The sequence below is a fragment of the Vicugna pacos genome, chromosome 36 (assembly GCF_048564905.1).
Source record: "Vicugna pacos chromosome 36, VicPac4, whole genome shotgun sequence".
Classification (NCBI taxonomy): Eukaryota; Metazoa; Chordata; class Mammalia; order Artiodactyla; family Camelidae; genus Vicugna; species Vicugna pacos.
This window is the reverse complement of record NC_133022.1, coordinates 6,792,196-6,864,284: the sequence shown is the minus strand read 5'-3', so window position 1 is coordinate 6,864,284 and position 72,089 is coordinate 6,792,196. Positions and strand designations below refer to the sequence as shown.

Sequence of the window (72,089 nt, the reverse complement as noted above, 5' to 3'; positions counted from 1 at the left end):
TTTGCATCAGCACACCAAGAATGAAATACTTAGGAATAAATCTGACAAAATATGTACACAATCAGCATGAATAAAATCACAAATTCTGATGAATGAACTCAAAGAAGCACTAAACAAATAGGGAGATATTTCATGTTCATGGACAGGATGACTCAATATTGTCAAGATTTCAGTTCTTCCCAACTTGATCTATAGATTCAGTGTAATCCCAACCAAAATCGCAGCAAGTTGTTTTGTGGATATCAACAAACTGATCCTCACATTCATATGAAGAGGCAAAAGACTTTTTAAGACTTACTGTAAAGTTACAGTAATCAGCACAGTGGGTACTGGCAAAAGAATAGGCAAATAAGTCAGTAGAGAGCCCAGAAATACGTTCCCACAAATAGTCCACTGATCTTTGACAAAGGAGCAAAGGCAATGCAATGGAGCAAAGACAGTCTCTTCAACAAGTGGTACTGGGACAACTGGACATCCACAAGCAAAAAATAAATAAATAAATAAAGAATCTAGACACAGACCTTACAGCTTCACAAAAATTAAATCAAATGGATCACAGACATAAATTTAAAGTGTAAAACTGTGAAATTCATAGAAGACAACATAGAAGACAATCAAAACAGCGTTGGGCATGACCTTTTTAGATGAAGTGCCAAAGACACAATCCATGAAAGAAATAATTGATAGGCTGAACTTCATTAAAGTTAAAAACATCTGTTCTGTGAAAGATGATGTCAAGAGAATGAGAAGACAAGCTGCAGAATGGGAAAAATATTTGCAAAAGATATGTCTGGTAAACTATTTTCCAAAATATACAAAGAACTCTTAAAACTCAACAAAAAAAAGCAACAACAAAAATACTGATCAAAAAATAGACCAAAGATCCTAATAAACATCTAACCAAGAAGATACATAGATTTCAAATAAGCATAAGAAAAGATGATCCATATCGTATATCATGAGGAAAATGCAAATTAAAACAGTGAGACATCTATTAGAATGGCCAAAATCTAGGGCACTGACAGTACCAAACACTAGTGAGGATGTGCAATAACAGGAATATTCAAAGATTGCTGGTGAGAATGCAAAATGGTACGGCCATTTTGGAACACATTTTGATGATCTCCTACAAAACCAAATATACTCTTACCATATGATCCAGCCCTCACACTCAGGTATTTATCCAAAGAAGCTGAAAACATGTCCACACAAAAACCTGCACTCAAATGTTGATAGCAGCTCTGTTTATAATTGCCAAAACTTGGAGCCAACCAACATGCCCTTCAGTAGGTGAAGGATAAATTAAGGTACATCCTGATGCTGGAGTATTAGTAAGCCCTAAAAAATGAGCTGTCAACTCATGAAAAGGCATAAGGGAACCTTAAATGCATATCTCTAAGTAAAAGAAGCCCATCTGAAAAGGCTACATGCTGTAGAGTCTAACTACAGAACATTCTGGAAAAGGTAAAACTATGGAGACAATTAGATCAGCGGTTCCTGGCAGTTGATGGGGAAAGATAAACAAGCAGAGGACAGAGGATTTTTAGGGCATTTTTAGCACTATGGATATTATAATGATGGATGTATGTCATCGTACATTTGTCCAAACCTTTAAAATATACAAGACCAAGAATGAACTCAGATGTAATCTATGGACTTCAGGTGGTTATGAAGCAAAACAGAGATGACAGCACTGCATGGTGATGTTGAAGGAAACTGTGAGTGCAGGCTTCATCCTTGCTCATAACGGTACCATTTTGGTAAGTGGTGTTGATAATGAGGGAGGCTTTATGTATGTGGTGGCAGAGGGTCTGAGGAAAATCTCTTTCCATTCCTCTCAATTTTGTTGTGAATTAAAAGTGCTCTAAAAATTGTCTTTTTTTTAAAATGGATATAAAATATTGCTTCTGCTTTCTTCTCAGTTTTCCCTCTGCTTAGACTTTCAAAGGCTCTTTATTTTCTGTATTAGTCACATACTTACAGTATTCTGCTGGATTTTACTAAATGCCTCCAAACAGCAGTGTCCTCATCAGCTCCTGCCTACAATTTCCATACACCCTGTATTCCCAGCAGGTGTCTCTGTCTTAAGGTAGTTTCCCCAGAAGCAGATCCAGAGGCAAGGATTTGTGTGCAATTCTTTATTATCTGGGAGATGTCCCCGTGAAGCACCATAAACACTCAGGAAAGGAAGACAGGAAAAAAGAGAAACAATAAGGTGTGCATTATAAGTAGGTTTTAGAATGAGGGCAAATACAGATCAATCTCACTGGGGAACCCTGTGATACAGTGAGGAACACTCTTCCCTGTTATCCAGTGCCCAACCCCAATTGCTTTCAAGGGGTATGCATTCTCCGATCAATTTGCCACTGGCCAAGAACTGCTCCTGGACGCATTTGCTCCCTAGCATTTTTAGCCTGCCTCATGCATGAAAAGATAGAATGTCTCTGGCAGAGTTACAGGTGCTTCCAGCTGAACGCATGTTACCAAAATGGTGACTGCCAAGGACATATGGGTGGGCACGGATGCAGGACTATTTTAGTGGACATGACACAGTCTCACTTACACCTCCGTTGCTGTGCTTAAACAGTTACTTCTGTAGGGGCTGCCTTTTTGATTGTTGTTACCAGTGAAATTCTGCTCAACCTCTAGTCCCAAGGTCAGCTGTCACTTACTCTAATTCCATCTCTAAGTAAGAATTAATGATTTCCTCCTCTGTACATCCATCATACATCCCTAGAGATCAAAATGTCAATCCGTACTCATCGTCTCCTTCCACATCACCATGCAGTGCTGTCATCTCTATTTCACAAATGAGGAAACAGTCAGGCAGGTCTGCCCGAGATTACCTGACTCCTAAAAGTTGGAGCCCAGACTCCAACCCAGAATCTTCTACTTGGCTCAAGAAACCAAACAACTTTGAAATGAACTCAACTTGTATCTTTTCCATGAAGTAACTGAAGACCAACTGGCCCCAATAAGTCCCCTGACATTCCAAGAATCAGAACTGCAGTGTGAAACAGATTTATCTGAACACAACCACTTTATATAAATGATTTTTATATGAATTGCTCCACAAAATCTGAGTACAGATATGAACATATTTGTATTTCCTATCAATAACTCAATCATTACCTGCCTTATAAAAAGAAGTGCAATTTCTCCCTCTTGATGTGCCTCATTTCCCTGTTTTGTTTTGTGTTTTTCCAGAATCATGGCAGTTTACACAAACTAAAAAGATTTCACAGCCTTCCACACCCAAGCCTGCAGAGATTCGGTGTCTCAAATAACCACTTCCTCTGCATCCTGCCGCAACACAGTGGACAATGGAAATTGGTCCCACACAGTCTACTTGTCAATGTTAGTCTCCTGCTGTGACTGTCTCAGGGGTCTAAATGCTACGCAGCTGATTTTCAAGGAATTGCACTCATCTTGTGCCCTCAGGGCGGGCTCGGCCTTCCAGCACTGATTGAAGCAGTTAGTACTCAATCTTTTCAGTCTCCTATGCAGTCAGCTCACGGGGTCTGCTGGCCCCAGATTACAGGATAGGATGGTCCCGGTAGCTAGCACTTTATGTAAGGATGTTCACTTTCCTTCCATGTTCTCCCTTGTCAACCCCACTCCCTGTATCATCAATCCAGAATTGGAGTCCTTGTGCTTTTTGACCCTATTAACAGGTGTGATGCTCAGCCCACAAATTCAATTAAGCAAGAAACAGACAATCCTGTGCAGCATAAAACTCAACTTAATTTTTATTGAGACTCACCTTACCCACAAAGGTAGTGGGAAACTTAAGCTTAGTCCCATTCATGATTTTCTGTCTCTTTCTGGGGCCTTGGAGGGTGCCTTGGGATTCAGGAGTGGGAACTCTCTGATCCTCAAGCACTCGCCCATACAGATAGCTGCTGGGACGCCCTCAGCGCTAATGCTCATGCGCCTTTCTAACCCGCTGGCTTGCCCTGCTATCAGCACAGTGGGGCATGGGACCCCTCTCTGAGCTGATCTATGAATCCCATCTTCTCAGACACCCGCATAGCCATGTCCACTCAGAGATTCTGCCCTCACTCACCATTCCTGGTGACGGCCGAGGCCCCAGCCACTACCACACCGGGGCCTGTGCGTGCTGTCTTGTTTTCTGCCTCCAGACTAAGACACATCCCTCTAGCCATGTGGGGCTGAGTCCCACTCTGCCTGCTGCTTTGGACCAAGTATTTTGTCCAATATGCCGCTGCTCTTTCCTCCATGGGGCTTTTGAAAATCAAACAGATAAGATAACAAATAAAAAGCCCCAAAGATGAGCAAGCTCTTTCTACTTTCTGCCTTTTCATACCTCTTCCCTGAATTGGATGGAAGGAAGAGAGAATAATTTAGGGAGAAAGATTCAAGAGCAATATTGCAAACTGTTACCTTAGATACATCTTTAAGATAAAAATAACCCTTTCTACAGGTTCTGTCTTTACACTCCACAAAGCTAACACCCTAAGCCCTGCTCATTAATATCCCCTTTACACTGCATTTCTCTCCAAACACGTCCTTTTGCCCTGTCCTGCTCTTGCATACATAAAAAAATTGCAATTCTAGAAAGTCCTGTCCATCTTTTAAAGATTTGCTTCCTAAAACTCCAAGGTGGTTCTCTGAGTACAAATTCATTCTTTAATGGGCTATTCTACAAAAATATATATAATAAGAAAAAAATTAAATGTGCCAACTGATATAACTTGATAAACCTTAATATCAACACAAGTTACTCCCAGAAGACAGGTGGAGAGGATGGCGAAGCTAATCAGTGATCGGGAAACAATTCTGAGTTAGAACCTGGTCTTCTGTTTCTAAAAATATCACTTCATTTTAAAAGACCTAAGTATTTCTAGATAAAGCAAACCTTTACTTTTGCCCAAACAGGGGGAAATAGTTTCCCGAGTGTCTGTTCTTCTATTTTAACAAGCATCATGTTAGACAGTAAAAGAAATGATCAGAAAATTGTTAAAAAAAAAAAAACCAAATCTGCTATTTAGATACAGGGATCATAGTCCTCCTTTTATGAGATACTCTGACGATGCTGCTCAGAGGCTGCTCAGGAGGAAAATAAAAAGAAAAATGCAACCGTTAGGTCTCAGGTAAATAACTGTTTATTGCAATTTAAGCTAATAGTTATTCATTATTCAGTCAACTATTTGGTACAAATAAATATTCTCCCACTTGTTAGTCCCTGGGGCCTTTCTTAATCCTATCTGGGTTTACTTTCAGTGAATTTCTGAGTAAGCACAAGTTATAGGTTGGCTGCATCTTGAGCTAGGGACACCCATGGTGTAACTGCTTCTTTTTTTTTTTCATTTCAAAGGAAACGGTCCATCCGAAGTGAAACCTGCTGTGTTGTTTCAGTGGTAGAGGGTGTTTTCGTCTTTGTTGGTGGTGTTACAGTTGCTGTTGTTTTAATCAGACAGTTACGTCAAACAGAAGCAATCAAGTTTCTTTTTTCATTGCCACCTCCCTCCACTCTTTCCACTCAGTCCATGCTGTTAAGAAAATACCCTTGTTAGTAAAGTGATTCATCTCTTTTTTGTGCAGCTGAGCAGCTGGAAAGATCATTGTAAAGGAATCTTTTCAGATGGTCAGTGTAAGTTAAAATGTCACTGGAATTATGGCAATGCCTCGGGGGTCGCATGTATTTTCTGAGGTCTAATGTGTCTTCCAGAGAAAGAAAAAGAAGTTTCCACTCAACAAGGCACCAAAGAGGACATTTAACTCCAAGCTCCACAATCTGGCATTGGTCCATGCAGCTCCATCTGTCCCTAAAACTGGAAGCCACAGTCAGTTTCTCTTCTCTCCATCCACGTGTTTACTGAGACGAGTACTTTCTCTACAGACAAGCAGAAAATACACTCCTCTCTGTTTAAGTAACCATGAAAACCCCACTGTGAATGCCATGACTGGGCTTTCCGATGGACAGCTGCCACGTCTGCACGCGTCTACTCAATAACGTGCTTTGGTTTACAGGCTGAGTCCCATCACTCTGCTGAGAGAAAACCTCTGAGGGGCCGGCGCACAAGGCAGTAAAGCGTGATGGCAGGAAGGAGGAGGAGGCCCTGAGGGAAGGCCCGCTATCTGGAGAAGTCAGATTCAAAGTGAAAGCAGAGCGAAGAGAGAAAACACCCACCAAGCCTGGTCAAATCTCCACTCACAGCATTTTAGCTAATGCCACTCAGAGCGTCTCCTTTCTAAACAGAGGAGTGTGGATTGTAAACGCTGGTTGTGCCGCATGGTAGCTGAGACAACTTACCCGAAAACCAGCTGCATTTTCTCCAATTTAGTGTTTGATTATGTGAGTCACAGTTAGAACTTACAAATTACAAAGAAAAAGATGATTTCATATTTTCTTAAATGTAATAAAAAGTTTCCTGTTTTTAATCAAAGTCAATGCATTCAAAGTGACTATTACTCTATCTGATTTGTAGTTATTTCTCCATGTGTTGTTTTGACCAGTTGGAAAAGTAGCTCTAAGAAGAGGGATCCAAAGAGGAGCTCGTGCACTTCTTCCTCAGCACTTCTGCTTCAGTGGAGGTGAGCCAGAGAAGGGACCATTACTGACATATAGTCATAACTTCTATGGGCGGTTTGAACTTGTTGAAAGTTGTAACTAGGATATTCTGTTCAAATTCTCCCCAGCCCATGTATCCAGAGTTCATCACAAGAGTGTTGACTAACCAGCTTCAAAGTTCCTGAAGGCCCACCAGTCAGAATGGCCATCATTCAAAAGTCCACAAGTGACAAATGCTGGAGAGGCTGTGGAGAAAAGGGAACTCTCCTACACTGCTGGTGGGAATGCAGGTTGGTGCAGCCGCTGTGGAAAACAGTATGGAGATTCCTCAAAAGACTAGGAATAGACTTACAGTATGACCCAGGTATCCTGCTCCTGGGCATACATCCAGAAGGAACCCTACTTCAGAAAGACACCTGCACCCCAATGTTCATAGCAGCACTATTTACAGCAGCCAAGACATGGAAACAGCCTAAATGTCCATCAACAGATGACTGGATAAAGAAGTGGTATATTTATACAATGGAATAGTCTTCAGCCATAAAACTGACAACATAACGCCATTTGCAGAAACATGGATGTCCCTGGAGAATGTCATTCTAAGTGAAGTAAGCCAGAAAGAGAAAGTAAAATACCATATGAGATCACTCATATGTGGAAAAAGAAAGAAAGAAAGAAAGAAAGAAAGAAAGAAAGAAAGAAAGAAAGAAAGAAAGAAAGAAAGAAAGAAAGAAAGAAAGAAAGGAAAGGGACTAAGAAAGAAAGAAAGAAAAAAGAAGAAAAAGACAGTAAGACAGAGAAGTAGAATGGTCTGTCCACGGTGCCCTAAAGTGAAAAAGAACCTGTAGAGAAATTCGGAAGCAGAGTACTATCCATCTGCTTAGTTTTTATTCTTCCAAAACAGGATCTGAGTGCCCAAGATGTGCCAGACACTGAGGACTAGGGGGCATGATGCCAACAAGCCAGGTCAGAAGCAGTCCGGTGGCTGGATACGTGGGCTGGAGAAAATTTGAACAGAAAAGACTTGAACCCAGGATCAAGAGATCTGACTTAACTGCAAGTCCTTAGGCTTTGAAACTGTGTCACCTGTTAAATGGCCACCCTTTCCTGTCCCTCCGAACACTCAGACTACTTGAAACTTTTCCTCTGAATGCCCTTGCATGGTTGCATGTGAAACCCCATTCCCCCTTCACTTTAATTAAATGATATTCCTTTCACCAACTCTGTCTGCCTGACAAGTTCCCACTCACCTTTCAGGACATAACACCTAAATTTCAGCCTCTGGGAAGTTTTCTCCTGGCTCTCAGCAGGCAGGCCCTCCCTCCTCTGCCTCACCAGATATGGAACGTTCCTCTGATGGTCTTTTCCCCCGCTGGGCTGGAGGCTTCCAAAAGGCAGGCATTGTGATCTGTTTGTCTTAGCCTCCTCAGCATATGGCACAGCTTCTGGAACAAAACAGATCGTATCAGGAGGTGAGACAGTGAACAAGGATGGTAAGAGCAAACTTCAAGCAAAATAAGGAATGCCACGCTCCCTAATTTTGAGAGTTTTATAACATGTGAGAATGCCTCAAGTACAAAATCCCACACAATTATTAGCAAACAACTGCATATTTTGTGTCCATATATAGTAAGCATAGAGTGTGCACTGTTAGGTACCAAGCCAAGGGTAGATGGTGTGTGCTTCTTGTGACTTTATTAAAAGGCTTTCCAGAAGAAAAAAAAAATCCTGTCTCTTCATTTTAAATATATTCTCATGGAGACTTCAATTTCCCTGGAATTTAGATTAATAATTCCAGTAATACAATATGTGTCAAACATCACAACGTCTAAAAGAGATTAAATAACTTGCCTTGACACGTAAAAAGAAGAGATTGATGAAAAAAAAATCTCTGGAAAGAGATTTTGATACCAAATTAAGATTTCAAAGGCAGTTGATAAACAGCAGCTTAAGAATTGGCGCATTTCCCTATGAAGCTGTGTTCAGGCACGGCCTCCAAAACACCATGTGGCCGGGATTCTCCTTGTGTCCCCGCCCCTCGGCACTTGAATTCTGACTTGGTCTCTGTACCCGCTCCTCACATGTACAAGTCTGGTCTTGCTTAGAGCTCTCTAGGCTTTTAAATATATTCTTTGTTCCCATTATTGCGTACATTTCTGCTAGTTGGATTCTGAGATGTAACTTCTTACAGCAGTTCTCATTTTGTTCAAGCTACTTTTCCTCAGGCTACTTTAGATAAATCCCCTGCCCAGGACCCTCCAACCTCAGGGTTTATCTTTTGCTCAGTCAGAGCCCAGCAGCTTATGAAATGTGACATATGGTGTCATCAGAGTGCCCACAGCTCTGAACCCAATGCCGGGCAGCTTGAGGGCACTCAATAAATACATGTGAAATGTACTAATTGTGTATTTGTTTCTTATCTATAGTGTGACTGTAGCTTTTGTCATATTGAGCCCGAGATAATAGAAAAAAAATCAATGAAATGAGATTTTAAGTCAGGATAAGGAACACACACACACACACACACACACAAAGGCAGAATGAAATTTAGGAGCAAATCCATGGGGCACTGTGGAGTAAGAAAGGAAAAAGGAACAAGAGTGAAAATAAGACGCAAGAGGTGGATTTGAGGAAAACTATTGAAAATTAATTTCCGGGCTCCTTAGTTCCATTGGACAGATGAAGAAACTGAGACACAGAGAGGTAAACATCATTGTGGCAGGGAGAATAATGTGCGCCCCTACCCTTGATGTCCAGGCTCTAAGGTCTGAAACCTGCAAATGTTACCTTACATGGCAAAAAGGATTCTGTAGATGTGATCAAGTTTACAGACTTTGAGACAAAAAGTATTCTGGATTTTCCAACTGAGCCCAATGTCTTCATTGGAGTCTTTAATAAATGGGAGATATTGAAAGTGGAGGGTTGAAGAGATGAAACAGAAGAAGAGGAGAAATTAGAAGTATGGGAGGAATGAGACTCACAGTTGTGGGTATTAAAGACAGATGAAAAGGGACCACAAGCCAAGGAAGGTAAGTAGCCTCTAAATGTGGGCGATAGCGCTCAGCTAACAGCCAGCAAGACAATGGGCACTCAGTCCTACAGCCACCAGGAACTGAATTCAGTCAACAACACAAATGAGCACGGAGTTGGATCCTGAAAGGAATCCCAAGAGCCCCCTGAAAGGGACGCAGCTGTGCTCACACCTTGTTTTCAGCCTAGTGAGGCCAGTAAGCAGCCTGACTTATGCCCTGCAGAGCTGTAACATAGTAAGTCTGTGTTGTTTTAAGCTGCTTAGTTTATGGGAACTTGTCACACCCATAATAGAAAAATTAAGGCAATCATATCTAGACCAAAGACTACCATGCTGAACAAAGGTAAGCCTAGAACTCTGAGCTCCTGACTACTAGCCCACCTTGGATGAAAGGGTGACTCAAAAGTGGTAAGAAATCTATAGCAAAGGAAGTACCCAAACATGGAGGTTTGATAAATCAAAAACCAGACAAGCAATTCAGAATAAAAGTCAAAGAAAAATCAGTAACTAAAGCAACAAATAACCAGCAACCAGAGTCAAAGCCTGTGCCAGATCAGTACACGCTTCTACATGTGCTTCTTCTTCAGCAAGAAAAAGGGCAGACAACCTAGAACATGACTAGTACATAGCACACAGAAAAAGCAATATTCAGTGGAAATTTATAATATTGTTATATAAAAAATGAATGAAAATTAGTAATTTAATGGTCTAACTTTAGAATTTGGAACAAAAAAAGAACAAAATAAACCGCAGGAAAGTATAATTAAAGATATACTAAACAGAGAAGCAAAATTAATAAACTAAAGGACAATATGGAGAGAACCAACAAAGCCAAAACTGGCTGTTTGAGAGCTCTGCCCCTGCATGAATACAGATGAAGCATAATTATAAAGGAATTTAGTGTTCACTTAGCCAAGAATCATGGCACACGCACTGATGTCACTGAAAAAAAAAGAGTACATTCCAACCTTTGCAATAAGTAACATACACTTGTTTCTCCTTGTTTTCCCTGAGTGCCTCCTGCAGTCTCTAAGAGCAGGCTTCACGGCCACGCAGTGTCACACGCAAGGTTAATTTGGTTGGGGCTGTGGTGACATCCGTGCAGTGAATAATGCTATTTACACATCTGTGTGAGACGGACGTGAATGACGCAGCCCGCAACAGGGCTGCCTCTGAATGACATGGAGCTGTGCTTTGCTGAGGTGTAAGAATGTCGCATGTTGCATGAGCCCCTTCTCCTTAGATGGAAGCTTCCAGGTCAAAGGTGAAGACTCCGAGGACCTGTTTACATAGGATTACGGGATGTTAAGGTTTGAGTCTTCTGGTTGTTTAAAATAATGGATTGAATGATCACTTTGTTTTTGTTTTTTTTTTTATCCCTCTACTCTGTTGATCTATTTGACTCAAAAATACAGGTTATTTGGGTATCTTTAAAACTCAGCTTATACCAACTTCAACACAACAAAGGACCGTTTTTCCTCGTCTGCGGTCAAGGGGCTCCGTCCTCCCGAGGGAGCCAAGGCGGCGGTGGGGTGAGGCCCCCATGTCACCCGGCGCCCAGCACTGCGCCCGCCCTGCCGCGCCCGGCCTCGCGCTCCCAGCTCGCCTGCATCTGCTTGGCCCTCGTCCTGCGCGACAATGAGGTGACGGTCACGGAGGACACGATCTGTGCCCTCATTAAAGCAGCCGGTGTCGAACCTTTCTGGCGGGGCCTGTTTGCAAAGGCGCTGGACAGTGTCATCACCGGCGGCCTCATCTGCAACGTGGGGGCCGCTGCACCCCCCCACACTCCCCCCAACCCCCAACCACCACCCCCTCACACCCCCCACCCCCAACCCCCAACCCCCGCAGCCGGCGCCACCCTCGCTGAGGAGGAGAAAGCGGAAGCAAAGAAAGACGGATTCGGATCCCAGGAGTTTGATGATGACATGGGCTTTGGGCTTTTTGACTAAACTTTTGCAGGAACACATTCAATAAAAAGCTGAGCTCTTTGCTGCTGTTGGTCTTGCTGGAAAAAAAAAAAAAAGTAACAGCAACAACGGACCTGAAGCCCGCTTAGCCACAGTGCGGATGTAAAATAAGAGGGGGTAACTTACCAGTTTATCGTCTAATGTGAGACTCACCCAGCTCTCTTTGTGTGGACAGATGTGATGCTGATGGAAAAGGCGGCTTCAGAGCGGGGTAATTAACTGGCTCAGATGGAAGGGACGAGGGACAGCTAAGCAGTCAGACCTACAGCCTCCTGCCGCTCTGATTCAGTGATGCCTTGCGCCGCTGGCCGAAGGGTGGAGTGTGACTCAGAAAAGCAAGCCCAAGACGCTTTCTAACTCAAGTGTCTGGATTAGAAGAGCTGTGATTCTGCATTTCTGTTGCTGCCTTGTGCCTATGTGTTTGCACTCAGAAGATAAAAAGAACATGTCATAGAGTCTCTGCAAATGGAACACAGGAAGGATAAATTATCTTAATTATTTATTTACTGAAAATATGTACAGCCATGGGGAAGACTTACCTTTTCCTCCACCCTGTGGGCCTTTTCAGCTCAGGCTCACTTGCTGCCCAAGAGAGGCACTTTCGGCTTTCTTCTTCTTTTTTTTTGTTACAAAACTCAACTATTTCCCTCACATATTACCATTTTGAAAACATTTTTTGAAACAATAGATGGTGTTGGCTCCTAACAAGACAACAGCTTTTGCCTCTGAACTAGACATTCCCCTCCATACCCCTGAATTTAAAGTTCTTCTTGTTACCAATAGCCTCTGTTTCAAAACTGCTCATTACCTTGAATAGATGGTGGCATATAGTACATCACAGTGCTGAGATTATCTCTCTTTGCTGTTAAATAAAACCAAAATGAATCAACAGTTTCATATTTTAGAGACTCGGAGAGCATAAGGTGGTCCTGTCCCAGTGCCAGAATAACAGCCCCGTAAAAGCATTTAAGAATTTTATTCTTCCCAAGACATGAAAACGGAACCCACCTTAGCTTTCATCTGAGTTATGCACACCCAGTGAATGGAAGGTAGACCACTCAACTAAAACAGAAAGTTAAGTAGGGAGGTCTGGAGGTCAGGAGAAAAGTGCAGGCTAAAATATACATTTAAAAGCCATCACTATAAAGATGGTGTTGAAGTGCTGAGAAACTGATGTCACCTCTTGGGAGAGGGCATAGGTAGAGAAGGTGGCGCAAGATGAGGAGGAAATCACAAAGGAGGCTGTGAGATGGAGTGGCCTGTGGGGTGGAAGAAAGGGCAGATGAAAACAGAATCTTGTGGTTCTCCAATGTCTAACATCTTACCCGGCAGAGATAAAATGGGTGCCCCCGGAGATGAGTATGACATTTGGGTAGCTCCCATTTTCTGGCAATTATGAATAAAGCCTTTATAATTTTTATATAGGTTTTTCTGTGAATTGACAATTCCCATTTCCCTTTAGTAATATCTAGGGCTGGGCTTGACGGGTCATATAGCAAGGGTATGTTTAATTTTTTAAAAAACTGCTGTGCCTTTTGTCAAAGCGGCTGTGCTCTTTCTTCATTCTCACCAGCAACGTATGGGAGTCCCATGTGCCCCAGCACTTTCACTTTCAGTGTTTCATTAGTAGTAGTGGTGGTGGCAGTATTCTAACCATTCTAGTGGGTACGTAGTGCTAGGTCATTACCATTTACTTTGCATTTCCCTAATGACTAAAGATATTTAGCATCTTTTCGTGTGACTCTTCTCTGGACTTTCAGCTCCACTAGCACGCGGTTTACATGTTGATGCTGACCACTGTACCCTCAGCTCTCACTTCTCGGGTACATATTGCTTTTCAAAAAGTTCTTGTTAAACGAAAGAACAGGAGAACCACAAGAAGTTATAGAATCCAGTCTTTACTCCCGGTCTTGCTAGCCTCCATAAAAGTCAGAGAAAATGAAAAGACAGGAAGTAAAAGGAATGCCTAAATTACAAGAATTCCTCATAATTCTAGAGTCAGGGCAAGAATGGAACCCTGGAGGCAGGCCGTGGTCACCGCTGCCACACCAGAAAACGCCCATCTGAGCTGGAGACAGGAAGAAGGGCTCAGAGGTGCTCAGCATCCCAAACGAGGAGGTGCACGTGACAAACAGTCTGGCTCCAGCAACATCAATATCACTCTTTCAGAGACCAGTCAGGTACGAGACCCCTCGCCCCCTCCGTCTCCACTTCCTCCTCCTTCTCTTTCACGTCATCATCACATCTCTGGAGCAATTATGCTGTGCCAGCATGTTCCAGAAGCACTTTGCGGGAGGTGTGTCACACAGTCCTCACAGCAGCTCTGAGGACCTTGTAATACTATTGTTTCCATTTTGTAAATAACTAACTGGTGCTTACAGCCCGCTGGAGGTCATAGCTGACCTTCACAGCTGGTTTCATGACTGGGCCTCAAAGTCTGCCCTGTTGGACAGCGAAGCCCCTGCTGCTGTGCTCTGCGCAGCCGCCTGCTCAGTGAGGTTTCTTTGTTGTCTCTTCCAACAAGATTCATTCTACAGTAATATACTTCCAGTTTGTCCATTTCCTTGGATGTCAGGCCCTCAGGCCAGCCTATTGCATAGATCAATCAGGTAATGCGATTTCGGGGACACTGGGGAGGCCCAGATGGCCTAAATTCTCTCTGATGCAATGATCAATAAATATTTCATCCTTTAACTTAAGGGTTTGGGCTGCATGGTTGCCAAAGAAAGATAATGTTTTAGTAGCTTATAAAGTTAATCTGGGTGGGAAAACCCTGAGAGAAGGTTTTGATGGAAGGAGGGGGAAAAAGAAACATGAGAACAGTGAGTACTTGAGAAGACAGAGGTATAGGAGAAAAGATACAAACTAGAGCGACTAGGGGAACCAAAGATAGAGTGCTTGATATGCATTTAGTCAATAAAAATAAATAAAAAGTCACCTGGAGCCACTGCCCAAGTTTGCCCGATTGGAGCTCTGGCCTTTCTTGTGCTCAGCATTCTTCCTGGCAGAGGGGCAGGCTGAGGAGTTCCCCGCATCGCTCCGTCCTTCACCTTCATCAACGGGGGAGCCCTGGTGGGTGGAGACTCTCCTCCAGCATGAAGGCTAAGGAAGTAACTGCCAGGCGATCCCCCCACTTGCATCGGCTTTGATTCCACTGAGCCGAATGTCATCCTGCTCAAAGAGACCATCAAATGGTTTCTGAGCAGCTTGAGGTTCAATAAAGTGCAACACATTTTTTCTCCAGCACTTTGCCCTTAGTCTTTGTGACCAAACAGCCAAAGTAAAACTCATTTGTGGAACTGGGTAAAACAGAGAAATGAAGACACAGAGCGTGGTTGGCCAGGCCAAGTCCCTCACCTACCACAGTTTAAGAGTTTGAGGCTCTTGTGGATGAAGCAGGGATACCAGGAGGCACAGACAGTCTATATGGTGGGGAGACTGTGATGACAGTGGGTCGTGGGTGTGACCAGGAAGAAGAGCAGAAAAGCTTGGGAATGGACTAGAGACAAACTAGGAGCTTCTACACCTCCCACTGCTAATTCCTTCCACACTGGAATTGAACACTGACTAATCCAGACCCTTTTTCATGCAGGCTGCTCTGTCCACTTCTGGTATTTACAGGGACAGATGATATGACCAGGAGTGGTGATGCAGTTAACCAGGAGTGGAAACTGGAGGGTGAAGTTTGGAGAAGAAAATGAGTTTTGCATTATGTATACTGTGAATTTCTGGTAGATAATTCATGTGAAGATGTCCAGTGGAGACATGAGTCTAGAAATTAAAAGAAGTACATGGGGCTGGACCCAGAGATTTCAGAGTTATCAGCAAGTGGGTTGCAATCAAAATCAGTCCAGTGCAGCTCTTATTCAGGAACCAGTCACCCTTGCTCACCTTGCTGAGTTTGCCACACACTGGACTTGATTATGCTCCAGTTCCTGGGTCTGGATCCCTGCCCTATTCACAACTCCTCAGCTCCTCTTTTGGTCCCTTACATCATTATTCTAAGACTGAGAAACCCTCCCATGCTGTTTTGGTACCTTCCCATCTGCCCCTTAACACTGCCCTATATGAGACAAAGATTGACCCCCCCTTGCTTGTGCCTGGTGTATTTGCCCATCACTACAGTGTGGGCACTTTCTGGCCTTTGCTGCTCCAGAGGAGAGTTTCATTGATCTCCAAACCTCATGCAGAGGTTGCATGTCCCATCTGGGCATCACTGCTAGAGCCACTTGTGAGACCATCCCAGAGGTCCATCGCTATAGCTGTCTGACCTCCAATTCTATGTTCGCCAAGCTGCCATGTAGTGAACACATTGATTTTCCTGGATCCATCTCATCTGGTCTCTTCTTAGTCTTTTTTCTATCTCTCTAAACAGCATGCATTAGCATCCACCCAAACTCATCTATTCTCATTGCCTTGGCTCCAAGTCTGCGTCCCACTTCCTCTGTGACTGGAAAGCTGCTTCTTCTCCTTGGGGATTCTGATAAACCTACCCAGCTCTTTCATGTATGACTACAACGTTAGGTTGGAGTTCCTGGGAAACAGACCCTCAGCTGGAGATCCGCGGGCGGGAGGCTTATTGGGAGCACTCAACAGAGCAACGCTGGTCAGGAAGTGAGGGGAGCAGGACTGGCTGGGCAGAGGGAGAAGCTGAACTGTGTTGCTTTTGCACCCGGGGTCTTAGCCAATCCTACATGGGCTCTGAAGCTGGATGGCACATCAAAGTTACCTTGAATTGGGGCAAAAAATCAGGCCTTTAAGACTCCCCACCAACCAGTCATTGGACAGAGGCTGCTTCTGGGAGTGGTGAAACACCTTGGGCAAACAGTTCCTTTCAGCTAAGACCCATTACAGGGAGAGGAACCCTCTGCTGCCAGACAGAAGCACTGGTGCCCAGGGTTCAGTCCTAAACAGAGATCCGGGTGCCCTGCTCCACCCACCACGTCTGTCACTAACTGACAAAGCCAGCCCCACTCCTCCTTTATTTTAAACAAGTGCAGACTAGCTTCGTGCCGCTCCTTCTCCGCCAAGTACAGACACCTTACTTAAATACGCAGTTGTTACCAGCTGTGTGTTGCAGCCCTCACGACCGCCGTGTACAAAACAAGACCTGCAGCACCGAGTGATTCCACGGATGTGAGTGGGTAAGCTATTAAGCTCTCATGGCTGCTTTATTCTGAACCGTTCTAGCCCACTGGGAACTCTGGGTGCTGTTAGCGTAGCCGGCTGTAACAGATACATCCCATCCATTACATCCAGTTTAGTACTTGGTTAATATACTTTAATAATAATAATAATAATAATAATAATAATAATAATAATAATAACAACAACAATAACAATAACAACAACTTCAGGGACCTTAAAACTCTACCACCAAACACATTGATATTGTGCATGAAAATTTTTAACTAATTTTGCAGTGTGAGAAGAAAAGGTTACACCCTCTATGAAACAACTACTTATCCAGAATTCTGAGTAAGAAACAATGTTCCTCAAATATACACCATAAACACCAGGAAAAAACGTGCCATGCTTATTGTCAGGAAACCTAGATTTGAGATCAAGTTATGCATACTTGCTCGCTGTGTGATCTTGTACAAAGTAAAACCCGTTTTGAACCTAAATTATTCTTGTCTGTAAAATGGTAAGGATAATAATGATGAAATCAACCTCACAAAGTTAACTGAAAAGTTGAATCGTATAAGCAATAACAAAATTAATATTAATTTTTAACAAAATTAATTGATTAATTGCTTGCTAATCATTCTGCTAATTGCACTACATGTATTTTCGTATTTTAAGCCTTAGTATAACTCTAAGAAGTACATACTGTTATTCTTTCTACTTTAAGGAATAAGCAAAGTGAAACCTGCAAAGGTTACATATGTTCCCCAAGGCCACACAGCTAGTGCCCACCGGGGCTGTCTCGTTCCAGAGAGCGTGATTTAATTCTCTTCTATGATCCTTCAGTAAAACGTACCTGAAAGTATTTTAAAGCTGGCAAAGCCTCATTTTAAATGCTCCTTTGTGTTGTCTTTTGTCTTTGTTGAGCTCCTTTAGTCCCTGGGCCTGTCTCTATGGTGAGAAGGTAATTCGTGGAGGTTCTGTGTTGTCTGTCACCTTGTCTGGTCAGTCCATTCTGGAGCTTTATGCTGGTTAAGAGGCAAGGGCGGTGACAGCATTTTCTGGCACCGAAAGGACATGAAAGTTGAACTCACATTTCCTGGCACTATCTCATGGCGAAGTCATTCCCAAAGTCCAATGAATCAACTCTAAACATAAGCTTTAGCACCATTTAGTAATTCTTACAAGACTGAGGACACATCGCATTTTTTAAAGTGATACTTCTCACTAATTTATTTGTATGTTGGTGAACACCCAATGATATGAACATCTTACCCCTTTTTGTAAATTCAGAAAGACGCTACTCTCTAAATATACTTTATTATTCCAGTGATGTAATGGGAAATCTCAGCCTCATTCCTTTTTCAATTACTTTATTTCACTGTGCCAAAAAAAAATATTTTTCAAAGTGTATCAGAACTCAGTCCAAAATACTAGCTATTCACATGTAAAAATTGGGTTGAGAGGATTTAAAAAAAAATTGAGTTACTTTTTTTAAGATGCAAAAATATTTAATTGCTCACTTTATTTTTCCAAGGTCTCTGAAAACTCAAAAGAGGGGCTACACAGATTCTGGACTTTATAAAATAAATTAACTTCCCAGATTAATATATTGTTTGCCAAGTTTCAGTTTAGAGTGAATTTTTACAACCAAGTTATAAAACTCCTGAAAAGACCATGGGGACTAGGCATGGAAAAGCTCAGAGAAGTCCAGTGTATCTGATAATAACCTAAGAGCCAAAAACATGTGAGATTGCTCTCCCAGATGGTGAAAGAGGGACAGAGTCAGCTCATATGGTAAAATAAATGATGTATTTTATAGTGCTCATATATTTTGGAAGGCATGCCATAGGGTATTCTGTAAAACTTTATTTGGATCTATGGGGGACTAAATGACTCATTGGCTGGTAATGGGATACAGAGCTCTCTGCTTTGGGGCCACCAACACAAATCTTCCCTGGAAAGAGAGTGAGAGAAAACTGTTACAATGGATCAACTTTTGTTTAATCCCCACTCACCACCCACCCCTGCACTCTGCATACCCCGTGACTTGCCCCGTCCTCCCATCTTACAGCTGAAAAACCTCCCCTTTATAATTGAAAGATACATACATGTTCAATAAACTAAAAGTTGATGATTCTCATTTATTTTATCTCTAAGGCAGTCAATAAATAATTCGTGGAAAATTTAACATCAAGAAACTAATGTCACATATCAAACTTATTAGCAAATATTATAAAAGGACATCCTTCATGCTTAAAATATCAGCAGAAAATATAAGGGAAGTATCCATCTAGTGAAAATGTATGCAAAGAACAAATAACCGAACTGAGTATTTAAAGGAAGTAGAGGAACAGGAAACACATGCATTGAGCACTTTCTATGGCCTGAGTGTCAGCTAAGTTCTTCCATTTCTCATTACCCTCTGAAATAGCTGTAGATTTTTTTACATGTTGAAAGATGAGGAAACTGATGCTTAAAGAAATTAAATTGCTCAAGAGATAGGGCTTAGACTCAAACACAGACCTCTATGATTCTGCAGTTGTCCCTCATTTTAGCCTCCAGCTTCTGAGAGTATGCTAAAGATATAAAGCTCACTGTCCTCTGCCCCTAGCAAACTAAAACAACTGTGTTGCCAGCGCATCTCCACTACTCAGTTTTCCAAACACAAGTAGTCTATTCTTACGGGGCAGATCTGCACCCAAAATTTGAAGTGCGTTAGCAGCCTGATTCTAACTCTCCCGTGGGAGCACACCCCAAAATGACAAAGTGAGCATCTCCATTCATAGAAATGCTTCCCCTACTGGCCAGTCTGGCCTGTGACACTCAGAGTAGATAATTTTTAACACATCCTCCTCTCCATGACAACATTATTTTCAGGAATAATCAAGAAATAAAACAAATAAGGAACAGAAAAGAATTGCAGGCAGAGGAAAGTTTTTTTTATTGAAATGTATATGCATTATGTAGGTAATTGTCCAGTAACTACTATGTAGATTTTAATAAACTAAAACATCTGCAAAAAGTACAATTTAGCACTAATGTGACATGGTGATTTTTTAATTTTTTTTTTAGTTTTAAAACAATATAAAAAGAAATTAAATTGAAGTTTAAAGCTGTTATTCAATTGCAGTAAAGTATTTCAAGTTTAAACAATTTGTGCTTCCAAAGAACTTTGTAGTGCATGTTTTATATTTTAAACGTAGACTTAAAATGCCAAAGGGTCACATAGGACGATAGATTTGAAGTAACTCAAGTTCTAGTTCTCCTTTTTGACAAACACTTTATTAAAGAACGTTTATTTCAAATATACTGTTTAAAACACAGGAACATGCAGTGCCCTAAGAGCTGAAGACACAAATCGTGCCTGAATATTTGAATTCTTAACTATCTTCTCAAAACAAGCACTTACAGCTGAGTCCGTGTGTTGAGGACACAACTGTATAACTGGGAGTTCTCCATAAAAAACAATGTTTATTGAAGGCCAAGCAACAAAATTGTGTTAATTTGAAGCTTACATATAGATTATTGAAATTTGCCATTATAAATGTTTAGAACTTAGGCCAACAAACATTTTTTTCAGAGAGAAGTATTTTGTCAATGACATCGTCTAGAACTTCCAGCATGTGGGTATAATGAAATCCAACCTACTTTCCATGAGTTTTATCACTGTATTTAAATTCTGCCAGGGCAGAGCTGCACCCAGGGCAGACCACGCTCACTGCCCCCACTCTCGGTGCGCCCTTAGCGCAGGTGCCTGTGCGACACGGACTCACCAGACGTGTCTGCGATGCGGGGCATAGCTCCTCTACGCCATAGGACATGAAACTCCTCCCCCACGAAGTACAAGTGAACCTTCCATGGAGACTCTTCTTTGTGGGGGAAACATGCTTCTTTTCTGACCCTGTGCAGCACTTCTATCAAGCGCTCATTTGAAATCACATGCCCTTAACCCCACCTCCAGTAACAAAAGTTGGAAACACGTGGCTGCTTTGGGTTTTTGTCATCTTAGTGCTATGTCCTGACTATAACCAAAAGGAAATGGCTGCGTCACAGGATGAATGGGATAATAAATATCTGGTGACGTGGCTAGTCATGGGACAAGAAGAGCTCAGGCCGCGGTCCATCCATAAATGGCTGGTAGTATAGTCCAAATCCTTATATCAATAATAACTTTTCAATTTAAATAAAGGTTAAACGTGAATGTGGACATGTTTGTCAGCTATTCTGCAGGAAATCATGTCCAGCACAATTTTATTTTTAACATTTTTTATTGAGTTATAGTCATTTTACAATATTGTGTCAAATTCCACTGTACAGCACAATTTATCAGTTATAAGTGAACATACATATATTGTCACATTTTTTTTCACTGTGAGCTACCATAAGATCTTGTATATATTTCCCTGTGCTATACAGTTTAACCTTGTTTATCTATTCTATATTTTGAAATCCCAGTCTGTCCCTTCCCACCCCCTGTCCCCTTGGCAACCACAAGTTTGTATTCTATGTCTATGAATCTATTTCTGTTTTGTATTTATGTCTTTTTTTTTAGATTCCACATATGAGTGATCTCATATGGTATTTTTCTTTCTCTTTCTGCATTACTTCACTTAGAATGACATTCTCCAGGAACATCAATGTTGCTGCAAATGATGTTATGTTGTCATTTTTATGGCTGAATAGTATTCCATTGTATAAATATATCACAGCTTCTTTACCCAGTCATCTGTTGATGGACATTTAGGCTGTTTCCATGTCTTGCATATTTTAAATAGTGCTGCTATGAACATTGGGGTGCAGGTGTCATTTTGAAGTAGGGTTCCTTCTGGATATACGCCCAGGAGCGGGTATCCTGGGTCATATGGTAAATCTATTTCTAGCCTTTTCAGGAATCTCCATACTGTTTTCCACAGTGCCTGCACCAAACTGCATTCCCACCAGCAGTGTAGCCTCTCCAGCATTTGTCATTTGTATGTCCAGCACAATTAACAGTCAGTTGGGGGGATATACAAAGTCTGTAATTTAAATAAAAAATAAACAAAGAGTACTTCCATAAACTGCAAAACAAAGTCATGTGTCTATCACCAAGATCAACCCTCACAATGGCTAGAAGGTGCAAAGATGATAAAGAAAATTATAATACAAACTGAAAGCCTGTGATTAGGAAACAGCAGATGGGAAATGGGAAAAACAAAACCCAACTAAGTATATCCAATACTGCATTCCTTACAGTTAGCAGTACAGATCCACACATAAATTACCTTCTGTTCTATTATATAGGAAGAGCACAACTTTGTGCCTTACCTTGTCTACAAATTACTCTATATAATGTGCTACCTGCCAAACACACACCCACAACACCAGCAACAGTAAAAACCACAACATGGGATAAAAAGTCTTGACTGTCAAAATTCTTCCCTGCATTACACTTAAGTGATATTTGTAACAATAACTTGATTATAAGTTAAGCCAAGTATTCATCAGGACATTTGATCTGTTCTTTGCTAAATCTCATAATGGTTCTTCATTCTGGACCTGGATTTTTATTTGGTGTCCATAGGCTGCTATGTTATAGGAATAGATGCCTCTGAATAAACACTTCTCTGATTGCTGCCTTCAGCTTCACCTCCTTGCACTAACTGAAATCTGACAGCTCTTGGGGCATCGCTGTCTCTGCAGCCCTTCCAGAGGGTGGCTGCTTACCCTTCTCCACTCCACTTACCACTAAGCCTGAAAATGGCATGTACACTCATTGCCCTTCATTGCTATCCCCAGTCGTCAGTCCCTCCACGTCCCTAACAGGGCCCTGCTCCTCTGAAGCACTTGCCGCTGGACTCTACTCCTCCGCCACGTTGCAGTCATCTGCCATCCTTCTGGACCCAGCCTTCTGATCTACCACTCTTCCGGCCACTCTCCCTCCTTCAGTGAATGTTTGGCTTCAGTTTGCTGCCCTTCTCTCCACTGTCTCTCTTGTCTTCCTTCTCCAAAAACTCAATGGAAACTCAATTCCTGGAGATTCACTTCCTTGATGTCCTTACCATCAATCACGTCTCCTTATATCAGGCCCCTCACTCCACGTTCACACCACCAATAACCAAATCATCTCAAAAATATCAACTATATGGTCATGCAATTAGTTGATCCCCCACCAAGGAGCTTAAAAAACTGACCAAATCACCTTTTCACTGTATCACCCTGTCATATCCTTGTTTCCTTCTCTAAACAACTTGCATTCCATTCTATGCGCCGTTGTTATAACTATTCCCATGTATATACCTGGTCTCCCTGCCCGTCTTTAATTCTGCTATAATTACTTAGCAAAACCATATTCCTGATTAAACAGGACTCTCCCTCCACTCTCTGCTTTTACGCTGATATCACTATAAGTTTGTGTCCACACACCTCAAAGCTTCAGTCTTGCTTAACAGTCAAACTGCAACACCCAACCACCTCACATCCCTGCTCTCTGGGATGACTCTGCATCTTGCATTTTACCCTCTGGACCCTAACATCCACTAGCCCCCTTATTTCTCTCAGCTGTTGATGTCAAGAAGCAGCCAGGGGAAAACCTCCTTCTCTCACAACTAAATCTGTCATCCTACTTGCCTCTAAACTTATACACTCTTCTTTCTTCATGTTTCAATGGATCAATTATTGTCCACACTTCTTTCAAAGGCAAACCCCAACGTGCTTATGCTGGATTGTATCCCTGCCTGCCAACTCAAGGACTTCATTCCTCTGGTTTTCAGTTCTTTCCCCTGCATCAGTCTCCCCGCCTTTCCAAATAATTTTCATCAACATAAAATTATGCATAGCTACCATTAATTTTTTTTTAAAAAACTGCTCTCTTACTTAGACATCGCTAGCTACTGTTTCATCTCTCTGATGCTCTTTAAAGAAAATCCTTTAAAATTTATCTATACTAGATATTTTACAATCTCCAATTTTCTCTTGAATAAGCATCAATCAGGTTTTTATCTCCATCCTTCTATTGTCTTATATTGGTCTCTAATGACTCCATGTTGTTAATCCAGTGGTCAGCACACCACTGGAATCTGACTTGACCTCTCAGGAGAATTTGGCACAGGGGGGCACTCTCTTTTTCATGAAAACCTTTCCTTAGTAGATCACTTGACACCCCACTTTTGGATTTTCTCCTGCCTCACTTGACTCTCCTTTCAGTCCCCATTGCTGCCCCCTCCTCTGCTTGTTGGCTTCCAAATGTTAGAGTGCTCTGGGAATCAGCCTTCTGTCCTCTTTTCTTCTCTATCTACACTCATCTTTTAAATAATCTTAACCAATCACATGGCTTTTAGTGTCATTTAATAGTATCTATTTTGTATCTCTAGCCCAAACTCTCCACTGAGCATTCAGCTTGCACATATAACTGCCTATATGACATTTTCACTTGAGTAGCAAATAAGCATCTCAAATACAACACACATATACACTCCACCCCCTCAACAGATTTCTCATCTCATTTATTGGTACATTGTTCATCTAACTGTACAGTTGTTCTTGGAGCCTCACATATAAACCATTAGCAAAGTCAGTTAGCTGAACATCAAATGTATCTCTGGTCCAACCACTTGTCAACATCTTCATTACAAGCACCTCATTTCAAACCATCATTACTCTTATAGTGAATGCCACCACAGCGACATTCGACCTGGTCAGAACTCCTGACATCTGCAGCTCATTCTCCACACAGAAGTCAGAGTTATCCTTTAAAAATATGTCAGATCACATGACTTCCCCATTTAGAACCCTCCAACGGCTTTCCACCACACTGACAAGGAAATCTGAAGCTCTTCCCATGACCTGCAGTGTCCTACCTGGCCTCACTCTGACTGTGTTTCTAGCATCATGTCCTTCTAGTGACCTCTCACTCACTCAGCGTCACCTCCATGGCATCCTTGCACTTTCTCAAACAGGCTGAGACCGTGTCTGCCTTGAGACTTTGCCTCTGCTATTCCTCCTGCCTGGAAGGTTCTTTCACTTGATCTCTGCATGGCTTGCCTCTGTGCCCAATTTAAGCCTCTGCCCAAATGTCACCATCAGTCAGACCTTTACTGAGCACTCCCTTTGAAATAGCACATATGCATCCTGCTCTTCTCTTCTTACAGCATTTGTCACCAGCTGTCATATTAGTGTGTATTAAGTATTGTGATACTGGGATGCTCCTATGAAGGTGGACATTTAATCCAGAGCCATGAGAGAACTTATCCAATTAGGTGTGAGCAAATAAGAAAGATGGTAAGAGGCCAAGAACTAGCATTAAACCCCAAACCATAAAATTGGAGGGGGGAAATGTGGAGGTGTAGGCCAGTTGCTAACGCTAAAGTGTCCAATGTGGCAACAACAATGGTGCCTTGAGGTAGACAGGCAGCATCTGGGTGGTGAAGAGGTTATCAAGAGTTCTAAAATGCCCGAACACCAAGGCATGACCAAGGTTGCTATGTGACTCGACGAATTGTCTAGATTGCTGTCCCCTCTTGAACCGTGTCAGGTCTGCTGATCTGTTTTGTCATCTACTTACAACACTACTCCTACTTTTCGGCTAGAACTTAATATTTGCCTTTGCGCTTCACCCATCCAAAGCCAGAAGAGGGCCCAGGTTAATGAATAAATGTCTGTGAATCCACACAGAAAGCTAAGTTAAGGAGTAATGAGTTTTCCATTAGCTTTCCAATTGTCTCTACCATTAGGCTGGCAAAGCCTTAAAAGCATCTTTCATTCCTTCATCTCATGAGCCACTTTATTGTCAAGTGTTTATGTTTGCATCTTCTCCATTAACTTATAAACTCAACATGAGTAACCTCCCACACCCTGCTGCAGTGGCTGGCTTATTCTTCGGACTTTCTTCTTTAACTGAATACCACTTCAAATACCCTGACTGTGTGATTACCAGCCCTCACAGGGGATCCAGGTAGGTCCTTAGGGGGAAAAATGTACATGTGATTAATGTTAGGTTCTGCCCACTGCATCAGAGAGATTGCAGTCAGATTTTACCATACCGATTATTTCAAGAGAGAGAGTTTAATGCAAGAACTGTTAATCAGGTATCAGAAAACTGAAAAGGTGAATCAGTACAGCAAGGTGTCACAGAGGTATGAATTACAGGAAGCAACTAGCAGTCCCAGGACCAGTAAACAAAGGGAAGAGACTGAAATTATTCAAACTTAGAAGCTTAGGCGAGAAGGCAGAGTTGGAACTCAGTACTTGAAGGAGTGGCTCTGGTGCTAGGAGATAAGGTTTGTTCTGTGAATATTGGAGAAACCGCAAATCAGTCATGAGGCGACGGACTGCTGCCAGCCTCAAGAGCTGGGCTCATCTTGACATGAACGGGAACCAACAGAAAGGGGCAAGTCCCTCCTTCCTGCTCCAGCCTTCCAGTCTCCATCTAGGGATTCATTATAATTATATAATTACTTGTATATTGTTCATCCTTTTCGTAAGCCTTTGAGTTGCATTACTGTTTGGTCCACCATGAAATCTTTAAGCCTGGCACACAATAAGGATGAATTCCCAAATAAATGAATTAGACCCATTCATTTAACCAACTTTCCTGGGAATGAGAGAATTTGTTGAACATAAGAAAAGACTTTGCTCGAGAAGGTAAGAGTTCTAGGATAAACACCTTCTCCATGATTTTCCTGATGATGCATTAATAGTATGGCTGTAAACAGTGCACTGCCCTGATCATGGTGGATTTATAGATTTCATTTTAACCTAAAGGCAAAATTGTTTCCCTATTTTCTCAATTTTGTTTGAAATCATCCAATGAGCACAAAACTAAATTTTTAAAAATTAAAAAATCCACGAGATCAAAGTATATTATTGTGTGCATGATGAACTTTGAGGACTCACCTTCTAAGACTTATCAATCCCATGAGGGAATTTGCTTTAGGGTAAACTTCCCCACACTGCTGACGGCAGCCCAGGAGAGCACAGGGGAGACCTCCTGGCTTATTGCTAACACCCCTGTGTTAAAATTCCATCAGAGCCTTCTACCTCTGCCTCTCAAAAGAACTTTTTACTTTTTAGCTTCTTATCTCACCTTCACATTTGTATCTTCATTATAAAATTCTGAAATCAGACGGGATACAAAGAGAACAGCATTTCCTCCCTTCTTCCACTGAGCATAGGAAGGATATGTTGGTCCTGAGGGCAGGACCAAGGGCAGAATCAAAGGATACCTGCTAGTGAATCATTTCCATGGGAAGAAGCAGCCTAGCATGTGCACACCATTGTCTATCACCTTCTCCCTTTAAGCCTAATTATACCAAAGGAAAGGGAAATGTTGTGGCCAAGTCACACAGTGCAATTGGGAAAAGTCTTATTCATAGATGATGTAAATACCTAACACAGGAGGACATTGATAAAGTTCAAAATAATGAAAGGAAAAGACAATTTAAAACTAAATGACTCACCTTAAAAAAAAATGTGGTCAGATTTCCAAATGGCCCACTCTGCTTCTACTTCTCTGTTTTTCCCAAATGCCATTTTCCTCAAGTAAGTCAACTCCATGCGATAAGCTTTAAAAGAGAGACCTGTGTTATGTACAAAGGCATTAAACATAATTTGAAATTTAAAGTGTGTTCCAAAGAAATTGCAGCAACTAGATTGTGTTCAACATTTACTGCTGTTATTCAGTCTATTTACATATAGCAATAAAGGATGGTTATGCCATTAAATTACATGACTTTTTCAAAGTTGCTCTGCAGTTATGATAAAATTAAGCTTTTGCATCCTATTTATAAACATGGAACGTAGCCAGTACCTGGCTGATACCACTCTGCTATAACCAAGTTTGATTTTCAGTAGTTTCCCCCAGGCTTTGGTCATTTACGGATATTGGCTAACAAACTTGTGTGTTTGTGTGTGTGTGTGTGTCTGTAAGCTGTGTTAAAATTATGTTTAAGGAAGGAAGAGGGGGAACCATATAACTCCTTGAAAAATGCAAGAAACGGAAGGGCACTGAACAGCTGTGTAAAATACAAATCAGGTTTGAGAAAATCGCAATTTGAAATTAGCCACACGGCAAATGTAGATGGGTGTTCTCAGAAGACAGCACTGGTTTTCCTTAGTTTAAGGGCTTTTTGTTTTTAATATTACAGAATTTATAACTTATAAACGATCTTAATTCTCAGTGAATTCTAAAGAATTTTTAGATCATCTATAACCCTCAAAAAACCTTGAGTCCTTGTTCCAGGATAATGTTGTGTGATGAGAAAGCAGAATTTTATGTATTTGCCCCAAGATGACTTCATGTCTGGGATGTCTGCCCATCAATGCTGCACAAATCCACTGGAATAAACAGTAAGTTCTTCTCTCCACTTAGACTATAATCCCATTGGGAGTAATTTCTCTTAACTACAAATTTCCTTCTTGATCAATTAAAAAGCACAGAGAGTAAATAGGGATCAATAAAACTAAAATCAAACTGTAACTTGTATTATTTACCAAGATGAGTAAATTTGAGAGAAAACCAGTCCAGCGAATCATGTAGAACTTGTAATGTTACTTCTTTCACTCTTGCGATTTAGTGAATTTACTCCACATCCACACAGCACACGTTAGAGTGTTGGCAACATTCTGGTGAAATTGCAAAGCGCATATAGCCAACTTGGAAAACTCAGGCCTAAAAGACTGGCTTGGGTTCAGTTAGGAATCTGGAGGTAATCCTCTCTAGAGCAAGTTAGTGGCTTTGTATATAAAAAAGGTAATGTATTGGGGTCCATGATTATCACCAGTGAGATAAAAGTGCATTTTAGTTTATGTCACTCATCGAGGTGATACGAACCAAGAGCACCTGTTTCCAGTTGAAACCCGCTGAACTAATTTCTGTTTGCAAAATGAATTGAAAAAGTGAAGAAGGTCTGCAGCAGATTAAAAGACAGAGCCTGCCTGTCCTGCCCGAGGTGGGAGTTGAGTACCATACGTTAAGAAAATGCCAATTAAGAGGAGGAACAGTCTTGTGCTCTGGTGGCAGCCAGAGGGTTGCGGCCAAAATTCCGTCAGTGCCCCAACCTGCAGTCTGTTCCCTGACCAGAAGTGGGACATGATCATATTGATGGGAACCCTAGGGAAGCCATCCCAAAATTAAGGAAATCCAGGCTCTCAGTCACAGCACCAGTCTTACTGGGAGAGCAGAGCTGAAACACATAAAGGTGCAGACTTTGAACAAAATTGGTGACCAAATGTCCAGACAGGCAATTTGACCACCGATCTCATCAGGCAGCTGGAATACATTTTATAATAATAAGTGTCTTGCAAATCTCATTACCAAAACCTAACAAAGTACAGAACTATTACAGAAAATTGGCTTCTTATCCTTGAATATTTACAAAGGTCCCATTTTCTCTTACGAGATCTTAATGCAGTTTAAATGTACCTACTCCTAAACCAAGGTAGAATTTAACAGAAAAATTTATCATTTTAAGCTAATCAAATATTTTTGTAAAGATCAGGAAAACACAAGCATAACAAAAAGTGTTTCTAGCGCTCTACCTAATTAGGTATATCTCAAATACTGTGGTTTTACAAAAAAAAAAGTTTAGTGAACTCTATAGAATCACAATTTAAATTGTGAGGTTTTTATATTCTTTCATTATTACAAAAATTGGTAATCTGGTGTCAAGAATGTTTCTTACTACATCTAAATTCCCTTTAGAGTTTCTACCTACTTGTTACTTAAAAACTGTATTATTGAAACCTTCCCCTATTTTTCTGATGATCCTGTGCTGCTTTATATTTTTTATAAATCTTCAGTGTGGAGATATTCCATTTATATTCCTTGGTTTTAAAAATTCATGAAAGTATGCTTGACCTTGTGATCTGGGTCTGCAGTTTATAAACATTTATTCACTGTTTTGTTTGTTTCCATTTGTGTTATTGTTCATCTTGTTGCTACTGGAAACTTCTGTTATTGGGTATAAGGATAAAGTTAAATAACTTGAAAAATTTTGTGTTAGTAACTATTTTTTTTCTTTGTTGCTTGGTATGTCAGGGGAAGGTTCACATTTTCAAATGTTTGCATTCCCCATAGCACTTACCATAGCATTGGGTGCTAGAACACATCTCTCCATTCTATCTGCTACTCTCCCCTTCAAACCAGCATCATCTGTCATCTTGATTGATACAGAAGCCTCCAACTGCTCTGTGCAATGTACACATTTCTACGTTCATCTTGCTTGATGATGTGCCATTGCAGACATCTCCTCTGGTATTACTTTAAGAGATGTTCTCAGCTTTGTTTACACATCTCCAGTAAAAGAGAGTTCAGTGCCATATATTTGGCTGCCATTGATTTTTCACTCAAACTTGTTTCAAAAATTTAGTGAAACCTGCCTCCCAGTAATTTTGTGTATTAATTTTAGTTCTTCTGAGTGGAGTTACACAGATTAAAGTTATTTTTACTATTTTATATCTATAAAAACTCTGCTTTCTGGCAACTCTTCAATGTTTTAGTTCTCCTAGATATTGCTGTATGGCCTAGTTTTCAGACCCATTATCAATTCTTTCTCCTCTTCTAAGCACATTTCACTTGCCAACATCTCAATTAACAAATGACAACTAAAGAGGCAACTTCTGGAATGACAATGTGAGAAGCTCTGGACTTTCTCCCCAGGGAAACAATCATTAAGAGGTGAAAAGTATTAAACAGCACATGCAACTAAGGCCTCTGTAAATTGTCCTATGGGCGCACGGATATATTTATTCAAGGAAATTCACTAAATCTCGGTAAAAAGATAAAGAATTTGTGACATTTAACCCACAGTCCACTCCCTCCCCTTCTCTCCAGCTCAGCACAGTTAAAACTCTCCCCCTAAAAGTGCAGCTCAGAACACAGGACTCCTCCATCTCTAGCTCCCAGTCTAGGGCTGTAGTTCCTCCCTATGAGGGGCAGGCCACCAACATTTATGACACACACCCAGCTCTGCGTTGCAGAAGCTTTACTCTGGGCAAGAGCAGCTGAGAAGCCTGGGGCTCTTTCCTTACTTAGTCCCCTATTATAGGGCAGGACTAGGCCAAGGGTGACAGACCAAGACTAACTGCCTTTGCCCAGCACCCTGCCTCTAAAGCTGAGGTGGTATTCTAAGAGAAGAGGGGAACTGTCTTTCTGGTATTTCCCTGAAGTTTCAGGCTATTTCTATTATCCTGCAATATGATTCATCTGAACCTGCTGAAACAAATTCATTTAACAGTTAAAATTAAAAACCACCTCTTGTGCTTTAAATGTCTCCTAAATATTTGTTTTTCTAGTTGACACATCATTTTTTGACCTAACCAAGTAAACTTTAAACGTGCACTTCTCATATTTTTCATGCATATTTAATCAACCTAAGTGATTTTTTCATCTGCTTTATCTCCTCTCCACTCCCAGTGCAAGCATTATTGTTCTGATGCTCACTGTCTCTTATCAGGACAATTAAAATAAACCTTTAACTTCTATTTATGAGCTAATCAATAGCAAATATTTTTGCCAAATTAATCTTCCAGAGTTCCTCAGAAGTTACTTTCCCACTAAGAAATCTTCAAAGTTTCCTCACTGCCTAAAGAACAAAATCCTTACCCTCACTTTCTCCCTCCCTATCATGTTGCCTAAACTTTCTTCTCCAGTCTAATTCCCCACTGCTCAGAGTTATAAAAGATCACTACAAATGAGATTATTTTTATACTGAGGACAGTATCTTAAAGGTTTAAAGAAAAAAAAATCAGTTTAGTTCGACTAACCTGTCTGTGCTAAATATTCATCACCCTATTATTTCAATAGCTAGATAAGAAATTGTCAAAATCATACTGCCATTATAAATAAATACAATATGAATGGAGTTACAATAAGCTAATTTAGTTTTTTTAAAAAGTAAAATTAAAAATAAAACAGCCCTTTGAGCTCATTCAATTTGATTTGCTGTAATTTCAAGGCCTTAATTTTCTTCCTCTTTAACATGAAAGTGCTTGTAATGAAAATTTCAGACATCCTTCAAGCTGTCCATCATTCAAAGTAGTTGTATGATAAAGTAAATTAATTAATATAATAGTAATATATAATAGCTAGTATATATTGAGTCCTGAAAATATACCAAAGCCTATGATAACTGCTTTATGTGCTGTATCTCATTTAATCCTTTCAACAAATTTATGAGATATTTTGATTTCCATTCATGATATAAAGGGGAAAAAAACACAGGAAGTTTAAGTAACTTTTCAAACAGTCTAATGAGAAACTCAGGGTCCTGAACAATAGACTATGTTTCTTTGTGTAAGCACCATGCTTAGAAAATCTTCATAAAGTATGTGTAAGCAATTATTGGTACACAGAATACCACATGTGATATCTACAATGCTCCATGGAAGGGGGAAGATTGTGCTTTATGACTAATAAGGAAAGTGTGTGGTGACATGGAACGTACACAGTCAGAAAAACAGGTTTGAAACCCAGTTCTGCCATTTACCAGCCACATGATCTTTGGTTAGTAACTCCAGAGAAATCAGTTACCTTACCTCTCTGAGTCATGTTTCCTTAACCAAAAAATGAGAATAATACTGTTTACTGTATTAGTTTGCTAGAGCTGCCATAACAAAATGCCTCAGACTGAATAGTGGCTTAAACAACAAAAATATTTTTTCTTACAATTCTAGACACCAGAAGTCCAAGATCAAGGTATCAGCAGGTTTGGTTTCTTCTGAGATCTCTTTGCTTGGCTTGCAGATGGCTACATTCTCATTATGTCTACACATCAGTAAAGTAGTATAATTTGGGTAGCTATTACCTTTTCCTATCTGTATAAATTGTATATATTTCAGTTGTTGATGTGATAAGAAAAGCTTAACATATGAACAAGCTCTGATTCTTACAAAGACCAGTACTGTTTAAATTCAGCTACTTAAAGTTATCTTCCATTTTGTTAAAGGACTTCTAAGGAAAGAAATAGAACATAAACATCTTTACAGAAGGTAAGTGCTTAATTCCACATGCACTTCAAATAATAGTATATCCAGCTCAATAGGACTTTAGAAACTATATGAAACACACTGATTTTACAAATGAGGAAAGTGAGCCTGACACTGGTAAAGTGACTTGTCCAAGTCACACATAATGTTAGTTCCTGGCAGAGCATGTGCTGATCCCCAGTTCTTTGTTCTTTCCCCTATTCCACATTGTCTACTGTGTTTTTTCCAGGATCAAGGGCTTAACAGTTTCCTGGAGTGATTTGTTTGTTTTAGAATTAACACTTACTTCATGTCTAGAGAGATTCACAAGTAGCTGCCTTCCTAATTGGCTTCTTATTTCAACCTAAGTTCACTTTCTCTAAAACTGAATTTTAAAAAATCTGTGACTTCATCTTGTAATTTTTGAATCCTCACAAGTATGTGCTGCAGACAAAAACCTCACCCTTCAAATACTATACATTTCCCTAGTTGAAACATACATTAAAATATGTATTAACCTAACAACCAAGATTCATTATATCACAAATGGTCTAGTACATGCAAATATTTTTCTAATACTATGAGTTTCTCAAGTGTTGCTTGATCAAACAGTAGGTCTCAAATCACTTTCCAAAATGCTTCAAGATCATGTGCATACTTGTCCTAACAGTACTAAACAAAATGAAAAGCAATTCAATTATAATTCTCTGGGGCCACCTTGATCTAAGAAAAACACCTTCAGAGAGCCATGCACTGTAATAACCTTCTTCCAAAGTTCTTCCAATGAGGAATTAACTTAGAAGTAATGTCACCTTTCTGGTGAAGCTATTGATAAGATGCAGTCACACTTCCTCCCTTACAGGCTGTATGTCCAACACAGAGTCCTTGAAATGTAAATTCCAACATGCCTTGAAATGTGGATGCAAGCATGAAATTTTTATCTAATCTGATTTGGAGAAAGCAGGAGTAACAGGAAGAACAAAGACTTTGGATTTAAAGAGAGTAGTATTCAAAGAGACTCTACTATGTCCCAATTATGGGAACTTATCTGTAAAAATAGAGAGAATGCGACCTACTTGGTTTGTTGTAAAGGTGAAATAAGATAATGTTTAAAAAACATGTAAGCCTAGTGCTTGACATGAAATAGGCATTCTTTCATGGGAGTAATTATTGACAAAATAACGAGAAGAAGGATGATGATGATCCTTTGCTTTCCAAACAGATTGCATTGTGTGGTGGTCCTGAAGGAACTTTTTATCACTGAAATCAGAAAAACTCAAGCCCCCAACCTGGACCCTTCATTCTCTAAGAAGCTATTTTAAAGAAGTAATGGAATGCAATGTTCGGTCCACATTTCATCTATTCACTCTTGCATCTGAAACTGGCCAAAGAGACTTCAAGTAAGTTCAAGGTGTTTCTTTGCTGGAAGATAGTATTTTGCTCAAAGTGCTCAATAAGAGATCGAGGCCCAGTAGCGTGCAAAACAAAAAGGACAGAAACAAGATTTGATGCCGGGGCACACAGTATGGGGGACTGCCCGTGACAGATGGTGAAAAACATTCACCTCTTGCAGACTGTAGGTCTTCTCAGGCAGAAGCTGAGAGAGTGGACCATCAACACTGCTGGTTATATAGCATGTCTTTTCTCTGTCCCTCTTGCCCATACAGCACACTAGCTTTTGGATATCTTTGGGAATCAAAAAACCCAATAGTTGAAAACTGAACCTTACAATGCAATCAAAAGCTTTGCTTAAGCTACATAACACTTTAGAATCTGTTTTTCCCAGCAGCACTATGAGGATATTATGTAAAATGCCCAGTGGGACAAGGTGGGTGCTGAGTAAATACTTATTAGCAGCATTATCACCACCCACACAGAGCATTTTTGTTAGGATTATGTTTAAAATATCATGAAAGTACTTAACAAAACCTAACATAGTGGGCAAAATTAACTATTTCAATTTTTGTAATAACTTAGTGGTTAAGTCTTAAAAGCTGCTTACTAAAAGTAGGGTTGCTTGCTGAATTAAAAATAACTTTGTGCAATACAAATCTCTAAGTTGCAGAATGAATTTCTTGGAGTGCTGCCATAATGAACATGGCTGAATAAATTGGCTCTGGGGATATCAAGAAGTCTTTCAGAGTGGTATAAGAATCAACTATGTTGATCTAAGTCTTGAAACAGTCCTTGTAAATTGATTGTGTGTGTGATCAACTTATTGTGGTGTTATCAAGATGATTTAATGTACACAGAGGAAATGTAACTTCATGGTAATACTGGAATTAATCAGTATGAATTTGTTTACACATACAGCAAATTTTTTTTCTCTCTGAAGACAGAATTTTAAAATATTAATTTATTATTATGAATAGAAAAAAATTCAATGCCATAAAATTCTAATAAAGTTACCCAATTTGGAATAAATTTTATCTTGAAATTACAAAGGAAGAGGCATTTTTCACACTTGTGAGGAAATGCATGCTTTTATTACTTTCAAAGTAGAGCCAAAAATGAACAGTGGCAGAAAGTAATGATCGAATTATTTGTGTTATTTTTTGCCTCCAAAACCATATCTTACTGAGGTGTTGTTAAGGTTAGTTTGAGGAAAGTCACAGGATGATCTTCTGGAAGAAAGAGGACTGTGTCCTTCGATCCAAGTCAGCCCCTGTCATAGTTGGTCAGCAACAAGTAATTCAGGTCTAACTGAGAAAATACCAAGTACCAGGCTACCTCACACAAGAAAAAGCAATCGTAAAGCATACAATTGCAAAGAGAAGGTAACAGAGGATTTACAATATGCTGCTTTTTAAAATAGGATCTTACATAAAAGTTCATATTTATATAATTTATTTATACATGTATTTTATATAAATTTCTCTATTCTGTAAATTTAATGTATGCTTAAAAAAAGCATTTCATGTGTTTATAGTTGTTCTGTAAATGTTTAAGCATTGTATAAAATTTAATGTATTTACATGTCCTATTAATTTCTACATATCAATATGTACTATTTAAATTTATGTGGGTGCATATGTATATAAATAAACAACGGTATCCCATAGACTTCTGAAGATGTCCCAGCTCTTCTTTTCAGACATTTTTAGTACCTATGCCATTGATATGGACATTTAGATGTAAAGAGAGCAAAGCTTCACACATACTTTTGTTTTTTAACTTTTCCTTTTAGAAAGGACCCTTTCTATATTCTAACAGAGTTTCCCACCAAAAGGCCATCAACTATCTCAGACAGAAAGCCCACCCATCACCCTTCTCCAGGCTCATTTATGCCTCCTCTGACTTGAAAGGCTGAGAGGGGAAGGATCATAATTAGAAGGTATGTCTGGTTGGCAGAGTGTATTCTCAGACCCTATGATCAAATGTATTAAAGGCAAGCAAGATATGAAAGCAATTCTCTACCTGAAAGAGCTGGGAAATTTGCTCTGGATGATCCTCTTTGCCATCCGACTTGGTGTCAGTGAGAGAGCTCCCCTCTTTCTGCTCATTACTAACTCTTGCTTTGAATGCAAATCACAGTCACCCCCACATAAACTATTAACTCACTAAGTCTTTTTCTCCTCCAGGACACTTGACCTGACAGATTTAAGTGACTAGATTTTGTGAAAAAATGCTTTAAATGAAGGGCAAATTTATCTATAATCCTTAACTGAAAAGTAAATTTTGTGACTAATTCTTCGGTGGTTAATGTCAGCAGTTTCACCTTGAGTGAGAAATGCATCAGACAGCTCAGTTCCTTAGGCCCCACAATTCTTCAGTTCTATTCAGTATAATAGAATAGAATAGGCCTTGTCCATTGCATGGATTTTTCCCAACCTAAAAATGAGACCATTTCTTTTCTTTTCTTTTCTTTTTTAAGATCTCTACCATGGCATCTGTCCAATAAATTCTATCTAATTTTAGTCTAAAACTTTCATAGTTTTTTTTTTCAGGTAACTTACAAGAACTCACCATTTACTTTTCTGACCTGGCATAATAAATTGATATTGCAATTCCAGCATAGATATTGATTTATTTCACCTTAGCTGTCCTTTATTTTCATCCTAATTGCTCTGACCACAATTAGATGTGAATGATAGGATACTGACATTCAAAATCACACAGTTGTATGGTCTTAATCCTTTTATACATGGTCTGATAGAGTTATAACCAACATTGTATTTTTAAATAAAAGGATAAGATTATAGAAGAATGTGTGGAGGATCACTTTACATATCCTAACTCTGAACTCCTTAAGTGTGGGGCTTATTCCTCTCTGCTTCTGCTTCATAAGGCCCTCAACACAGCTTGTTCTCAGTTAGAGACTGTGGAACTGGTTGAGTTATTTGAAGCTGTGACTCACTTGATTGCTATTATCCATAGTTTTCAACATTTACAATTAATAAAATACATGTACTAAGATATTTGAAAATCATGATGCTGGCTCACATAAAATGAAAGAAGTTTGTAACTGGAAAAAATGGGGGATTCCTTCATCTAGACAAACAAAATACGAACTGGTATCTTAACTTTAACTCAAAGAAGTAAGTAACAGCAGACCACAACAGTGTGTTAACAGAAAAATAAGGACTAGAAGCCAGGGTTGCTGGTTTACAATCTCCTACAATTTCCACCATCATATTTCTTCCCCCATGCTAGTCTTACTTCCTTACCTGCACCAAGAGCATTCAATCCCAGTAAGACTTAACAGTGACAATAACAGTAACAACAGACTAATATTTATCAAATACTACTATATACTAGACAACATTTCATGTTTTGCATTTATATATGTCCTCATGTAATCATATAATAAGCACAAGTGAGGCACATTTATCCCAATTTTACTGATGAGGAAACTCAGGCTGAAAAAGGTTAAGAAATTTACTCAAGGTCACACACCAAGAAAATGCCAGTTAACTGTGTTTAGGGAACAATCTGTGTCTCTCATCATTTTATTATCATTGCCATTCCTTTCTAATGAAAACAGTTTTTTTTTTCATCTGCAGTAGCTAATATACCATCTATAAGACTGTATCTTAATTACTTCTCAAGAATTATATTATTTCAATCAGCAAATAATATCTTGATTCCCTTGGAATCATTTCCAAATTCAAAGGACAGAAAATTTAAAATCATAAACCAACTTTGTTAAGAGAATTTTTTTCACTTTAACATATTATTTGCATGCCCCAAAGAATTCAGTATTGTGCCACAAAAGGTATTTGCATACTAGAAACAAAGATACAAACTGTTTCAGAGAGCACTGATGCCTGTTTTATTATATTTGATCCTGAAACAAAAATTAGTTCTCCTAAAAGTCATAACAATGACAATAATAACTAACAGTAATGCTAATCACATTTCCTTGGGAATGCCATTCAGTAGAGCAAGATTCCTTTTCTTGTGGCTATGAATTCACATTTGTTTTAAGACACAAATAAATCAAGTCACAAAATAGTCAGAGGCAGAAGACTGTGGCAACTCCTCCAAGTTAGTGGGGGATAAGCCTCAGGATTACCACTTGATGCTTAAGGTAATTAGTGAGTGAATATTACGAGCTGTAGACTAGTGTCTGGACATAAAAATTTTAAAAGATGGTGATCCTTGAACTGATATTGACTTGCACCACTTAATAAAGGCTGCTTATTATGTGCTACCGGACACTTTCTTGAATCATTCAATTTTACTCTATCTTTGCCTAGACTGGTTATAAGCAAATGTGGTTTCACCTTTAAAATTTGGACTTTTACACTGACAGCTTATATTAAAAAGTACTATCTTATGAAGCTTTCTAAAATTGCTCATAAATATTCATTTGCATACATTAAGTAAAAATATATCCTGCTAATTGCTCATGACAAAAAGTGCCTCAGAAAACAAAGGGGACTGGAGACATTTAGACAAAAACAACCATATACCCTCAGCTTTCAAATGTAGTTTAGAGGTCACTGAGTCCAATCCCTATCTGGTAACTGATTCCTTCCATACTAACACTATTTGAGTATTTCTAGCTAGGAGGAGTCACCTGGTTCCTTTAATTCTTCATTAGCCCTAATTATTAGAAAGTTCTTCATCATTATTGTTGAGAATCCTTATTAAAATCCTCTTCATTAGGCATGAGATAATCTGGTAGCAAGTAACAGTTTTCTGTTCTCATGGCACCAGACCATGAGTTTTAAACAAGTCACAAAGATGTATGTGCCCCTCCTCAGTGTGTAGGCTACACACAGAAAAGCAGAGAGAGGAAGGCAGATGTCTGAAAATCTCATGCTTTCGATGAGGCCCCTTTATTCAGATTTCATATGTGCTTTACTTTTAACTTCAACATCTCAAATGGTGAATGGGAGCAGGGTTTATTAGATGTGCTACATGGGCCCAACTCTGCCCAGATTTACTATTTTAAATAGTAAATCATGGGTGTATAGGCTTCAGCACCTTCCACTCCCATCCCTTCTGGAATGACTGATTTACCAATCCTGGCAAAGGTCAAGCTGTAGTTGATGGCCACCTAGTAGGCCATCTATCTATCCCTTGAGCGGTGCTAGCTCTGGGGCCCAGGGCGGGTTAGTTAATTGAAAAGTGCCACCTTTATGCAGTGAACACAGTAAGAGTATTTAATAACTATTTTTGCCAGGCACAGATTTTACATAAACAAGAGCAATATAATGGTCTGGCTAATCTCTACTTTTTGGTGCCTTGATATTTCTATTACAATTAAAATAATAGAAACAGTGCCTTTTGACCAAGCTCATTAAATATGTGCACTTCTTTATATCTCAATTATGTCTCAAAAAAGTTGCCAATTTGATTGGCAGAAAAAATAATATTCCATCAATTTTCTTTTTCCTTTTTTGATTAACAAGAAAAATTGAGCATTTTATGTTTATTGGCCATTAAATTTTCCTGATCTATGCACTGCCTGTTTAGATAATTTAGGAAGAATAAAGGTTTAGTGTGAGCAGGGGACTGAGCCAAGCTGTTAAAATTCTTTGTTATTTGATAAAAGTTAGATTTGAGGCTTAGCCAGTGTGGCTAAGACCACAAGCTAGGTAAAGTTAAAGGATCTGGACACAGGGCTCATGCTTGACACAGCCTAGGTCAGGATCATTGTCTTTTTAATTAGAATATTGTAAGTACTATCTCAGCAAAGATTTACCTACCATAAATGGAAAGAATTCACCCAGGATGAAAGTCTAGGTTCTGTAGATTTTTAAATAGTAAATCATGGGCCTGTAGTATTTTTGGCTGACCTGTGAGAGGAGGCAAACCTCTCCTGATCTTTGGCTAGAGTAGTACATATCTCTTATGCCTGAGAAGATACAATTATTCTGCAATGTTCTTCCCAACATTCCTCCATACTGTTTCCTCTGCTACATTTTTCAGATTGCATCCTACAGAATATTAATTTCAATAGATGTCCAAAGGAAAAGGGGATGGACCTTTGGTGTGGTCAGCAAAGTCTGTGAAATACTATAAACTGGATTCTGCCCTCAAAGAATGACTTGTAAGCTGTGTGTAAGTTTGGCAAATTCAGAACTTCTCTGCCATCAGTTTCCTCATTTGGACAATGAGGATAATATTGGCACTCATCCATCCATAGAGAAGTAGTAGGAAACAAGTTAACTCAGGCAAGGTAATTAGAACAGTGCCTGACACAGGTTAGGCACTCAAAACATGGTTATTTTCATGGTTGTTACATCAGCATGTAAAGATTTTGAAAAACTGCCGTAAATCAATCTATTTGACTTTGTCCAGCCAGTTTTCTTCCAATAATCTGCCACCAAAACAATTACTTTTTCACCCAACATCTTGCACTTTAAAAAATGCTATATGATTTAGCTCCTCTTACCTAATGCCAGAATCAGCAAATAGGACAGAAGCAGTAACAGGATGACAGAATGACCATGCTTCAGGTTGCTAAAAGAATTAAGTTGTTCTCTTACTTCAAGTTTTCCTGCAAGCCTGTACTGGGTCTCATCAGAAATACTTAATTCATCCCACCCAAATGCAATGTCAAACATAATTACTTCCATCTGCTTTGAGGTAGTAGAAGGGGGAAAAAATCTCTTTCTTATCTTCTATATTCCTCTTACTATACCAAGAGACAATTTTTCTATGCACACTTTTGAATAACAAATCAACCTGCTGGAAGATTTCAAGGAGAGGAAGTCAATATTTTCCTCTTGTCATCCTCTCTATGATAAATAACGCACAGATTTCTATTATCCAAATGTAGAGTCCAACTTCCCTTACATTTAGGATTAGGATAAAATTAAACTTAATGTGTATTTACTGGATATTACTAAACTACTTTGTGGGAATTCTCATGTAAGATACAGAATCGGCTTCCCTAGTGCTATGACTGATGTGACTTACCAGTGTTACTTTAATAAAGAGCAAACAAGGTTCCTTAGTAAAAAGAAGAGTATCTCAGAAACCCCTCCGAAGGAGCAGCCTGCGAAAGTCTAGAGCTTTCTGTCTTATAAAGCCATTCTGATATCTAGAAGCCTCCCCACCTCTCACCAAAATGGAGATTATTAGATTCTTGGCACTTTGAGACAACCTCGTTACCCAGTATAGATAAACAGGAAAGCCACATTTTGTACTTTATCAGAAAACACATGAAATGTAAATTAATTTAACGAAGGATTTTAATTTATTCACACTATAAAATACCTGCCAAGTGAACTCTTTAATCTGAATATTTAACAGTAAATAAAGAGTCAAGTTGCATTAAGCACTGCAGCCCAGGATGCTATATGCTTCACAGCCCTTAATATTCCTCAAAGATAAAGATGCCCTGGTTATAACACCGATGATTGTCTACTTCCAAAACATGAATTGGATTAGTATTAATTTGAAGGTAGAGAATGTGTACCACTTTGACAGTTGAATAATCACACTTGCTTCAGGGAAAAGGCCGTGTTTTCTGTACAGGCTACCCATCTGTCATTTCTACTTTCTTAATACTCGGGATTCTATTTCCACTTCTGCATGCTGACCCTTCCTTTTTCCACCTCTGCAGGCCTGAGTTCAGGCACTACTCAGGGGTCACCTCACTCACTGCAGCAGACTAACTGGCCTCTGTTCTTCCATCTACCCTCCTCTCCCACCATCCCTTCAGTCCAGTTTCTCCAGGGCTCCCAGAATGAGCTTTCAAAAGCACAACAAACTGCCTTAAATTCCTCAGTGTTTCCCCAATACATTTTGAGTAAAATTCAAACTGCTTATTTGCCATACAAGTGGTCCTTCGTGACCACCTGTCCCCTTTCTATCTCCAAGCCTCATGTCTCAGCAGGTTCCTCTAACATCTCCTGGAATGTTCTCCCTCCTACTTCTTCCTCCTCCTTACCCTTCAGGATTCAGATCAGATCACCTCCCCTAGAATGATCTCTCATACACACACTCACACACCCACAGTCACTCTAGGTTGGGGACCCTTCCTTGAGATCCCTTAGTGCCACGTACCAATGTGAATATTGGTAATTATTATTGTGCATTGCAATCCCCTCTTCCTCCCTTCTTTGCCTACTTCCTTCCTTGCCTTTTGCTTTTCCTATTAGATTATCAGTTTGCACAATGGATTATATTAGATTGGAGACCATATATTTTGAGCCCTAACTCTGGGAACAGATTTAGGTAGCAATGGTTTCCTACATGAAGTAATGAGTATCGTGAATACTGATTCAGTCAATATTTGCTCATCACTTTTGTGACTGTGATGTATAGTATTTTTAAGTAACTAAATAAAAGTAAATAAATAATAGACAATAGACAACAAATAAACCAGCCTTTAAATGAGTAAGTCATTTTCCATTAAAACTATTCAGTTACATGGCCCTCCAAAAAACTGAAATAGGTTATGTGTGCTATGAGCCAAAATACCTGTAAAATACAACTTGCCTCTCTCGGGTATTATGTATAATCTTCTATCTCTTCTGAGGATTAAATACAGACTGCCTCAGCACTGCATTACTGGTAGCTGTTGAAGTCATATAAAAAGGGCATGCACTTCTTTCACTACAAGATCCTCGTGAATCCCCACAAGGTACTGTTGAGAATTCAAGGCTTGTGGGCTTCTAATATTTCCAGTGTTTACTAAGCCACATTGTTGGAAAATTTTTCAGAGATGACTCTCCTGGAGATTGATACCACCATCTGCACTCCAGATCTTATCCCCCAGAAGTTTTGTGATTTAATATTTTTTTATTTGTGGCAGTGGCCCAAATATTAAAATTTCAGTATTATAATCACAGTAGAGGGGACAATAAAAAAAAATTATTCTCATGGTGGCAGTACTGATGTCTATCAGAGAAGAAAGACAGCATATGGCTCATGTCAAATAAATCAGCAACTGATTCACTAAAATTTGGAATAGATTAACAAAAAGAAAAAAATGATGACAATCAGAACAAACAAAAGACAAAAGAAAAGGAGATGGGATATATTCCTAGGTGTTAGTGGAGGAAAGTGTTAATGCTTACTAAAATGAGAACCTCCTTTGAGCATGAGGACCTTTTCTTTTTGACCCTTTTAACCCAAATACCCAGAAAATTCTTGGCACATAGTCAGCACTCAAAACATGTTTGATGAGTAAATCAATGCGTGAAGAAATGAAAACATGATTTTACTGAGTAACTAAAATGTGGACTGGATAATAAAAGAGAAATATAAAGCCTATGTTTTTATAGGTTATATTAAATTTTGCTGAGGAGAAACAATAGGTCTGAGAGAGTCCTCAAATTTGACTGTTTCTTAAAATGGTCACCTAAGACTACTCACTGTAAGAATTATTTCAGAGTTTCATTTATGAACATTTTTTTACACCATGACAAGCTGAATTTCCTCCACTTCTCTGGAAACGCTTTTTACCTGGAAGCAAAAGGCAGAGGAGAATCTTCAGAAGTCTAACCCACATGCCTTCGCAAAGCTGAGCTGAGGTCAAGGGCAGAATCATGGCCCTACTTGTACTAATTGCTGGCTGGGAGCCCCACTAGCATCTTCTCTACCACAGAGCCACCCAAATCAAGTATGGAAGGGATGGCCATGGAAAGAGAGTTATGTTCCACCTCCCCATGTCCCACAGACACTCAGAACATTGCACAGACTTCAAGTACCAGTTTGGGCATGTGGACAAGAGCACTTGTAAAGCACAAGGCTTTGGGGTCAAATTGTTTTAGATTTGCATCTAAATATACACCAGGCCAACTGTGGAACCTTACACAAGCAACTTAAACCCTTAGAATCTCAGTATTTACATAGATAAAATGGAGGAGATGCTAACATCTATCTCAAATTATTGAAAAGTTTGTATAAATATTTAGCAGGAATTCTTTAGTACAGAACTCCTAACACAAAACAGGTGCCCATTAATTTTTACTACTGTTAATTAAATGATCTCAACTTTCTTGTAAAAGGGATGAAGTGATAAAGAGAACATACAAAAAACCTTCATTAGTTTTCTGTTGCTGCATAATAAATTACTCTCTGTCTCTATGTCCAATTGTCTCCTTTTCATAAAGACATAAGCTATACTGGATTAGGGATACTCTCAAATTAACTTCACTAATTGTATCTGGAATAATCCTATTTCCACATAAGGTCATATTTCCCATTAATGTGAATTAGTGACATTTTGCCATGTAAATTTTGATTTCCTGTTCAGAAAGGCTGCAGTAGGCAGTGTGTACCCATCTATCAAAAAAGAAATGTAATAATAATAATCACTACCATTGATAAAGTACTAGCTATGTACCAGGAACTGAGATAAGCACTTTCTATGCATTGTTTCACAATCCTCATAACAGCCCTGGGATCTAGGCTTGATTACATCTCCATTTTACAGAAATTTAGAGATTAGATGACTTGTCCAAAGTCACACTGCTAGCAAATGGAAGAGATGGGACTCAAAGGCAGACTTTCTGACACTTGAGTTTAAGAGATTAACCACCACCCTGCTGCCACTCAGTACACCACAGGGAATTAGAAAAAAGTCAATGGATGGATGTCAGGACTTCTTGACTGTAAACATCCTTTGTGTTTACACAATACCCTGCTATGTAGTTCATGCTCCATAAGTATGAGATAAAAAATTATTTTATTGAAAAATGCATTATCCCAAATTGGTATATAATTTGCATTATAATCTTGTTTGTATTATTAATTTCCTTTCTTTTTTCACAGATAATCCAAAGGTACACTGAGGGAAGAAATGAGAACAAAATTTAAAAATTCAGTTTATTGAACTTCTCGGCCCTCTTTTGAGTTCACGAAGGAAGGAGGGGGTCTGTAGGTCTGGAAATAATTAATTGTACTAATTTTGTTGCAAGTTTAGATTGTTTCCTCTGGTTGGAAACTTAAAAACCATCTAGTTCAACCACCCAGGAAGTAGGTCAACCACTGCTATTTTGAAGAAAGAAGCTGAAATGGAATATCTGAGATGGAAACCTCAGCTGCCAATTTGCCTGGCTCTTCAAGTTGAATTTCGATGGTGTGGCCATCGTGCTAGAGTGGTGAGCATAGGTACCTTCCAAATTAAATTGAGAGTCACTTGTATAAGAGGCATCATTTCAAGTCAGAATGGTTCCCAGTGTCCTCCTTATGAAAAGAATAAGGTACCTCCATTTATAATGTCATCCCTCTTCCTATCTTGAAAGCAAGAATGAATTTCCTGGTATATGCCATTTTGAAGCTTGTGATAAGCTTAATTTGAGGCTTCTGCTCACAACATTCCAAATGCATTTCAGTTATTGCTCTCCAATAAAATCCATTTTTTCATTCCCTGATAAATAACTGCTTTAGGCACCAGAAAAAAAAAAAAGGTGGTTCTTGAGCTCTATCAGTCAAAAATATTCTAGGGGAAAGACTAAGAACTGGTCTGGATTCAGAGGTGACATCCAACTGAGCAAGGCGCTGCCCAATGTGGATAAATCAAAAGCAGAAACAAAGTCTTTGGTTTCTTCTATGATAACTCAGAAAGGTATGAAAGTATAGACATACCCAATCTCAGTTAAAAAGAACGCCATTTTAAAAAAGAATGCACTTCAAGTTAATGATCTATTTAAAATGGGAGGATAATAAGGAAAATCAAAAATGCCTCATGACTTATTTCTTTAAGAATCACTGCATTTCTTTAAGATAGTTTGAAGTGAGCAAAATTAAAAATCATTAATAGCTGTGTTACAGAAATGGACAGGAGTATGCTACAAATAATGTTAATCTCTTTATTAAACTAGAAGCAATTGCATAAATTAATTCCCAAATGACTTAATAGACTGATGGTGAAGTGCCAGGGATTAAGAATGAAGAAATTAACCAAATAACCATGCTAAATCCCCCTTCCTCCACAGTCATCCTCACTCTAGTCAATCTTCACAGAAAGAAACATCTTCTTTCCTCAACTGTCAAGTTTGCCATTTTCCTTCTCAGAACACCCCTGTATGTCTTATTATTCTACACAGCAGAGCTGCAGATTAAGATCACTCCTCCAGTTTAGCCAGGGTCTCTCTCCCTCATGTTTGTGTCTGCACCGGTTAATTTCCTATTCAAGCACTGGAAATTCAGCTGAAAAAATGATATGTGCAGTTTAAATAAAGAACTAAAAGTCCTAAAGAAATGTTGGTTCTTCAATGTGATTACTTAGAGATGTTACTGTACAGCCTCCAAGATACAGTTTTGAGCTTGGAGTTGATTTGGGACAGGCAGAGTTCAGATTTATCTAGAAGTTTTTATCTATGTGTGTCCTTTAAATATAACCAGGTTCCTGACAGCAGGTATGGACTATACTAAATTGTCTACTTGCTCACAGTAGTGGGCTCTAATATTGCCCAGAAATGTCCTGCCTCAGAGGAGGAGGTTGCTCTGCTCTGCATCCTCACCACTCCTGCCCATTTCCGAGGCCTGGTGCTGGTCACCAGAGGTCAGTTGCAGCTCCTCATTTCCTTTCCTGTTTAATTCTGTAAGAGCGAGCCTTGCTGCTTACCTTAGAACAGCTCCCCATCTTCCCAAGAAGACAGAACATTGATAGAATACGGATGTGACCTATAAGGATATTTATTTATTGTTCTTTACCCAGAGTGGGTTCCTCATTAAAGCGTGCTGTTTTGAATTGAATTAATCAAATTATAACAGCAAAATTGCTCCCAGGTTCAAACTAAAAAATTAGATTTATCAATAAGACAAAAAATTTTTTTTCATTACAAATACTAAGATCCTTTGAATATTTGGTATGATAGAGCCCAGTGAACATTTAATCCAATTCATTTATTTTATGTACTTTTAATAAAGGAATGCTACTGAGGCCAAATGGCATCTAATATTAAATAGGCAGTTATTAGCAAACCCACGCAGGACCTTCTATCCCTACATATCTATGATTACTCATTAAACAATGTGATAAATTCTGTACAACAAGGTGAAATAATAGACTATTTCCCACTTCTATCCCAGTCCCAGCATGATAATTCTTCATTAAACTCTGTTTTCAACAGAGAGGGTATTAACAGAGACAAGACAGGATCATAGGCTTTAGGGACGAGGCTTGAGAAGTGCCAAGGTTAGACAGACTTCAGGACCTTACAAATAGCTCTGAAAGCATAAAAGCCAACCTGGAACAATCAAGAACATCCCTTAAATAAGAGACTTCTGCCATAATATCAAAATGAATTATATATAAAATAAAACACAAAATAACCCTACAATTTAACCACATTATTTATAGTTCCCAATATGTTCATTGCAGCTGAACAGCCAAAACCAAATGAAATGCCTATAAATGATGTTGTTATCCAAATTCCTAATGGAATCTGACATTTCCTTCACCTTACAGAAAATGTTTAGTACTCTTATATGCATTCCCCCAGAAAAAAATTCAGTCAGCAGAGAATCCATGAGCACAGAAAATGTATCCCTATTATGGAAAGAACATGTAAAGTAAGTTTCAGCCGCAAGTTCTTTGACATTATCACCTGTATGAGTGAACTGGCCAAAAAAGAAAATCACTTGGCAAGAGATTTTTCAGCCCTAAGATGTTCCACATGCTAATTAAGGGCTCTGTTAGGAACCTGACCTTCAATGACAAGGTGCTTATTAAACCCCTTTGGTTTCTGCCTGTCACTGTGTCTGGATTAGATAAAAATCTTACTTAAATGTTAATAAGAAATCATTTTAGCTCAGAACTTTGATGTTGCATGTGCACTGTGGATATGAAAGTCTAACTTAATACATAATTGACAGACTACCCCTCCCTCTGGCACCAAGAAATAGATTAAAACTAAAAAAAAAATTTTTTTTAATTTCCTATCTTGGCTTTAAGCAGATTTAGCTCATTTTATTATAGCTAAGTAAATCTTCTCTTTTGCACATAACTTAGGTAAGCATAAGAACAATCAGAATCTAAGCTGGGTGACAAGAAGTATGTCAAACTTAAGAAAAAAAAAGTATGAATAACAAAACCAAGGATCAGATGATCAGATTTAACAAAAGCACAGAAAATTGTTGAAGACAGAAAATAAGGGGGAAAAAAAGAAACATTAGCAAATATAAGATAACTCCACTATTAAGTAATAAAAACAGACAATGCATTTCTCTAGTAGAATTCTGAAAATCACCTGTTCTTATTTTTTTCAATTACTATGACTATTTGGATCCTACCCGTCATGTCCTACATCTCTATCTTGGTAGTCTGCATTTTAATAAATTCCTCCTGAATTAATAGCCAGTTTCTGACAATCACTATTACAGAGACACAGAGAATTGTTTCCTCATCTACCCAAGTACATTAATAGCCAGTAAAGGGTTTTGCCATTGAAGGAAAAATTTTACTTTATCCAATCACTCTACAACATCTTCACGTAAAAAGTCCATCAATAAATATTATATTAAAAATTTTGACTGTTGTCCCATCACTTCTAATGTATTACCTTGTTAATTTCTTTAGCAACATAGAACAGTAGAAACAGAGGGGCCAAGAGAGGAAGCTAGCTTTATTCACATCTGTACCTATACCAAACTTACAGGGCTCTTGAAGGGCGGATGATCACTCTACATGGATACATTCTATAAAACAGAAATAAAAAACAGATGGATTAAATAAGTGTCCTAAGTAGTTTGGAGTAATTGTAAACCATTTATCCTAATACTTAATATGATAAAGGTTTATTATGGAGGGACATGGAAAAGTCAATGGTGGAATAAGTGGAGAGATGCCATAGGGTAGGGCACTCTCTCTCCTCTGGAATTCTATAGAATTCAAGCTTAACTGCACCTGTAATGGCATGTTTCACTAATGTAATTCCAGTAAACATCTGTTCTGCAATGTATCAAATTTGAAGTATACTCTATGAAAGAGAAGACTTTAAATGAGGTGTTGTGCTTCAAAAGGATGACTTGGTTCTCAATAGATCATTACACGCATCATTCCTGGTCTAGATAAATACATCTGATATTACTTGTATGAAGGGAGGAATATTTGCAGAAGAAAAGTTATAAAACCATTATAGAACAATTAAAGTAAATAAGCATATAGAAATCAATTGCATTTCTCTACACTAATAATGAAACATCTTCAAAAGAAATTTTAAAGAATGATCCCATTCACTATAACATCAAAAACAACAAAATATTGAGGAATAAGTTTAGCCAAGTAAGTGAAAAATCTGTACAACAAAACTCACAAGACTGTTGAAAGGAATCAATCTAGACACAAACACATGGAAAGATATCCCATATCCATGGATCAGAAGAATATTGTTAAAATGTGCATATAACTCAAAGCCATCAATAGATTCAATGCAATCCCTGTTAAACATCCAATGGCATTCACTAAACTAGAAATAGGAAAAGAAAAGCAATCCCAAAGTTGTATTGAACTGCAGAAAACCCTGAATAGCCAAAGCAATCCAGAGAAAGAACAAAGCCTTAGGCATCACATTTCCTGATTTCAAACTATAACCACAAGGCTATAGAAATTAAAAGAGTATGATACTGGCACAAAAATAGACACACAGAGCACTAAAACAGAATAGGCAACTCAGATTTAAACCACTGTATATATGGTCAACTAATATTCAACAAGGGAACTAGGAACACCTAACAGGGAAAAGATACTCTCTTCAACAAACGGTGTTGTAAAAACTAAAGGAAAACACAGAGAAAAACAAAATTGGACCCCTATCTTACACCACTCACAAAAACAAACTCAAAATGAATCAAAGACTTAAACATAAGGTCAGATACCATAAATTTCATAGAAGAAAATGTAGGGAAGAAGCTGCATGGGACTACATTTCAACATCCAGAAATAAATTATTTTCCTTGTAAAAACAATAAATTAAGCACGTGTCATTTAGTGGAGAGCAGTGGTACAGAAATTAAATGGTTCTATTATTTAAATGCAGAGAAGCTAAAGGAGATCCAAAGTTCAGTAACTTTATTCCCACTCAGTCATTTCAGGATCTACACTGTGACATGTAAAAACTAAAAGGGTTTAATGCAGAAATAGTTACCATGTGAATTGTATAACAGATTATTTTATTAAGCTATCCAACACCTTTGGTGATGAATCAAAGATCATCCTGTCATTTTTCACTACAACCATTGTTTTATACAATTTAACACAATGTAAAAGTTTATCTTCTGAAATTTGGCTAAAATTTTAAGCACTATTTAAATCTGTTTTTCAAAGGAGTGCAGGAAAATAATAACCAGATTTTTGATTTATTATAAATTCTAAATGGTCTATTAAATAATTATATGGATAAACAGTCAATGAAATAAGATTACTCTCAGTTTTCTGTTCTCTACTACTGAGCAATTATTTTTCTCATTATCTTTTATTGAGTGAGACTCAAATCAGGCCTTAAGATGAAACTTAGCAAGAGGAAAGTCTATAAAAGGAACAATGCAACCAAGTCTAAAAACATCCTGCCATTCACGGTCCTTTCTCTTCTCCAATTCAATCACTTTGTTTTAGGATTGCTACTTATGAGTAGAGTTCAGGCCAGAAGTGCAGGGCTGCTCAGGAATGCTGTGTCTGAGAAAGAGACTTAATTCACTCAGCCTGGTAGAAAGCCCTCAGTAATGCAGTTACATGACATAACATGGATTACTGGACCTAGTGGAAGGTAGGCATCTCCAGAACAATCTCCAGAACAGTCAGGAGGGATCAGAGGGAGAAAAAGATCTCACGAGGACGGAAGGAGCTTCTTACACCCAACGTTAATGAAACTTCACCAAGTTCCACAATCCCTCATCCACAACTCCAAAATATGAGAAGTTCTGAAAAACAAAACATTTTTTTCCAAATTGCACTTGACAGCAAAATGTAACCTACCAACATAAGAACTCCATTCATTCCACTTAGAATGAATATTCTTAAATTACTCTAAAGAAATACTAACATGTTTGATTAAGGGATATTGCTTTAGACCCAGATGGTGATGCTACATAATATATTGTATAGGTATCATAACACCTCTATAAAATTAGAATGATCTATTGATAAAAATTAAATTCTAAAATATTTCTGACCCCCAAAGAGTAAGGGATTGTGAACCAGTATCTTTACATGGATCTGCTGTCTTTTCTGTCAACCAAACCATCACCATGAGGCTTACTTTCATATCCCAAGAGGTGACAGAGTAGATGTGAGGGAAAAAAAATAACATTTACAATAATTTCAGATTGTGATAGTGCTTTGACAAAAAGCACTGTAGACTCCTGTAAATGGTATGACCAGAAAAAAATCTCTCTGAAACAATTTTTAAAGTGAGACCTGAAATGAGAAGTCAATACACTTCTCTTAGTACAATAACCAGGGACATAAACACCCCAAGCAGAAAAGATGGCAAGTGTAGGTATGAAGGTGGTAACAATTCTGACATTTGTGAGAACGTGAAGATGATCATGGAGCACAGTAAGTAGGATGAAGGAAGGTAAGAGGTTAATTGAAGAGAACTGATGGGGACATAGTCCAGGGTAAAGAAGCTGGATTTTTGTGCTAAGGGTACTGAAAAAATAATGGAGGTATTTAAATGAGGAGAAGGACATAATTGAATTTATGTCTTTAAAAGACAACTCTGGGCATGAAAAGACATGGCAAAACGTAAGTGTATGAGTGAAAAGAAGCGAAAGAAGCCAATATGAAAAGGCTATATACTGTATGGTTCCAACTATATAATATTCTGGAAAAGGCAAAACTACAGAGATAATTAAAAGATTGATGGGTGCTAGGGTTTTAGGAGGAGAAGGATGAAGTAGAGCACAAAGAATTTGGGTGGCAGTGAACATACTGTGTATGACATGTTTATGGTGGCTACATGTCGTTAAACATTTGTCTACACCTATAGAATATACAACTTAAGAATGACTATAGACTTTGTGTGATAATGATGTGTTAAGGTAGATCCATCCATTGATCCATCCACAAATACACTACTCTCTTGGGAGACGGTGATAACAGGGGAGGCTATACATGTGATGGGGTACAGGGCATACGAGAAATCTCTGTACTTTTCTCTCAATTTTGCCATAAGTCTAAACTACTCCCAAAAAATGATCTTTAAAAAAACATAACTTTGACTGATTTATGGTGAATAGACTGTAAAGAGGCAAAAGTAGAAAGAAGATCAGGCTGGAGGGCTTTTCAAGAGAACAGGAAATAAAAGAGGATGAATTGTACCAGAGTGGTAGATAAGGAAGCAAGTTAACCCTTTAGAAGGCTAATCACCAAAACTTCTTAATAGATTATATGGGAGGGAGCAGGCAGTGAGGAACAGAGGTGAGTACAGAATTGTTTAGGCTAGAATCATGAATTCTACTCTGCCTATTGTAAGTTTTATATGCCTTTATCAAGATAGAGATGTCAGTGGGCATCTTAATACACAACTCTAGAGTCCAAGGAAAGATATATTTGGGAGTCATAAGCTTATGGATGGTAGTTAAAGCCATGGTAACCCAGGGGATTCATGAAATGACTCAGGGAAAGGGTACAAGTAGAGGAATGAGGTTGCCTGGGATCAAGACCTGGTAGCCTTCAAAATTTAGAAGTCAAATGAAAGTTAATCAGAAAGCAAGCCAGTAAGAAAGGAGGGGGAATAGAGACTGGTATTGTGGAAACAAAGAGGAAAAAAAAAAGTATTGCAAAAGGTCAACTCTGTTTTGTACCAGAGAATTACCCAATAAGAGGGCAGTGAAGTATCTAAATATTTTAAACAACCTTCACTATCACTTCAGGCTTGCTGGCAGGTCCATCAGAAGGAGGAAATACCATTAACTGAACCACAATTACAAGCCAGTGTGAGTTCAGTTGGTAAGCAGTACAGAGTTCAAAGTAAAATCCAAGGACACTTGCTCCCTCTGCTCCCACTGTCCTCCAAATGGTGAACCCCACACTCCTTCTCTCAGCCCCAGTTTCAACGGTCTCTAAGAAGCCCATCTTAACCAGCCAGAGGCCAGGAGATCCCAGGTTACATGCCTTCTTAGGAGAGTGTACTTCTCATATTACAACCGTGTGTTCAAAATCCTTCAAGGATTAATTCAAAGCTGGAGGTTGGGGGAGGGATATATTCCTTTATCCACTATTTCCAATACGAAAAGACAATATGTGCTTAACAAATGTCTATAGAAAGATTATCATTCTTTTAATGTGTGAAACTTTGCTGTGACTGACAGTGGGTGGAGTTTGTTACAATAACAGACTAAAGTAGTTTCAGCATCACTGAATGGCTTTATGCTGAAACAAAGTTAAACTCAGATTTAAAATAATCCCTTTTTTCCAAATCATATGTGATATAAGTTAAAAATTACAAACTTAAGCTTCCTATATATAAACATTTACCCAATTTGTCTTGTTATAGGGCTAAGAATTTCTCTAATATTAACTCATTTTATTTTAGAATTGTGTAACTTGTACAAGCATTTCTTGAAAGGAGTCACATATTTAATCACTGTCAGCCATACTCACCTTAGTTGAAATTAGTTGGAATAGTTAATTAAATAGTTAATTAGTATCCTTTAGTCATGATACATGATCCAAGACTGGTAAGTTTTGGAGGAGTGTTCTATTAAGATCTAGGGGCCTAGGATTGAAATAAAAGATAAAATAATCAAAGACCATTTTTTTGTTGCTATACCAGGAGAGTCAAACAATGTTTCAGAGATAAAAACTGGCTTAAAGAGGTAGGTATAAGCTCCAAAACTGACAACTTCTTCCACCCTGCTATGGACACAGGGCTAGTAAGTAGCACAGTTAAGATTCAAGACAAGTACTGTCTGGCATGAAAGTCCAAGCTCTTTCCACTGTTTCATGCTTCCTCCAGCTCCTAAAAATCTACTCAGATAACTACCTACTATTCAGCCATAAAAAATTGTAACATAATGCCATTTGCAGCAACATGGATGTCCCTGGAGAATGTCATGCTAAGTGAAGTAAGCCAGAAAAAGAAAGAAAAATACCATATGAGATCACTCATATGTGGACTCCAAATAAATAAATAAATAAATAAGTAAATAAATACAAAACAGAAACAGACTCACCAACATAGAATACAAACTTGTGGTTGCCAATGGGGAGGGGAAGGGAAGGGACAGACTGGAGTTCAAAATTTGTAGATACTGACAGGCATATGCAGAACAGATAAAGAAGATTAGACTCTATAGCACAGGAAAATATAGACAAGATCTTGAGGTAGCTCACAGCGAAAAAGAATGCGACAATGAATATATGTATGGTCATGTATAACTGAAAAATCGTGCTCTACACTGGAATTTGACACAACATTGTAAAATGATTATAACTCAATAAAAAAAAGTTAAAAAAAAGATTTGCAGATATTGCATTTTTACAAATTGAATGTTTGTGACAACCGTATGTCAAGCAAGTCTATCACCACCATTTTCTCAGCAGTATTTGCTCACTTTGCGTTTCTGTGAAATATTTTGGTAATTCTCACAATATTTCAAACATTTTCATTACCGTATTTGTTATGGTGATCTGTGATTAGTGATATTTGATGTTACTATTGCAAAAAAACTGGCTTGCTGAAAGCTCAGATGATGGTATTTTTTAGCAATAAAGTATTTTTATATTAAAAAAAAAGATAACTACCTACTGAGGAAAGTATTCCTCTTTCACTCCTAATTTATACCCCAGCTCAGCAGCTTAATATTTGTCAATTTAAAAATCCATGTAGAACACAAGCAAAGGTCAGTATTATTGGTAGTTTACATATTCAAACAAAAGACCCAGGTCTGCTCTGCCAAAGACCTCACAGTTAACACATTGCTCCTGGTCTAGTCAGAAATTCACATAGGTTCGATGCTTCCTATGTGCCAGGCACACAGTTCTTACAGATATATTGCTGCATTTATCCACCACAGTAACCCAGAGAAGATGTACTGTTTCCTCATATTGTTTAGGTTAGGAGACTGAGGTTCAAAGAGAAGAAATAATTTAGATAACGTTGAACAGCTGACAGGTAAGTAACTGAGTTGCTTCCATGTAAGCAAAGCAATTAGTGCAATCATTCCTAGTCACAGTCTTTCTGCCTCCAAATCAAAATCCAGTAATTTTTAAAATGTGTTGGACTTTGAACTGTTTATATATTTTCTGGAAAATCTATTTAAATTGTCAAAGAAATTTTGACCTGCTCCTCATGTCCACTCTTAGCTGTTATTTGGATGTTCCGGGATCAATATTTCTTTAAGCACCAAAATGGCCCAGAGCCAAGTAGTGAGCCAACAATCTTCCTTCTCCCAAACTAACTCATCAGCATTAGGCTGTGCCAACAGGGCACAAATGTAACTTGGATGCAAAGTGAAACATTCAGTCCAAACCCAGAGGGTTCTGGCCAAAATAATGCCAAACAGCTTGTGTGATTTTTTCTTTACACAAATGCCCACCCACTACAGAACTGTCTAGCTCTTGTGATCTCAAATAAATGAGTCCTTATGAGTTTGGATATTCACTTTAGGTGAAAACAAGCTCTATAGACCATAAAACATGTTGCCATCCCTCTGTAGAATAAATGACACACTAAGAAACACCAAGAAAAATGATTATATTACCTTCCCCTCATAAGTCACTCATCTAATAAGCTATATTACTCCTTCTCAGCTCCATTTTGGTCTGTATATCGTTCCAGGTGAATATCTTGTCTTCTCAAAGATGTAAGTCTCCCAGAGTCAGCAGAGAAGGGGTTTGGGTTCTAAACAACTGACCCTTTTATTGCCCTCAAGCCACTGACAACAGAATCAGTATATTCCTGATCAATTTAATTTGAACTTTCACAACTTTTAAAATGCAGGAAGGCAAACAAGCTCCTGGCTGTCTTCACTTTTACTCCCTTTCAACTTTTCTACTTTTATGAGGCCTTTTAAAAATTTATAGCTCTTTCATTTGCATTGAGAAACACAGATATTTCTTTCATATCTAAATCTTATTTCTCATAAGAATTATATCTCCTAATAAGAACTCTTTGAAAAAGGAATCACAAATTGACAGAAGCTGAGTACCAAGTGGCTTCCTCCAGGTTCTCTCATCTTGTAGGTGACAGAGCCAGAACCTGAATGAAACTTTCTACCACCAAGTCTTCTGTTCTTCCCAACTAGGCTCAAAGACTCCCAGTTCTTCATATCCGGGATATGAGGGAAAGAGAACTAAATTGAGAAAGGCTCACTTGGTTGCTTCCTGATTGTATGAGCCTGGGCAAGTCACTGAGCATCTCTGTATCCCAGTCTCTTCCACCAAAAATGAGAATAGCCAGGACCTTCCCCTGCAGAATCCTCAACTGGTCTTCCTGCTTCTACTCTTGCCATCCTCAATTCATTCTCCAGAATGCAGCCAGGACAGTATTTTTTTAAACATAAAGGCCCTGTGCTTTCCTATACACACCTTCCAATATTTTGACTTTGCACATAGAACTGAGCAATGAAAAATTTCCCACTATTATTTACAAGGCCCTACATGATCAAGCCTCTGTTGCCTCTTCAATTTTATCCAAACCACTCCCTATTCAGTCACTATACTACAACCACCCTGGCTTTTTTTCACATTTCTCAAACAAACCAAGTTCACTTCAGTTTCAAAGCCTTCACCATGGAAGCTGCCTCTGCCTGGAATGTTCTCCCCATGGCCAACCCATTCTCCTCATCAAGCTCTCAGGTTAAAAACCATCTCCACAGAGAACCTTCTCTGTCCTATCGGAATCTTTCTATGTAGTATCTACCTGGGCCCTACACCTCAATCTTGACCCATCACCCCATTTCTCTATTTTTACAACACCGCTCATAAATTATCTTGTTTACTTTTTTGCTTTTTATTTGTTTTCCCTTTTCTCACTCTCCACTCCCAAACTACAGTATGTGCTCCACAAAAGTAGAGACTGTCTTACTTACCACTCTATCTCTATTATCTGTTGTATCTCTAGTACCTAAAAACAGTGTTTGGCACATGCCAGGAGCTCAAAAAATACTTGTTAAATGACAAACAAGTCACCTGTCAAAAAAACCCACATAAATAAAAGATACAATCATTATAAATTCAGATCTCAAATTTGTGACTTTCTGCTTTGAATTGGGGCCAAAGCTTATTGTCCCATTGTCTACAAAAGAGTATTATTAAGCAGATTTTTTTTAAGAAAAGAAGAAATTTTGGATAAAATTATTTTTAGTGGTAAAGCAGTAACTGAGGTCAAATGTATCATCTGTGGAAAACCAAGTCTTAACATTGAAGTAAGACCTGTAGGGACCTCTCATAGATTATAGTGCTTAGTTAATAGATTACAATTTTACATCTACTTTAAGGTAATGGAACAATATTTAAATTTTCTTCCCATTCTTCTAATTCAGACTTTATTAATTTAGAACACCTATAGATGTACAGAAATTGCCCACCACAAGCTTCTCACCTTACCCACCTCCTCCCTTGCCTTCTCTTCCCAAAACTCTTCAGGATTCTGAATAATTACTCCTGCCTTAGGCAAGAGATAAAGAGAAGACTTAGCCCTGGAAAGGAAAGGTCTCCCTACTCTCTGGAAGTCAAAAAGAAAACATTCATACTAATGTAATGAGCTACCCAGGATGACTCCAACTCAAGATTGTTCCCTTCTTTAAACTCCACATAGACTTGCAGTCAGGGCCAGTAAACCTCTTTTCAGTGATCCTCTATGATTAATGACCCTTAAGTTTAAAATCATAACTAAGTGGTAAACATCTTTGAACAGGGGCTATATCTTATATTTTATTCTTATCTCCAAAGCATAGGACTTAATAGATATCCAATAAGTGCATATAATTAATTCCTATCAATAAATATATATTAAGCACATCTTACTATATTTACCTTTTTTTGATATTTCCTACATCTCTCATAAATGCATTTTTAGGCTTACAAAGAGAAGAACAAGTACTAGCACATAAAATACTAAAACACAGAAAAGTTTCTTTAAAAAAACTGCCTTATCACACAGCTTGTAAAACTGAACATTAATTGATGCAAATGTGCTGACATACATTTTAATGTTTTTATTTTCAAGTTCATTTAACAAGTGTTGCTCTTATTTTACTTTCCAGAAGAGAGATTTTCTTCATGCCTGTGTTAATTTGTTTATGATTTTAATATTGATAGTCATTCAACACTTTTCCATAAGGAGTTTCTGGACTTTATACCCACTAAGCAGCTCAGAAGTAACCTTGCCAGAAAGAAAAGGACATAAGATTAAAGCAAGGGGGTGGAAAGGAAAGAGTCATTTATTGACAATACTTGGGGAATCCAATGTTTTATATTATTACTCTAAATATTAATTCCTTGAGGTTCTTGTTAATCAAATGATAGAAGTTGAAGAGATAATAACAAGAGATTACTTCAACCATCTTCCTACTTCTCAATGTTAAGTCACTAAGAAATGTGATGTATTCCTTTTCATCTCCACCTACCAGCTTCCCTGAGGAATTTTCCCATGTGAGCAATTCTCTCTCATTTTGGAAACATTCCCTCCCTCACCTCACTTTGTCATATTTAGGGAAACTCTTGAGAAAATCATTCCTATTAGCCTGACAAATGATTTCTGACCTCAAATGCTTTGCTTCTATAAAACACTGCCTCTGAGCTAGGAAATAGCAAGAAGCTATAAAAGATCACTTTAACAGCAGAAGGCAGAAACTCTTAGTCATGCTTCACTGTTTTCCCAGCTACTTTTATTTCTACTGCAAGACTAAGCTTTCAAATTGACAATGACTATAAACAGAAAGCTTAAAAACTGGATGGAAGAAATTAACCAACTATTATTTAAATACAGCTTTGACCTTCTTTTCAAAAATAAAACATTTAAATTAACTTGATTTCAGAATATGCTCTTCAATATTTTCTTTTTAAATATTCACAGAAAAAAAATCTTCTTTCTAACCTAGCTGACCTATCCAGCTACATTCAAAGAACTATTATCTATTATCTATCATTAAGTTAAGAATCCCTTTGATCCTTACCTTGAATGAAAACACATAAAGTCACCAAGTGAGAAGCTTCTCAATTGCAAATCATCTTTCATTTTTCAACTTTACCCTTGTGACTTTTAACTTGGGGTCTTAAACTTAAATTCTGTTTAATTACAATATCATCCCATACCAGTCTGTTAAACTGCTAACTTTTGTTCACTATTTTTGTTCCAGCGACTGCTTTTTCAGATGCTCCCCACATCATAAGCAATGACAATTCGGATCTCATCTTTCAAGCCTGAAAAAGTGGAGTCCCTATTCAATTTATCTCTAGAATTAGAGTTAGCAAAGCTGAAAAGAGGAGGCATTCAGAATATTCTAAAGGAGAACCATTACTAAAACCTGTAGAATTACTCATGAATACTGAGGTCTCCAATCCCATCTTGTGAAGAAGCACAAAAGAATCTGTGTTAGAACCAGTTCACTATTCATGAATATCTGTATCTAGGGTCAAATTTGGGGAGATTTTAAGATTAAAAAAAATTATAAAAACAAGTAACTGAATAAAGATCAATAACTTGAGAGAAAGATGTTGCCGGGGAAAGGGACAATAAAGTTAATCTGTTAATATAAACAACATGAGGTGAAAGCCCTGCCTTGTGCAGTCTGACCCCTGAGAACCCCATTTCAAGTTGAACTTGATCTCTACAACTAGCTGTATTTTTCAGACTCCAGGTGGCCCTCGCCTTAAAGTCACCTGCCTCCTATTCCCCATGCTATTTATTCCCACCTTGCTCTTTCTGTTTGACATCTTAAAATCCAAATCCATAAATTTGCATAAAAAATGCACAAGCATAAATTAGCTTCCCCTTAAATGTGCTTAGAAGGACAGACTTCCTCTGGCTCTCTTAAATGTGTCCTAAAAAAGTGAAAAATTCAAGGCTGAATTAAAGGAACCATTGCTTGCCCAATCATGAGACTTGTTAAGGTTCTCATACTCCAATGATCTTCTGATTTAAATTTGGCAAATACTTATCTGGCATAAAGAGACTTTTAATGTTTTAGTTGCGAACTGAATCAGCTCTCAAGTTTCTAATTATCTGATTCATGTATTTTACTATAGTCGATGAGACTCAAAATTTCTACATAGACTTCTCTCTGAAAAATTTCTGTGCCTGAGACCCCTGTCTTTGAAGAGCACACAAAACATGGAATCAGACGACCACATGAGGAAAGACCTGGCCACATATTTGAAGGGCAAATCAAAGGAAGCCAAGAGGTAGCATCTGGTATTTGTCAGGTGGCCTGCCAGGAGGAAGCAAGAGGTCTATCTACCAAGGAGCTACTGGGATGCCAGGAAAATCTGCATTAGATTTGGGATGCAGTGAAGCAGCCAGATAAACAACAGGAAGACAGACAGCAATTTTTAGTGCTTCCAGACAGGTCACTATGATCTAAAGAAGATTTAGCTGATGTTCAGCAGACTACCAGCAGACTTTCCTGGCAATGGTAGACATAATAAACACATTGAAACATGATTCCCTCAACCCCAGTATAAATAATCTATAGTAGATGAGGAATGGTAGACAACTTAGGTATATTTTAGTGTTATTTATAATGATGGGCTGCACGGTGGGAGAACGTTATTTCACCACAGTGCTATAGAAATTCATTGCCAATCATCAAGACAAGCATGTGAGATGAAACTTATTAACCAAAATATAGACTCTAAACTGATAAAATGTAAATAATACGTGCATGTTCAGCCCCAGATGGGCTACCACTACAAAAATCAAAAGAAAACTTAAGGTCAATTGCAAAGGCAGATTTATAAAAGATAAATGCTAGTCTATTCTATTTATATTAACACAGAAAGGATTTTTACATATGCAATAGATGTTGGCTGATGGGAGAAGGCACAGCGGGCATACTTTTGGTATTGTTCAACACAGACTTCTTCATGGGAAACTATCCTAAAAATGAGGCCAAAACTATCCCACTCTTTGACCACTAACTGAATATTTTCAAGAGAAAGTTAATGCTGACTGAATTTTATTTTAATCTACTGTGAAGCTATCTCTGGCTACAAAAAGTGGAGACTCTAACAAAGGATTAACCTGTGAACTTTCATATCTGTATACCAAGAGACTAACTATTGAAAAGGCACTGTGATACAATGGAGTAGGTATGGATTTGGAAATAAAAGATCTGCATTGACCTGAGAATCCAACCTCAGATTCCCCACTTATTCCTAGCTGTGTGACCTTGGGTCAGTCACTTCATATTCTTGAGGCTGTTTTTCTTCTGGAAAATGGCAATGTGAGGGTCTCCCCACAGGGATTCTGTGAGAGTTAAATGAAATCTTGTGTGTGAGAGTGGTGTGATTACTAAAAATTGACTATAGCACTTATGTTTATTCATTTCTAATCAAAGAATGGTAAATCAACTGATTTTATTTACGGCAAAACATAAAATAAATTTCATTCAAAAGGGAGAAGGAAAATAATCTGGAAGATTTTAAATGAAAAAAAAATTTTTTAAACTTAACATCTTTTCCCTGCATTAAAAAGAGCCAGATACCTGCACATTGTCATCAAAACCAGGATGGCTTTCAGGCAGTTTCAAAGCCCCTCTCTCCTGATGTCTGAGTTCAGCTGTGGCCTCTCCTGAGCTCTTCCACACCGAGGATTGTCCTCCTTACAAGCGTGTTCAGAACAACACAGAAAGTGTTCCTGGGCTTCAGAAACACACGGTTTTGAGGAAGCTCCTTTGAAAGATATCAAGGCAGCCATTAAATTAACATGAATGAGAAGAGGGGTTAGGAGCATGGTTTCTAAAAAGGTAGCGGCTTTTTTCACCCTTTATTGAAAGAGTCCCTCCCCTGTAGGTCCGAGATAGAGAACAATGTCCCCTAAAAGTCAAAAAAGTAGGGGAGACGGGGCTAAAACAGATACCCCCGGTTGAACATGGGAAAGGGGGTGCCTGGAGGCAGGGCTGGCGTCGTGGGCTTAATGGGCGACACCTGAGCAGTCACACTCACGAGGACCAGTCTGTTCCAATGCTCTGCCACCACAGTCTTGAAATTCTTAAAATTTCGCACAATTTCATTTTTCTCTGGGCCGCGCAAATCATGTTCTCCTCACGACCCAGAGGAACCTCAGGGAGCCCTCCAGCCTCCGCGAGAAAAACAATGACCAAGCGAAAGAGCTGCAACAAGGGCGTGTGCGGGCTGTTTCCAAGCCGGGACACAACTGGCGACTCTGGTGGCTCCCGTCCTAAACACCGAGGCGTCCCAGCGGGCCCCCTGCCCACCTGAAAAAAACTCGCAGGCGCCGGCGGGGCGCCGCGCACACCGGGGAGGACTGGGCGGCCGCCCGGCGCGGGCCTCGGGGGGCGAGGGCAGGAGGCGGCCTCCAGGCGGGACGCGCTCCCTGCACCGCCTCGCCGGGGCCGCCGGCAGCGCGCGAGCGTCCCGGGCCGCGGGGGGCGCCGCGTCCTACAGCGCCCGGCCCGCTGGCCCCTGGGCGGCCGGCCCCTCCTCAGACACAGCTCAGGGCCGCGTCCGGCCTGGGGCAGGCCGCGGGCACCGCCCTCCGCTCTCCTCCTTCCCCGCAGGCCCGAGGGGACCGTCCGCTCTCCCGCCCCCGCCCCCGCCCCACGTGCGCAGGCTCAGTTCCCCGGCGGCCCGGGCGCGAGGAGCGGCCGCCCTAAACCCGCGCCGCCGCCGCCCTGCACCTGCTCCCCTCAGGCCGCCTGTTGACACCCGCCTAGTTTCTGCATTCGCAGAAGCTTGGCCTCAGAGAAAAGAAGACGTTTCGTAAAAGTGACGAATTCGGATGAAACTGTGAACTTTCTTCCCAAACGCCAACGCTTCCAGCCTGGCATCTCGGCTCGGAAACAAGCCCCTCCAAGCAGTCCGAGTTCCTGGGGGCTGGGGTGCTCTCCGCGCCGCGCCCGCCCTGACCCTCCAACCTCCTGGGCACGGATCCCCGTCATTCTCCGTCATCAAACAGCAGCAACCTGTTTCTCTGCGAGAATTCAGCCCCTTCAGAATCTTTCCAATTATTTCTTTCAGGCTACAGTCGGTTCCCTTTAAAAAATGGGGTTGGGAAGAAGAAGAAAGAAAAAGATCAGGAAATTCTGTCCGTTTTAGTCCCGAGTGCCTGAAGCAAAGTATTCCTCTAGAAGTGACTGTGCTCTCCGAGACCCTTGGAAATCACCACCCGGGCAGAAATTTGCTTGGTCCCACAGTGTCATCTAGGGGATGACTGGTGAAATGACAGCCCCCTAATCCTTTTTCTGCTGATATTTATTATCTGCAAAAACACACATTCAGAGACACAGGGCACAATTTCTACCTTCTCTTCTCAAATCAGCTGGCCTAAACACCCATCACGAAGAGGGATGGGAATCCTTCTGGGTTTTAGGATAGAAGAATGAATTGATACAATCTGGCATATTCAAAGGACCCCTCAGGGTACTGAGTGGAAAGTAGACTTAGAGGTGGCGGATGGAATCTGCTGGGAGAAAAGGTCGAAAACTAGTGCTAAAGTTTAAACAGAGGGTGTGGGGGTCGCAGCCTGAAGTGGCATTTGCAAGAGAAATAACTGGTTGGGGGAGAATTTTGAAGGATTTGCTGAAGAATTGGACATAGCTCATGGAAGAAAGATAGGTGTCAAGGATGACGCCAAAGCTTTTTATCTGAACAACTAAAACAACTCAGTGCCATTTGTTCCATCAGGCATGACCAAAGGAAACTCAATCCAAGGGCATTCCACTGAAATAGGAGCGACGGGGCCAGGTCACAACCACTGAAGGAATGACACAGCCACTGAGGACAGGACAAAGTGGTTAGAACCAAGATGGCAGAAGTTGCGACTTCCAGTAGACCTTGAGCCCCATGTTGCACTCACAGGTGCAATGACAGTTACGCGGCTGACCATAAAAGGTCAAAAAGTGGGCAGGGGGTGTTTCCTGGAAACCCTCACCCCTTCCCCAAAGTAGTTGGAATAATTGTCCTGCTCATTAGCATATGAAATTACCAAGCCCATAAAACCCAACAACCCTGCACCTCTTGGTCGTTCTGGCTCTGTCGCTCTCTCTTGCCCTCTGAGACATCCTGCACTCTGTCTATGGAGTGAGTATCTACTTTTACTTTAAACTAAACACCTCACACCTCTTGGCTTCTCTTCCTCTCGTCTTTCTGAGATGGCCCACATTCTGCCTGTAGAATGTGTATCTCCTAAGCTGTTTTCCCTTCTGAGTGAGACAGACTGCACTCTGTCTCTGGAGTGTGTTTCTCTCTAAATAAACCTGCATTCACTTTACCATGCCTTGCTGTTGAATTCTTTCCTGCGCAAGGCAAGAACCTATTCTCCCACAACACCAGAAATCTATACAAATAAGATCCCAAGTAGGTAAAATCTCACTTGAGGTAAGAGAAGAGAAGCTGACCACTCCCCATTCCCTGACTGAGGATGCTCCCCTTTTTTGTCAGACCTGAGCTGGAGAGGAGGTGCCTCAAAGTTAAAACAACTTCAAACTATGTATTCATATAGTAAAATTGGAAGTGATAATTAGAACTCAGTATTTTGTCTTAACAAGTCATAGTCAGGAAAGGTACGGGGTAGTTGAAGAACTATCCCAAAAGAGAAGATTTCAAAGCAAGAGTGGGAAACAATAAAATTTTTTGATAATTATCTCCCATGAGTCAGACTTTTTCAATATCAATTATGTAAAAACTCAAGGATCATTATCTATTTTTATCACCTATGTATTCTTCTTGTGTTTTATAATGCCTTGTACATTGGAAGTCCCATGTATTTATTTGTTCGTCCAAGTATTTAATGAGCACTTGCTATGTGCCCAGATGTTTGGGGGACAGAGATGAATAAAACATGGTTTCTATCCTCAAGGACATATAAACCTCATGGATGACATCACCAGTAGCAAGGAAAACTACAATATACTCTTTGAGTGCTACCGAAACTCAGGAATGATTGGGGAAGCTGGTAAGTGGCCCAGTAAAAAAGACAGTTGAACTGCTAAAAAAATATGTTAAATTTAGTGTGTGTCTCTTATTATTATTTGATGAAAATATTTAAACTTACAAGGGGCAACAATGTCAGATTTTCAGGCCAGAGAAATTCCTATGAACAAGGCTGAGTTGCTCTCTTTTAATGTTCGAAGAGTGTGAATGTCCTCCAAACAGGAGTCAAACACTGGAGGGTAGTTACCCGTCCATCCCCCCACCCCGCCTTCCCCCACCCCGTCAAGAAAGCACTTCACATTTCCAAGAGACTGGCTATTGGATAGAACTTCAGGTATTCCTTGGCTATGTCTAGTCTCAGTTTTCCTGATTAACTTCCCATCTCAGTTTACGGTACTTAAAATGCTATAGAAATTTGTGTTCTAATTGAAGGAGTATAAAGCAAACTAACAAACTGACTTCTCTGATGCAAAGCTGTTTTCTGATTCATTCTTTACTGAGAATAACTTTAACACAAAGACTATGCTCCAGGAAGGAGATATCAGGCTGATAATCTGCAAATAGACAGACCCTCCAGAGATCCTCCTGAAGATTCAATGAGGTTAAGAGGAATGTAGCACTCTGTAAAATGCTCTGATTGTTATCACCTTTTCTGTTCCATCCAGTTTTTATATAAAACCTGAATATTCAGTCTTTAAGGCATTAGCCTGCTGTGACTCCCTATGCCGGGCTAAACAATAAAGCTGCTCCTTGCTACCAAAACTGTACCTCCCAGTTTGAATCTGCTTTTCAGGGTGCAGTGGCCAATTTTTCAGTGACATAATCTTTAAGGTTTGACCTCAGTTAAAAAAAAATAGGTGCCTCTGAACAGAGTATACTATGTTGGGAAATAAAATTTAAAAAAATTTCCTCCCAACCCAGAAAAGCCTCTTCACAAATATAGGGAAAGAAAGCAATTTTATTACTGAATAAGCATTAAACCAGAATGTGATGAGCATTACAGGTAGCCTTTGAAGAGACTGCAAAGACACAAAGCAAATTCAACTTTCTATGTAGCTGGGCAGATACGACCCATTACATACCTGTGCTAAGACAACCAATAACTAGTCCTCAAATAAGAGTACTTAACAGCACCATTTGTCTCACACATGGTTCATCCTAAATTCACCTGGTAATCTCTGTGGCCATTTGTGTTGGTTAATTGGCTTTGTTCAAAGGAAAAGTAAATTTCTCACATCTTTATGAAAGGAGGTAGCTCTGCAACTTGGAATGAAGTGCTCACTGAAGCCAGACTCCTGCCCTCCCGCAGGTTGGGTTATCTTCCTCAACTGACTATATTTGACAGGTGGCTCCCAGGTCCTTGAGAGAGACAGTCTTGGCAAGAGGCTTATTTAGCTTTTAAAAGATTTACATGAATTTCAAAGAAATGGAAAAGAACTTAAAATGATTAGGTTTCTAAACTAAATGCTCTAGGAAAGGGGAGGGGTAGGGAGTCTCCTCCCTTATTTTCAAACAGGATAATTAAGCCTCTTATTTATAATTTGTGTTCGCCCTTATAACTAGTGATGAATCACTTCAGCACGCTGGAATTTTACAGGCAGTTGTGTGAAGGCAAGTTCTTGCAGAAAAGATAAAGGGACCACATGAGTAGCAAGAGGCTTTCCTGAGTACAAAAGGGCTGTGCTGAGGCTGGAGAGCAATCAGAGAAGAGACAGAGGCCAGCAGCTGAACACAACTTCTCCTGCTGCATCATTTTCACTTGTCATTTACTTCTGAACTCATTTAAACCCCTTCCAACTCTGTCTTTCCACCAGTTTCTAAAAACTCAAGCTTCCTCCTTAAAAATAAATAAGAAATTATGCTAACAGATCTAAGAAGCTGCTCTGGCTGACTTTGCCCAGTGAGATCAGTCTTTCAGTGGTGAAAGACAAAATGACTCAAAGACATTACAGACCAAAGTAAGCATGACAATTTTCAGTGCCTACTGCTCAGAATTACACTTCTGAGGACTGTCCCATGAAATGTCAGGAGACACTTTTTGGCTCAAAGAAGATGCTGTAATATGTACATGCATTATATCACCAGTATGCCTTGGAAGTATTTGTATCTAGAGCTTTAGGTCGCTGAGATTTGCTGAAGTGTTTCGTGGGACAGAATTCCCCATATTACACTTAAAATTCTCTAGCATCAGGGAATTTGCAACTGCTCCCTTGGATCTACATCCAAGAAAGTGATATCCAAAGACTTCTCCAAAATGTAGTCTCTCTTGGCCACTGTTTCTTTATATATCAATTAGGGATGATAACAATACTCACCTCAGAGGGTTGCTACAGGTGCTAAATCAGATACTTTGGTTTTAGAACTTAGCAGAGTGTCTGCTTCATAGCAAAGACAGCTATTATTATTCAAACTATGATTAATACTATTTTGATTAGTCATAATACAAATGAGGCAAACTTATTATTTCCCTTATAGATAAGTCTTCAATTGGTATTCAAAATATATTTTAAAGTCCTAGGTAGAGGATTTGAGTAAATTCATTTCTATATATACATATCTCTGGAAAATACTTAAGAAATGAAAAAAATGGTTACCTTTGAGAAGGGGAAAAGCGGGACCTAGGGGCAGAAATTGGGAAGGAGACTTAACTTACTATATATATTTTAGTTTTGTGTGAGTTTTTACCATACGAATAACTTACCAGTTTAAAAATTAAAAAGCAAAAAACAAAAAGATCAATTTTGGGCTTTACAGAAAAAATTATAAATGATAGACCTTTACATAAGAGTGAGGATAACAATTTTAATAAGAGTTAACTTCCACTGAGAGTTTCTGATATTCCTGACACTTTTTAAAACTGTTTTACATCTATTTACTTGTTCAATCCTCACAATGAGAGAGGAAATACCAATTTCTGCAAATTAAAAATGAGATACAAGGAGGCTGAATAACATGCCCAAGATTACTCAGCTAGTAAGAAGCATCACAGAGATTTGGATCCAGACAGTCTGGCCGTGTGTGTGTGTGTGTGTGTGTGTACACATAACGTAAGCCAAGTCTCTGTATGATTGCAGTTACATGTGCCCCCAGCACAAAGTTGATGCTCTGTTCTTATGCTTTACTAGCCCAACCCTATGGGCCAATGACTGGCCACATTTAACAACCATGATTCCTAAATGGATTCCACAGATTGGCGTCATTTCACAGAGGAAAGAAGAATAAAAATTTAAGAACTGAAAAAGAAAAAAAATCTCTTGTGCCTGAGCATCATCCCCTTATTCAAATTAAATGTCAGGATCCAAAAGCTAATAAAAAGTCAGTTAGTCTTTTTCCTGACTCTTCCAAGAATCTACACATTTCTTTGAGCTCTGTCTGCTCTGCACCTGTCAAGTGAATTATTAAATTTATGAGGGTGAAGCTAAGCCAGGGCTACTGATCAGTAAAATTGGTTGCAACTGGGTGGAAGAGCTGCACTGCTGAGAACTCCAGCAAATGGCAACATCACTCAAAGCATGCAGGATACTGCTGTGCAAATATTACTAAGTCACATGCACTTGGATGCCTGGATCCTAGAGGCTCAGGGGAGAGGTTATTTTATGAGCCTTGCAAACTTATGTACAATGCTGGGCCAGTTGCTCCTCAAAGTAATAAGATTAGAGTTTAGGAGAAATTTGGCTTGGCCCTGAAACTGGCCTTTGTTTATCAAGATGCTGTTAAATCAAAAACTACTTGTTAGAGAACCCCTTGTTAAAACAGCTTTTACATAAGAAAAACTTTTTTTTCTTTTCCTCCTTTTTGCATTTATGTGAGATGATGAATGTTAAGTAAACTTGTTGTGGTAATCATTTCACAGTATATGTAAATCAAATAATTATGTGTCACACCTTAAACTTATACAGTGCTATATGTTAATTATATCACAATAATACTGGGGGGAGAGCCTTTATTTACCTTTTAAGAACTAATTTCCAGAACTTAAATTTATTTCTCTTAACTAGTTGATCACAGCTTACATCAGTCATTTTCATATTTTTCTATTTCTTCTGGAAGAGTTCGGAGTTAAATAGGATAGTGGAACCAAATGTCAGTATAATGGATACAAGAGCAGGTAAAAGAATGGGTCTGCAGAGCTTCAGGAGAACACATTATTCACAGCTACCTGGGCATTGACTCTGCTCTCTCCCCTAAATCATGAGAAGGTGATCAATGCCATGGTATAGCACCAGGAATATTATAAACAGTTCTCTAAACCAAACCACAGGATTGCCAAGTTCTTTTGAAACAGAGATGAAAACTCCAAGGATCAATGAGCAATGGCGTACAATACCTGAGTTTCCTAATTTGGCAACGCCCTAACTTGCAGCGTGTCATCAACCTTGCCAGTGGTTTACCAGCTAATTGGCCTAGTATTAGCATGTACCAAATGAAACCCCATGATGGACCTGGCATCTCCTTCTGCATCTGCTTCTCTGAACACTATGGAATATTTGCCCAACCCTCCTAAGAGCAACCCCCAGCCCCACCAAAAAAAAAAGTTCACCAAAGAAAGATCTCTGCTGAGTTAGTCAGTACTCTACCACTCATTCCTAAGTTTATGTAGGAGGGGGACTTTCCTAAACTCTCAGCTAAGCCCATGCTATTCCATCTCTACTAAAATTAAAAGTTAATTTTTAAGCTTTTTACGAAAGAAAAGATGGCCTATACTTGGTCATTTCCCTTTCTCCTCAATAAATTCACTAAGTACTAACACTTTTCCATCACTTTAGCAAGTTTTCAACACACTCCTTCCTATATTCAGCTATTTGATGTAGTCTTGGCAGCACACAAATAGAGATTGGGATTCATTTTTAGAAATACAAAACTCCAATTACCAAGGTAAACTTTAAGATTAAATGTTCTAGAATCACAGTGTATATACACGAATGAAATCCTTTCTCACTGATAAAACAACAGTAACAGCTGATAAATCACATAATCCTAGTTGATCAGTGTAGTAGAGTTTGCCCCTCAGACCATGATATCTGAACATGGATTTTGCTGTGTAAAGCCCGGGTTTAACTTGAATTTAATTTCTTCCATGAAAAATTCCATTTAATACCCCCCCAAAGCATCTCAAAATCCATGTGGCTAAGAGAGCTTTGTGAAATGTATAGAGCTACTAATATAAGAGTAACCATGGAGAAACAAACAGTGCGATTGCTAAAAGTCTTAAATGATAAGCAAAACTCAAACACAAGTGTCACTGCTTTAAATTAATAGAAGTTAACATACAAATTTGAGTGATAGGAGTTCAGAAGTACTTTTGTTAGGTAATTAGATACGTGGGGGCACCGGGCAGACAGGTGGAGGAGAGGGAGGATGGTCTGGAAGACGGTGTTATGCCCACCTCCAGTATAAAGGGACTTTACTTCTAAATGAGTGCCAGCAAGAAACTGGTAAAACCCGACAGCCACAACTGCACAGTAGCAGAAAGGACTTAACTGGACATGGTCCAATGTTCATCGTATTATAATTAACATTGCGGCTTAGTGCCCTTCCCCGCCATGGGTATTCCTGTTTACACCGTAGTAAGGACATGCACAAAGGGGCCAAACATGACTAAGCATTCTAGGGACAAGAGCCATCAATCAATCAAAAGACCACCTCTAAGTGAGGGTACAGGAGAAAGGGAAAACAGAAGCCACTGCTTTTCCTCCCTTGGAACAGCCTGCCTCCTGTTCTTTTCTAAATAAATCTTAAAATCTTTTTCTACACAAGGCACTGTCTCCCAACTGTAAACTTGTCTTTTGAGATCTGACAAGAACTGGGGTCTTTACCTGTTGGGGTAACTTTGTTACAGAAACCACAGGCCAGCCAAGAAACAAGCACCACTCAGAGGGTTGGAGTGTTCAGATGTATTATGACGGCGGGCTCAGAGGGGCTTCTGCTCTGAAGCTCTAAGCACCTCCAAGACGTGTGCACAAGGTTTTATAGGGTAAAATACAAGCTTGGGGTATTAGGCCAATAGGCATGGAACAGCTTTAGCAGCATCATTATCACAAAAGTGGAGGCAGGGGGACAGCAAACCAACTTTCCAAAGCCAGATATATCTCTTTGAAAATCCAGCTGGCTAGCACAAAAAAAAAAAAAAAAAAAACATGAACAGGGAATCAGCAAACCAACACTAATTAACTTAGATTTACAAGTTAGTCCAGCAGAACTCAGATCAGTATTCTGATACGTAGATTTGTGAGTTATCTTGTTAGCCCAGCCCAGCCTCTCCTTCACATTCCTAGATTTGTGAGTTATCTTGTTAAACCAGCCTGGCTTTTCCTTCACAACTTCTTTGACTAGAGCAAAAAACAAAAAACAAAACAAAACAAAACAAAAACTGGAGTGACTGGCTGCTTCCATGACATCCCTCTGATGCAGGAAAATGGATGTGGGGGTGTGAGGAGCCCCTGGGATGTGCCCCACCAAGTGTGGGTCCTTGGCTTTGCACAGGAAAGAATTCAAGAGTGAGCCACAGTCGAGTAAAGGTAGATTTATTCAGAGGTACACTGAAAGGCAAGAGAAAGGCCATGGGGTTTGGGGGTTGGGTGCTCAGATTAAAAGTAGGTACACATTCTATAGACAGAATGTGGGCTGTCTCCAAAGGGGGAGGAAGAGGGGCAGCTGCGAGGTGACTATTGTTGGTTTTTATGGCTTGGTGGCTTCATATGCTAATAAGTGAAAGGACCAGTCTAAGTAGCCTGGGGAAGGAACTGGGATTCCCAGGAAGTTGGCCATTTCCCACACTTTGATGTTTTGTGGCTAGCCTTGGGACTGCCATTGTGCCTGTGGGCATGTTATTCACCACGTTAATATGTTACAATGAGTGTATAATGAAGCTCAAGATCTACTAGAAATTAAATCTCTCATCATCTTGAGCCTCAAGGCCTACTGGCGGTTGACTCTTTCACCATTTTGATGTTAACTGCTGTAGCATTCCTTGAATGGCTGTGCCTTGCCTCCTTCCATCCTGTCTCACCTCTAGCTTCACCTCCACTGAATTTTGCCACCCAAGAAAATTAGGCTTCTAAAAACTGA

At 39.3% G+C, this 72,089-nt stretch overlaps 1 long non-coding RNA gene and 1 pseudogene across 1 annotated transcript; one reads left to right on the top strand and one right to left on the bottom strand.

Annotated features, from left to right (window-relative positions):
• The first annotated feature begins 9,896 nt into the window (after positions 1-9,896).
• Positions 9,897-11,518, top strand: LOC140691649 (large ribosomal subunit protein P1 pseudogene; annotated as a pseudogene).
• Positions 11,519-21,266: 9,748 nt separating this feature from the next.
• Positions 21,267-61,897, bottom strand: LOC140691693 (uncharacterized). The gene is made up of 3 exons (XR_012067383.1): positions 61,613-61,897; positions 27,100-27,204; positions 21,267-21,681 (listed from the first exon to the last, which is right to left on the bottom strand). It is a non-coding gene; the product is annotated as an uncharacterized lncRNA (long non-coding RNA).
• Positions 61,898-72,089: the final 10,192 nt, after the last annotated feature.